Source organism: Camarhynchus parvulus, chromosome 18, assembly GCF_901933205.1.
Source record: "Camarhynchus parvulus chromosome 18, STF_HiC, whole genome shotgun sequence".
NCBI lineage: Eukaryota > Metazoa > Chordata > Aves > Passeriformes > Thraupidae > Camarhynchus > Camarhynchus parvulus.
The window spans coordinates 6456126-6525383 of NC_044588.1; the positions used below are offsets into that span (position 1 = coordinate 6456126).

The 69258-nt window shown below is 56.0% G+C and overlaps 2 protein-coding genes across 2 annotated transcripts; both read right to left on the minus strand.

Annotated features, from left to right (window-relative positions):
- Nucleotides 1-29012: 29012 nt before the first annotated feature.
- On the minus strand, nucleotides 29013-45549 carry PMP22 (peripheral myelin protein 22). Its single transcript, XM_030962332.1, has 5 exons — nucleotides 45431-45549; nucleotides 44432-44531; nucleotides 43237-43327; nucleotides 33731-33871; nucleotides 29013-30545 (listed from the first exon to the last, which is right to left on the minus strand). Exons 2-5 carry the CDS (start codon nucleotides 44507-44509, stop codon nucleotides 30379-30381), a joined length of 477 nt encoding a protein of 158 aa, XP_030818192.1. The 5' UTR covers nucleotides 44510-44531; nucleotides 45431-45549; the 3' UTR covers nucleotides 29013-30378.
- Nucleotides 45550-52781: 7232 nt separating this feature from the next.
- On the minus strand, nucleotides 52782-59495 carry TEKT3 (tektin 3). The gene is made up of 7 exons (XM_030962185.1): nucleotides 58923-59495; nucleotides 58317-58400; nucleotides 56751-56821; nucleotides 56407-56550; nucleotides 54938-55160; nucleotides 54289-54443; nucleotides 52782-53013 (listed from the first exon to the last, which is right to left on the minus strand). Exons 1-7 carry the CDS (start codon nucleotides 59493-59495, stop codon nucleotides 52782-52784), a joined length of 1482 nt encoding a protein of 493 aa, XP_030818045.1.
- Between the last annotated feature and the right edge of the window lie 9763 nt (nucleotides 59496-69258).

A 69258-nucleotide genomic window follows, 5' to 3' on the forward strand; every position in this document is an offset into this window, starting at 1 on the left:
GCATCCAGAGCCCTCCTGCCTGCTCCCCTGGGCCAGCAGTGCTGCTTCAGGCACTGTTAGAGCCTCTCCCCACACACACTCCGTCCTCTTCTCCTGTTCTCCTCTATTCACTGCCCAGAGGTTTAGCAACCCACGTGCAGCTTGGAATGTCTTTCTCCCTCTTGAAATAAAGGTTGGTTCTATTTTTATGCCTATCATCTGGCTCTTGAGCCCTAGAAGCTTCCAGCTGAGCCCACGGGGTGGCCGCTGTGTCCCCCGGCTCTGATGGCTGCTGATCCATCCCACAGGAGGCTGCTCTGCTCTGCTCTGCTCTGCTCTGCTCTGCTCTGCTGGGAACGGGCCCAGCACCAGAGCCAGCTTCAGCTACACGGCAGAGAGTCAAAGCCTGGGCACAGAGAAACCCCAGGGACTTCTATCCCCAGGTTCATTTCAGGCCACCTCTAGCCCTGAATGATGTTCTTGGAGCAGAACCTGCATGAACAAAATGTGGGAGTGAAGTTCCATAATGAGCATCCCCTGCAGCCCAGAGCAGCCAGAACACTGCAGGGCTGCTGCTTCCCTCCCTGCAGAGCTGGGAGAGCAGGGCTGCAGCTCCTGAGCCCGCTGGGCCTGCTCTGCAGGGCTTTCTGCAAGCTCCACACTTGGCAGAGCAGCATCACGGCCCAAATGAAGTCATCCCTTGATAAAGTGCAGTCATTTATTTGAAAAGTGTAGTCTCGCCATTAAAATGCAAATGAAATGAGTGCTAATACATTAACTGGGGATGGGAGCTGGAATGGCTTATGACATGTGTGCTTTCATGTGGAATAGAGCTGAGTGATAACAGTGTGTGCGAGAGAAGTCGTGTTCAGATGTCCATGTTTGTTTATTGAAGATATTAATGAAGGGCACTGCCTAAAGAGTATTATTATTTCCTCATCTTGTCTTTCTTTTGTGCCTGCCTGGTTCAAGTTTCCTGCTGAGGGGACCCTCCCGAGGGGACTCTGATCAAAAGTCACCTTTGATGGATGATCTGAGTCCACGCTGAAGCGACACAATAGCTGAAATGTATTTAAAGCTCTGCTTTGAAGAGGAGCAGCAGGTCCCCCCCAGTGGAAACCCCATGGGCTGCAGCTGCTGTGACAGCTGATTCAGAAAATACCAGAAAATACCTGGAAAACCAGGCTCCATCCCCTCTGGGGGATATCCCTTGGGAACACAGCCGTGCCAGGCTGGCTCTGGGTCTTCTCTCCAGGGAAAAGCCAGAGCTGGGATGCAGGGGAGCCCCAGGGCTGGGGAGCAGGGCCTTGGGAGGGCAGGGAGCCCATGTGGGGTCTGTCACCTACAGCAGGGTCTGTGCACAGAGGAGCCCTAAGCAATGCCAGGCTCTGCTGGGGCACCTGTGCTGCTGCAGGAAGGAAAGGGGAAACAAGGAACTTTCTGCAGTGTTGGTTTTCCTTGCCAGGTGCCGTTCACACTCCCCAGAGCTGGGCCCTGAAAGCAGAGAGGCCCAGGCTGTTGGGTTCTGTGGCTGTGGGTGACATCAGTCACTGGCATGGTGTGACATCTCAGCACCTCTGTGCCAGGGCTGCAGCTCCCTCGGGTGCCCAGGCCTGGCAGAAACAGCCTAAACCCAGGTGTTCATTCAGAGAGCACTACAGGGCCATGACCAGGGAAGGGCAGAGGTTTGGGGCCTCATTGTCCTGCAGGGAGACCAGGCACGACCTGGCTTCACTGCCACAGCCCCAACAGCTCTCCAAGCACGTGGCTGTGTGGCCTTTGCCTTCATCTCACCCCCCTGGCCTGCTTGGCACTTTGCAGAGGCAGAATGAGCAGGGAAAGCACTCCCTGTCTCTCCTTCATCTGACACAGGCTGTGGGTATGGAGCTGCAGACTTTGCCCTTGCCCCTGTCACCAGGGCAGGTGCACCAGCATCTGAAACAGCTGTGTGACACTTTGAAATGAAACCCTGCTGCTGCTGCCCCCCTTCCCCATCCCCTGTGTTTGTGCACACACAGGTCTGTTTTTGTAGGGTTGCTCATAAGCGCTCTGGCTTTGTCTCCGTTACACAAAAGGTTTTTCCCATCAAAACAACTAATTGAAGTTCATTCTCTTGTTGTGAGATCATTGTCTAGACAAAGAATTATAGATTTTGCCCAGATATACCTAGGGAAGAAAAAGCCAGCCAGTCCCTTTTAGGTAACACTATCTTATCACAGTTTGCAATGTACACTGAGGTGGATATCTGCAGTAATTATCTGTGTAAAAACACCTCTCCTTTCACAGTGAAGACATAACAAGGGATACACATGCTTGATCTGCCTGCATTTTGTTGTTATTATAAAGTTGTCATCGACTCCTCATATGTTCTGTTGGTGCTGTACTGCTGTGAGCCAGGACGAGGCTGCCAAAATTATTTGCAGTTCTCAATTTGCATAAAGAAAAGCAAACGTATTCCAGCAGCCCTGGAATCAGCCATCCATGGGAAGGAAATGCTGTCTGCAAGGACGTTTTTGGAAATGAGAGTCACACCAGCAGGGGCTACTTTGGGAGGTTTCTCCAAACCTGAGCGGGAGCTGGGAGCAGTGAGAGCCTCAGTCTAAAGGAGGGGAGGGAAATCCACGAGAAGCTGCTCCCAGTGACCCCAGCCATCCCCAGCCACGGTGCTGGTTTAACTGGGGATGAGCTTCTGTGCTTCAGGCAGACTGGGGGTCCCAGCCTGGCCAGGCTGCAGTGCTGTTCCACCTCCGCCCTTCCCCAAACCTTGGGGGATTCGCTGTTCCCCTGTCCTTCCCCACCCAGCCCCAAACCCTGGGGGATTTGCTGTTCCACCCCTGTCCTTCCCCAAACCCTGGGGGATTTGCTGTTCCCCTCATCCTTCCCCAGACCTTGGGGGATTCGCTGCTCCCCCCGTCCTTCCCCAAACCAGCCCAAACCTTGGGGGATTTGTTTTTTTCCCCCCGTCCTTCCCTCCAGCACCTGGGCAGCTCTGCCCAGGGTGCTCTGGGGCAGCCCCGCCAGCTGTTCCAGCTGTGCCACATGCTAGGTAACCTTAGAAATGAGAGAAAACAGCTCGGGCAGTCCCACACAGTGGCTTCCAGGGCTCCCATTCATCCCGAGCAGTCACAGAACACGCTTTACAAAGCTCAGCCCAGCCTGGTCCTGCGTCCAAGCTGAGCCTTTGGGGGCAGTGCTGCCAGGAGCGGGCCCTGGTGAAGCTGGCACTTTACAAAGCTCAGCCCAGTCTGATCTCTCTGTCCAAGCCGAGCCTTTGGGGGCAGCACTGCCAGGACCAGGCCCTGGCAAAGCTGGCACTTTACAAAGCTCAGCCCAGCCTGCTCCCTGTGCCCAAGCCGAGCCTTTGGGGGCAGCGCTGCCAGGACCAGGCCCTGCCAAAGCTGGCACTTTACAAGGCCCTGGCAAAGCTGGCACTTTACAAAGCTCAGCCCAGCCCGCTCCCTGTGCCCAAGCTGAGCCTTTGGGGGCAGCGCTGCCCGGCCGGGCTCCGGCTCCCCTGGGCACTGCCAGGAGCGGGCCCTGGCAAAGCTGGCACCGGGGACACAAAGGCCAGTTGTTCCCCGACACCCGAGGGAGGGAGGGAGCCCCAAGGTCCTGCCGAGCCCCTTGATTTATGGCTTGCAATAATATGTGCTGGAGCCCTGCAACCCAGAGTGCTGTGCGGGTGACCTGGAAAAATAAGTCTATTAACCCTAATCAATCTCCCATTATCCACCCTGGGCCACGATTTAGCCAGCGAAGGAGTCACCAAGGCCTCTCAAGTCGGCTCGAACTAATCCCATTGTCTTTCCTAATCAGGGGCCATGAACGAGAGCGGCTTCTCCGGCGCAGAATTATCGCTCCGTGTTCGAGGGGAGAGATCCGGGGGGACCAAGGCTCTTCTCTTTCATCTTTTAATGAGAAAGTGCAGGATTGTTTTCCTTCTGAATCGCTGGGAGTCCGTGAAGCGCCGGCCCCGGTGGGTGTCAGTTCCCAGGGTCTGCAGGGCACCGCAGCAGCAGAGCAGCTCTGCCAAAACTGCGCGGCAATCAGCAAAGCCATGGCTGCACATTATTGCTTCTTTAGGGCAGCTAATTGTGGAGTTCATCAGGGCTGGGGTGCAGCTTGGCTCAGCTGTGGCACCCCATGGAAAGGACAGAGGGGACAATGGGACCCGGTGTCACTTGTACGGACTCAGGGTGGTGGACTCAGCAGAAAATGTCACTTGAATCTGGACCAGGAAAACCAGGAATACAAAGCCTCTTTCTGACTGAGCTCTTTTCTTTCCTTCCCTTCCCATCCCATCCCTTCCCTTCCCCCCGCCCCAGTCTTTAAAAAAGATTAAAAAAATAAAATGAAACTGGAAGTCCTATCAACTCGGCAATGCCCAAAATAGCAGTAAATCAGGAAACCCTGCCACGCTCCCTGTCAGCATCCTGCAGCAGGGTAGGACTCAGCAATCAAAGGATGCTCCGTGGTGAAACATCCACCAAATTAGTCCAGCAGCAAGCTAATTTTCCTTAGCCCTTTTATGTTAATCAAAAAGGAAAAGAGAAAGTGGGGACATTATCCTGCTAGAAATGAAAACAATCCTTGCAAAATTTCCCCCCTTCGGCATGAATTAGAGCAGAAACAAACACACCACAGGGCTCCAGCAGATCTTGCAGGATTAATTATTATATTCACAGCAGCTCAGCATTTTCTTAGGAAATTAAATTTTTCAAAGCCCTCTCATGTGCACACAAGCCCGTGGCCACCTCACAATGCTCCTATGCAGCTGAAGAATGAAAATTCACGTGTTTTTGGGGTGCTTCTCTTTCGAGGGCACATAAAACACCTCGAGTGGCCTTGGAGCAGGGCAGGGAACTTCCCAAATGCCCCAGCTGGCATCTGAAGGCATCTCCATGCAGAGCTGAGCAGCTGGAGTGAGGGCAGAGCCAGCCCTGCAGGGACAGGGACATCAGGGCAGCTGTGAGGGCCCAGGACAGGGACAGAGACATCAGGGCAGCTGTGAGGGCCCAGGACAGGGACAGGCAGGACAGGGCAGGACAGAAGGATGCCCAGCCCCAGGACACAGGGATGCCCAACCCCAGGACAGGGACAGGCTCCCAGCCAGCATCAGGAAGTGTTAACAGAGCTCTGCAGGTAGGGCTCTGCTGGAGGGACAGAAAATAGCAGGTCTGGCCCACATCTGCCCTGGCTCACTCCCAGAGCCTGGGAGTGCTTCAGGTGCTTGCACAGCCACAGTTTTCTGTCTGTAGGTGGGGAGGTGTGGATAAATCCACCTGTGCCTGTGCCACACGCACCTCAGAGAGGGGGAAAAAGCACTGACAGCCTCGTTAGAAGGAGACCTGAGTATCCTGGGTGTTATGGATTGGGCGAGGCATCAGATTTATTTAATGAATTAAGATCCTGGCGTGTTATTTACAGGATGCCTTTGGAGATAGAGTTGTAACTCATGGCTGCCATGGGAAATTCTCCACCGAGGCCTTGAGGAGAAAGCATTCACTTTTTTATGGTGTCCATTGGGGAGGGAAATTAATGCTAAGCAGGCAGTGATAATTTGCTGCTTTATAGGATTGAATTATCGCCCTGTCAGCGCGGAGATGAAAACCCTGAGCCATGAACAAATACACCTTTGCACCTGAAGCTGCCTGGAGCAGCTACCGTGAGCTGCCCCGGCTCCACGGCGGCTCTGCTGTTCCAGTAATTAATTCTGAATTTCGCCTCGTCCGTTCGATTGCTGGCCATGCCTTCATTTGGCACTGCAGCATTCCGTGCTCCTTCGCCAGGCTCATAAATCACACACAAACCCTTCCTGAAAACAGAAAGGGGATCTGTTCTGCTCTCCATGCACAGGCACAACTTCCCAGAGTTAATGCAAGTTTGGCACGTGCACGGGAGAGGTGGCTGAGCCCCACGGACCGAGAAGTCATTGGCATGGAAAAATAATTGCAAGAGAAACAGCTGCCTGAAAAGCAGGAATACCATGACTTGGATCACATACATTGTGCTGTATTTTGAAATAGCTTTATTTAGCACTATCTGGTCTGCATTTGCTGGAGGGCAAAGTCTGGGCCTGTGATCAGCCTTTCCTTGCTCCATTTCCAACTGTCCCTTCTCCCCACTGCAGCTACTGACACGGGGAGAGGCTGGGCTGTCTCTAATTTCTCCCAGATGTTGAAGAAAGGTCTTTTGTCCTGTATGCAGCCTGGGGCAGAGGGATGTGGAATGAGAGATGAGGTGGCTGTGGGCCTCAGTCTCCCACTTCCTCAGCCTGGGCAGTCCCTGCTGATGGAGCTGAGGTTGCCAGAGCACTTCTGGGGTCTACTGCGGATTCCCAGCACGAGAGGTGTGGATTTATCCCCTGTCCAAAGGACATCGCTCTTTGCTTCAGGAGAAGCCACGTGTCCAGGTGCAATCCTGCAGCACCTGGGCTTTTCCAGCTGCGTGCGCTGGCCTGAGGTTGTTCCCAGGTAAATTCCAAGGCCAGGAATCAGCCAATCGCCCCCTCAACAGCAAAACATTCCCTGCCTTTTACTTACACCAGCTCTCTTGTTTTCCAGGGCAGAGGGAGCTGTCCCTGTCTCTTCCATACCCTGCACAGTCAGCCTGTCCAACAGAGCTGCCAGAACTCATCAGACACTTTCTGGTCACCTGGGCTGCACCTTTTTCTCCTCCCCAAAACACTCACTCATTCAAAGTGCAGATTTTACTCAACTGCCACAAGCAGACAGTGCTGGATTTTCAAACTTCACTCAACTTCAGCTCAGACAGCTCTGGCATTTCTACAGAAAAAAAAAAAAAAGTAGCCTTACAAATGTCATTAAAATGGAGTTATTTGTCATGTTTCAACGTCTGAACTGTATGTGCCCATTTGGAATTGGAGACTTTGAAGCTCCTGGAAATCCTTGTGTGTGTGGGGAAAAGCCATCTCCCACCAACCCCAACAGCATTCCAAACTGATCCTGGAACTGGCGGAAGGGCTGCTGGGGATTGGGGAACACCCATCCTTCATTTGCACACCCCAGCACCCCTGGATGGGTCCTGGGTGAGGGTTTGTACACAAGGAGCCAGTGGCACAATGCTGCTCAGCCCTGCAGTCGCTGAGGTTGGCTGGGAGGTGCTGGGAAGAGTGTGAAAGCTGATTATCCATCCATCCCCTGAGCCCGTTCCATGGCTCCCATTTGGCTTTTATCCATTCTGCAGGAGCCTGGCTGTAAATCAGGACCAGCCAGACACGGCTCAGCCGTTTATCCGTGGGGCTGGTGCCCCTGATATCCCGTGCCATGCACAATCCTGTTCTCCATCCTGCCCTTGCACAGGCTCTTGCTTTAGCAGGATTACTGTAAGAACAGGCATCCCATGGCAAAAGCCCATCTCCAGCCCCAGGCAGCGCCCTGAACGCAGGGCACAATCCCCCAGATCAGTGCTAATCCACCCTGGGCCCCATCCCTGAGGAAATCCAGACAGCCCCAGAGAGCAGGCACAATGCAGTGCTGCAAACGTGAATGCCCAGCGCAGCATCCCCACTGCTGTCTGCAGGTTTTAGGCACACACGGCAGCAATTGCTGCACCCAGAGCTATCCAGGGAGGCATTCCCGTAACATCTTGGCCTCAATGCAGTCACTGGTAGGTTTTCTGAGAGTTTCTACAGGGATAGTATTTATCATTATCCCCATTTCACCACAGCACAAAGGAGCCATGGTGCTTGCACAGCTGCATCTGTGAGGCTGAAGGAAAACCCAGCTGGCTCTCAGAGATGCAACAAAAGCTGGATAAAGCCACGCCAACCCCTCCAGCTTGGCTTTTCTGCCCGTTATTTATTCCACACACAGATCTCGCTGCACCACAAGACCAAGGGGTTCCTCTGTGTCCCAGCAGAAACTCCAAGAAAAAGGGAAAAGCAGTTGCTGCCCCAGCCTCGTGTCCCACTCATCATCTCTCCCTGCCTGGCACAACAATGCTCATGTTCTCTGTTATACCACCTCTCACCCTGGAGGAAATGCAGCAACCAGGAGGGCAAGGAAACAGTGCTGGAGGGGGTTCCCAGGGCAGGTGTTGGAGTTGGGCAGTTCTGGGCTGCCCCAGGGCCCCTGACCCAAGCACACGGAGGAAAATGAGAATTTCTGTGGGTATGTGCAGGGCTGACACCAGCCCCCCAGCAGCTGGGGTGTGCGGGAGCTGCCTGGGGCTCAGCTGGCAGGGCTCAGCTTGGCCCTGCCTTCTCCGGCACCTGGGACTCCTTCCCAAAGCAAACTCTCATAGACAGAACATCCAGGGGCTCTCGAGCTCTCCTGACAGCCACAAAGCCCAGGACACCTCCACAGACCCCTCAGCACCTGCAATATCATCCACATTTTTCAGGAGTGCCTGGCAGCATCAAAGCTAAAAGAGCAATATTGTTCCTGCTAAAAAAAAGCAACTGAAAGCAAGATTTATGGAGAAAACCCCGAATTAATTGCAATCTAATGATAATAAAGGATTGGTTTTCCACATTTCCCTGTGCCATCCATGTGCAGAGCTCTCGTGCACGTGTCCCACTGGACAGCACTGCTGCTGAGACCTCGCAGGAGCACACACAGCCTTTGGAATTAAAAGATCTGACCTATCACAAAGGATTTGTTTGCTGTTTTGACAGTCAAAAATGAGAAAAAACATTGGCCCAAATTTACTGGAAACTAGGTCAAAAAAACGTTTCAGGCAAATGCTTGTTTTGCTTATTAGTGTTCTACATCCAGTTATCATTTACAATAGGTAAAAAAAAGAGGAAAGAAAACCAAAGCCTAAATCCCACTCAGTACTCTCCACCATAAAGTTTCAGGCACTTAACAACCAACCAGCACTGGACTCAGGGATGACTTCTCAGATCACCCCAACAGCTTCCATGAACATTCCTGATTTGTGAGGTTCCCAATTCCAAGCTCCAAGGCTGGCCTCTCCTCCAGGGCAGCACCAGCCTGGCACTACCAGCCCAGGGACAGCCAGGACTCCCCTCTGCGGGCTGAAACACAGAGAAAGGAGGGGAACGCTGGGAAGAGCCTGAAATAAAGAATAATTTATAATATGGTGGAGATTGAAAAAAATAATCCAATTGGTTTAAAACCAGATGAGCCAGGAAGAGGAAATATTAACTGGTTAAAACAGGGAATATGTGAGGGCTGGGAGTGAGGGGAAGATGTCCCTGCCCAGTATTGGAGGTGATTGAAATGAAACAAGAAGGCAGCAGAGGCTGGGAGAGAAAAGCTTCTCTCTGAGCTGGGCCCTTTAAAACCAGCTGCAATTGAAGTGGAAGAATAAAGCACAGCAGCTGAGGGCTGGGATAAGATTGATTTAAGACAAGATACAATTTAAAGGCAAGGCAGATGTGGAAGCAGAGGCTGCAATGAAATCAATTTACACCAAGATGCGATTTAAACTGATGAACTCGGGCTGGGAAAACGGGGGCTGGGGGAGGGAAAGGGGGATGGGGAGCAGCAGGCTCAGGAGAGATGTGCCTTGAACCTGCTGTGAAGGGAGATGATGGCTTTGGGACAAAGGGCTGGTCCTGAAAACCTGCACAGAGGCAACATTTGATGTGCAGGGGACAAGGGGAGAGCCTGCACAGGCTGTGTGCCCCGTGAGCTTGGACAGGCACCAAGGGCTGGGTTTCACTGATCCCGGCCAGCTGGGGCATGTCTGAAGTGCTCCTACCCTGAGCTGTGGCTGTCACTGAAGTTTTCCTTTCTAGTGGCCACGGGTTTGGTTGAAGGCTGTTATTTTTGGTTTCGGTTGTTATTTTTGGTTTTGGCTGGGTCTGTGCCAGCTCCAGGGGGCACAGGGGGAGCTCTGCAGGGCAGAGCAGCCCCAGGGCTCTCCAAGGTCCCTCTGTGGAGCCCGTGGCTGTGTGATGTGCAGGAGATGCCCGACAAATAAACCTGGCACTGCCTGGAGGAAGAGCAGCCAACAACAAAGGCAGTGCAGGACACAGAACACGGTGTGTGAAACCTGAAACGCTGCAGGGAAGGGGCTGCGTGGGAAGGAAAGCAAAGATAAAGAAAGCTTCGTTCCCTTGGGAGGGGAGCTGTTTACACTGCTAAGACATTTATGGAAAGAGAAAACTTTATTTTAAGTCAAGGCAGGAATAATTGCTGGTCCATCCAGTGCTGCCTGGGCACTCTGGCTGCGGCTCGGGACGAGCAGCGGATGCCGAGTGTTTTTCTTGTCAAGGTACAAATTTATTCCTTTGCACACATTCCAGCCAACAACGCTGGGTGAAAGGGAGGGGTTGGTGGCAGTGGGGGACAGAGTGGCCCTTCCACAGGGATAACAGACATGAGTTCAGAGCTCGGCCTCTCCAAGTCTCCAGGGGCCAGGACACCCAGAGAGCTTCTCCCACGCCTCCCCAGGAGCTGAGACAGAGATCTCTCTAGAAGGTGCTGTGCCTGAGGCTCCCAAAGCCATCCCAGGCAGCCCTGCAGGTGAGCCAGGAGGCTGCCCAGGGCTCAGCAGCCAGGCCTGGAGCTCAGAGCCATAAATACCCACGGCCAGCTCCAGTAAATCTCTCAGCAGCCCCTGCAGCCGCCACTCAGTCTAAGAGCCGAGACTAAACAGAGAAACCCAGAGGAGCTCAGCCCAAAGTGCTCCCCAAAGGATCCATTTGCTGCCTCTGCAGGGGCAGGGCTGAGCCAGGGCTGGGCTGGGCTCTGCAGTGGTGAGGACTGAGCTGGGCTCAGCAAAGCCCTGGCAGGAGGCACAGCTCAGCCAGCCCCGGCCGTGGGGACATCCCTGTGCCCCAAGGTCTGCACGGGTGACCAGAGCAGGGGTAAATGCCCAGCCATGAGCTGCAGCTGCTCCCAGCCCCACGCAGGTGTTTCCACCTGGAGTCCTGATGAGGAGGTGCCCGCTGTCTGCAGGAAGGCTGGCAGCTGACAGGAGAGCTCAGGCGCTCCCCTTCTGCCCTGGCAATCAGCAGATCAAACGTTTAATCCCAGCCTAGAGAGGACACAATCCCCCTGGACGCCTCGGAGAGGGGGAGCTCCAGCTGTGTGTGCAGAGGGCACCTGGCGGCTGTGGGACCCTGCCACTGACCACACCTGGGGTTACTCTTTCCTCCAGCCCATCCCCTTCTCTTTCAGGACCTGCCTCAAGCTTCAACTCAGCTTTCCAGGCATTTAAACTCACCCTAAACTGAGCACTGCTGTGGAGATCAGTCACAAAACACAGGTCTGATGTGGGAATAAAGCCCCTCTGTCCCCCCCAGGGACCCAATACAGTGGCTCAAAGATTCCTGTCCCCAAGAAATGTGCATCAGAAATGTGTGAAGGACTCCCTGTGCCTCGTGTCCCTTCTCTCAGCCCATGAATGCAAAACACTTTCCTTGTCCTTTGCAATTAGCTTGATTTTGAACAGGCTGAGTATGAAAGAAAACCAGACATTTCCAGTACTTTTAAGCCCCATTTGGTCTGATTAAAGAAGTCTTTAAAAAACGAGAAAGGAGGGAGAAAGCAATAACTTTTTAAAACTTGTCCTGAATGCAAAGGAAAATGGAGTGCAGTGTATGAGTAATTCAGGATTAATTGTGGAATTACGTTATTCATGCGATGCTGGTTGAGGGAAAGAACAAGCACTTCTGAAGCCATTAAAGGAAATCCCAGTAAAATATGACTTAGCTGCTGTGTGCAGGCTCGCAGGTCCTGGAGGGAATGTGTGCAGCAGAAATGTCCAATTTATAGCTCTGAGCTGGGGAAACACAGAGGCCACAGCCCCCTCTCTTTGTTGGTCCAGGGAGGGGGAAATGTTTATCTGTAGGATATTGTGGCTGACCTAAGACAGGAAAACACGGCTGCTCAGGAAAGTATGGGGCACATCATTAATTCAAAGCCATTGGGACTGAACCCAGGCTTCAGACCACAAGCAGTTCCTTTCTTCTGCAGTGATGGTTTATGTGCCTGCCTGACGTGTGACTCAGGCCCAGCTTTCTACACAGCAGTGATGTGAAGGTGTCTGGGTGTCCCTGCTAGGAGCTCAGTGCGAGAGCAGCATCCCTGCACTGCACGGCTCCCTCCTGCACCTCCTGCCTGTGAAAGCAGAGGGCTCTCCTCAGCCAGGTCACACCTCTCAGGCTGGGGAAGGGGCTCTGACCTGAGGGAAACTGGGAAACCTTTGGCTGTGTCCAGGGGGGGTTTCAGCCCAGGCAAGAGGAGCCTGGGCAGGGGGAGGGAGGGAGGGAGGGAGGGAGGGAGATACTCCAGGTGGGATCAGCGAGGGCAGAGCTGGGCTCAGAGATCAGCAGCTGGGAGATGTGGGGCACATGGGCAACTTCTGTCCTTCCCAGTGGGAACAGCCCATGCCCAGCTTCCACTGGGAACTGGCTCCTGCAGGCAGTTTAACCAACGCGGGCATTTCTGCCAGCCTGCCCGGGCACAGACACAGACTGTGAGAGCACCCGGAGAGGGAGCACAGGGACCTGTGCCCAGCACAGATGGGCACAGGGGTGGCACAGCTGTCCTGGGCTTTGGGCAGCGAGGCTGGAGCACAAGGCACGGAACTGAGCAGGGTTTTAGGAGTGGCAGTGCTGCCTCCAGGCCTGCAGGGTGCTCAGTGGTTTCATCACCTGCTAAGCCCGTCCCAAAGCCCTTCCTGAGTATTTTAAGGAGCGTTCCAGTTGTGCTGTAGAAACCTCTGTGAAACACTGGCAGCTGCCCAGGAAGGGAGTGCCTGGAACCCCCTGGCTGTGGGATCATCACCGGAATCATCACCTGGGTCATCACCTGAATCATCACCTGGATCATCACCTGAATCATCACCTGGATCACTCACCTGGATCATCACCTGGATCTCTCACCTGCATCACTCACCTGAATCATCACCCGGATCTCTCACCTGGATCATCACCTGGATCATCACCTGCATCACTCACCTGCATCACTCACCTGATTCATCACCTGGATCATCACTTGGATTATCACCTGGATCACTCACCTGGATCATCACCTGGATCTCTCACCTGCATCACTCACCTAAATCATCACCTGGATCTCTCACCTGGATCACTCACCTGGATCACTCACCTGCATCACTCACCTGCATCACTCACCTGAATCATCACCTGGATCTCTCACCTGGATCACTCACCTGGATCACTCACCTGCATCACTCACCTGCATCACTCACCTGAATCATCACCTGGATCTCTCACCTGGATCATCACCTGCATCATCATCTGGAGCACTCACCTGGATCATCACCTGCATCATCACCTGCATCATCACCTGCATCACTCACGTGCATCACTCACCTGGACACCTCTGACTGCTCCACCGGTGTCATGGAAGGACAATTCACTCATTCACTCCCAGCAAACTCCATTAGCCTCCCACAGGAGCCAAGGGGGTTCTGGAACTCACGGATGCCCCATGAGCCTCTCCATGACACCACCTAATTATCTCCTCATTAACAACAACATTAGCATTCCATTTGACATATACAAGATAATTTGTTAATTGCACTTTAATTACAAAGTTATTAAGAGCCCAGAGGCATTCAGCAGAAGATTGCAATTACCACAAGCTGCAAAATTGCTCCCAGCAATTTGGAGATGTTATCAGAAACTGATTCCCCGTGTTCAGCTGAAGATGGAGAGGAGACAGGAGATTTATGGGCTGACAGCGCAAATTCCTTCTGCTGCCCCTGAAGATGCTTTCAGTTGTGCCCTGGGAAGCAGCAGGAGCTGCCATGCTGAGGCACTGCAGACATCGCTGATTTCTGGGGGTCCTGTTCCCCAAGGTCCAGCCCCCATGCAGGAGGGAGGGACAGGGACATGGAGGGGACACCCGGGGCTGGGCACGCTCAGGAAATCCCAGGAAGGGTTTGGATATTAGGGAGAAATTGTTCCCTGGCAGGGTGGGCAGGCCCTGGCACAGGTGCCCAGAGCAGCTGGGGCTGCCCCTGGATCCCTGGCAGTGCCCAAGGCCAGGTTGGACAGGGTTTGGAGCACCTGGGACAGTGGGAGGTGTCCCTGGGACAGTGGGAGGTGTCCCTGCCATGGCAGGGGTGGCACTGGATGGGCTCTGAGGTCCCTTCCAAGCCGGACCATTCCAGGATTCTATGAATGAAATCTTCTCCAGTTTTGCCAGACCAGCTGAATCCCCACGGCTGGTTGCTCTGAGGTGAGAACCCGAGTTTGCTCCCCCTGTGCCCTCCCCAGCAGGGCCCAGCTGTGCCCCTGCCCCAGGGCTGGAGGGGTGGGCAGGAGCCTCCCCTGTGCCAGGCTGGGGATGCCCCAGGCCCAGCCCTGTAAGGAGCACGGGATGAGCTCAGGTGTGTGCCAGGGCACGGGATGGGCTCAGGTGTGTGCCAGGGCACGGGATGAGCTCAGGTGTGTGTCAGGGCACAGGCTGAGCTCAGGTGTGTGCCCGGGCACGGGATGGGCTCAGGTGTGTGCCAGGGCACGGGATGAGCTCAGGTGTGTGTCAGGGCACAGGCTGAGCTCAGGTGTGTGCCAGGGCACGGGATGGGCTCAGGTGTGTGTCAGGGCACAGGCTGAGCTCAGGTGTGTGCCAGGGCACGGGATGAGCTCAGGTGTGTGCCAGGGCACGGGATGGGCTCAGGTGTGTGCCAGGGCACGGGATGAGCTCAGGTGTGTGTCAGGGCACAGGCTGAGCTCAGGTGTGTGCCAGGGCACGGGATGAGCTCAGGTGTGTGTCAGGGCACAGGCTGAGCTCAGGTGTGTGCCAGGGCACGGGATGACCTCAGGTGTGTGCCAGGGCACGGGATGAGCTCAGGTGTGTGTCAGGGCACAGGCTGAGCTCAGGTGTGTGCCAGGGCACGGGATGACCTCAGGTGTGTGCCAGGAGCTCCAGCAGGAGCAGGGAGCAGCTGGAGCTGCTGTGGACAGCAGGAGCTGGGACTGCCCCAGCTCAGGAGGAACCTGGGGAGCCGAGGACTTGTCAGGCTCTGTCCCAGGGCAGGTTTGCCAGGAGCTCCATGAAAACCTCCTTGTCTCTGAGCTGTGGCTGAGCACACCCCCCTTGCTGGGGATAAGAGGGGCAATATCCCTTCTGCCCAGGGCTGGCAGCCCCTGGCCTTTCTCAAACAATAACAGACTAAATGGAAAGAGACAGAAGCCCTTACTGGGCTCTTTAACCAGTGCCAAGGAAAATGAATAATTAAGAGCATATTACTTGCAATGAATTCCTACAGATGCTTTTAAGTTAGGACCCACTGAGATAATTTTTGAAATTCATCATTTCCTCTTCATCTTTCATGCAGAGTTCATACTCCAGCCTAATATGTTAGAGCAGCTACTGTTTAGATCTGAGTTTAAAAAAAGGCAGGCTTTGGGTTTCTGTTCGGAGCCAGAAAACAGCCTGGGTTAAAGGAGTGAGGCAGTTGTTGTGTTCTGTCTGTGCTTTACCCGCCTGCAGCAGCCCAGCAGGCACTGGGCATCTCCAGTGCCAGAAATGTGCGCTAGGAGGGAAAGGGTGGGAGCTCCCCTGGAAAAGTTCCTTACCCTGCCACTGCTCTGAAATGTGGAGGTGCTGGGAGCACCCAGAGACTGAGAGAGCTCCCAAGGGAGCACCCAGAGACTGGGAGTTCGACTGATCCTTTTCTCTCTTTTTTTTGTCTTTTTTTTTTTTTCCGCTTTTGGGCAGGGGGAGAATCTCGGTGGAAATTCAGTGAGGTTTTTAACACAACTGATGCACACGTGTCCCCAGACCACTGACCCCATGGAAAAACACTGCAGCAAGTGCCAAGAGGAGAGAAAAGTGCAAGAGGAGAGGAAAGTGCCTTTGCTGGGCCAGCTCAGCAGCAGCCCCTGGTGCCTGGTGCTGTGGGGCTGCTCCAAGCAGGGAGCCCTGGTGATTCCCAGTCCTTGAGGAATTTCCCTGCACTGCAGAGGGTGCAGAGCCAGTGCTGGTGGAAGCCACAGAGAGCTGTGAGGCTACAGAGGATTTGGGAAATGTCGGTACAAGATCTGAGCTAACACATTTTCAGGGGACCCCAAAATCCCTGCAAAGTTTTCCCTCTGGAGTCTCCCACAAGGTTAATGGCAAAAGCATTCTGCTGCTGGGGTTTGTCCTTCCAGACCGACTCAGCTTCCAGAAGGAGGGAGAAGATAAAAAATTACAGCAGGCCTTCCAAAACAGCAACAAAAACTGTGCCAAACTCCATTTGTTTTCCGCTGAAGAAACATTTGTGGAGCACCACAGGTGAGCACCAGGCCTCTCCCTCTCACGGCTGCTCTTGGCACCTCCCTTCCTGCGGCCACGTATTCCATGGGAGGAATTCCCAGGGGAGGAGAAGCTGCTCAGCTCTTGCTCCCAGGTGGGCAGTGCTCCTTAGAGAGGATCTAATCTGTTCATTTCAACAACAAATTTTAAAAATTAACATAAATAGGGTTCAATTTAATTTAATTTATTTTTAAACCACCTTAAATCAGGTGCTGGGACATCTTTCATGCCCAAAGCAGATTTAATGGAGTTGGTTTAGGCAGGCCCTGGCACAGGGTACCCAAAGCAGCTGGGGCTGCCCCTGGATCCCTGGCAGTGCCCAAGGCCAGGCTGGACACTGGGGCTGGAGCACCTGGGACAGTGGGAGGTGTCCCTGGGACAGGGGAAGGTGTCCCTGCCATGGCAGGGGTGGCACTGGCTGATATTGAAGGTCCCTTCCAGCCCAAACCTCTCTGGGACTCTCTGATTCTGGCTTTGCCATCATCCCAAAGAGAACCTGTGGTGCCAGAGGCTGAGGAGCAGGGGTGTCCTGCTCACACAGGTAAGGGAGGGGGACTGAAAGGGACATCTGTCTCTGAGCACAGCTTAGTGCTGTGTAAGATGCTTATCTCCCTTTAGCTCAGTTTTTCCTGATGAAAATAAAGTTGAGAACGGGGAGAACATCAGGCAGATTCCCCTGCAGCCCGACCTGCACTGAGGATCTTTGCTCTTCCCATCCCACAAACACCCAGGCACTGCAGTGCCCAGGAGGGATGAGCACACTGGCACAGCCCCCAGAAAGCCGAGCTTAGCACAGAGAATTAACCCCCTCCTCCCCCAGAGACAGTGGATCCGTGGATCCTGTCCCTCCCAGGCCAGCAGGGATCCAGGGAGCACAAACCCTTTCCTGCTCAGAGCCCCAAACCTGAGCATGGCACAGCCAGGGTTAAACCACCCTGCTCAACCCAGCTGCTGCAGATATTTGTGCCTTTTTTCCCACCCCAAAGCAAGTTCATAAGGTTTTAAAGTGGAATGCTCCTGAGAAGCAGGAGCTCCCAGGGCACACGGGAGCAGCTCTATCCCAGAGGCGTCAGGCACACGCCCAGCACCAGGGCAGTTTTACATTTCTCTTTGAATATCCCTGCAAGTGCCACTCCTGAGCTGATTTAACACCAGGGCTGTGGTGTCTAACAGCTCTCCAGTGATTAATAACAGCCATTTGTTCAAAGCTAACAGCCCCAGTGTGACAGTAACAGATAAATTAGCAACATTAAAATATGCTAAGGAAAACATTTATGTACTGGCTGAGTGTAGTGTGGGATGGGAGCACACATCAGTTGTGCCAATAACAAGCTATTAATGAGGAGGGCTGGATGTTTGAGCCATTTTTGCCCTGTTCTCCCACAACCATTCTGACATGGTTCATATTTAGCCTGATGAGCTGGGCCAGTTCCTGTGGACACGAACGTTCTCGTGTGCTCGGGCAGGAATATTGCAAGCAGATGGTGGGAGGAGCAAGGAGAAGGTGGAACATTGCTCCCTCTCAGCTCCCTTTGTCACGGAGCAGCCAATGTGCCAAGTAATATCTGGGCATCAATTACAGGGCTGTTTCCCAAATTGCATCCCCAGCTTCGCATGTCATGCAAAACATTTTAATAAGGCCAATTCAAATTCTTCTGCTCAGCAGGTCCCGGGATGCTCATCCTGTCCCCCAGGAGCCACGTTCCTGTCCCCAGGGGTGGCGGTGCCCTGGAGGGGAGCTGGGCCCTGCCCTGGGTCACAGAGGAAAGCTGCTGGGCTGGATGGAGCTCTGGGGGAGCTGGAGCCGAGTCACATCCCCAGAGCAGTCGGACACATCTCCACTTGTTCCATGTGGGAATCATCCCAGGGCATCACTGCACCTCTTACAGAAACCTGCAAAGGCTGCAAAGTGCAGCCCCTTGTCACAGCAAACCCCAGACTGTGCAGTTTTGTTCAGCTGTCGGGGTGAGAAGGTCCTTCTGCTGAAATGGCACTGTGCAGTGCCGAGCCCCCCAGAAATCTGCCTGTTCCTATGGATTGGCTTCTATTGCCTTTGTTCCCAGCCCTGATGTTCAGGAGCAGGCCGTGGGGCAGAGCCATGAACAGCTCCATTGTACAAATGAGTCCCAGCAGGTGAGAGACGCTCGGCCTGCTGCGAGCAGAAATCCTGCAATGCTCTCAGCAAATCCTGCAAGGCAAGCGGAAAACTCCAAACTTAGGACTCGGCAGTGGGAAAACTTGAACAGAGTCCAGCCCCTGTTCCAGCTCTGCACAAACAGCCCCAGGCACTGCTGGGGGAGGCTGAGGGAAAATCCCCGGGGCTGAGCTGCTGGGGGGGCTCTGCAGAGGGGCTGGGGGCTCTGCAGAGGGGCTGGGGGCTCTGGAAGGGGCTGGGGGGGCTCTGGAGAGGGGCTCTGGGGCAGACCCGGCTGTCAGCACTGCCCAGCCTGTGCAGATGCGAGGGCAGCCCCTGCTGACAGATTCAGAGCTCCTCGGCTCAGGCACGGAGCTCAGCCTCCCCCGACAGGGATGCTCAGCAGCTCCTCATCTCCCTTGTCAGGAGTAATGGACCAGGGTGATTAGAGCTGTTTCATTGCCCCTAAACGCCGCTTCCAAGTTGTGTCTTGCTCTGAGGTGTTTGTTTAAACACTCCCATGTTCCATTTGGAAATGTTCTTTGAAAAAAACCCAAATGGTTTTCAACCATAAGCTTCCCATTTTGTTGACAATTACTTCCTTATTTTTTTGGTTTTTTTAAAGTACTACTTTAGGGGAAAATTTCCCGCTCCCCTTTCCCTGGGTGTTGTCCTCCCTGGGTCTCTGGTGCTTTTTGCCGGGGGGTTCAGGGCGGGCCGGGAGGAGGGCAGAGCCACCTGCTCCTCCCCACCCCCGAGTGAGCTCATGGGCCAAGCATCCCCCAGCATGACCTCACAGCTTAACAGCCCTTGGCGGCAGCCTGTGGGAAAATGTGAGCCTTTCCCTCTGCTCCTGGCGTCAGAAGTCGCAGCTCTGTCCTCGCCAGGAGCCGAAGGCACCCGGGCCCGCCCAGGCAGCACTGAGGGCTGGTGGGCAGGGGATGAAGGCTCTCGCCTGCCTTTGCTGGGCTCAGAGGGAGCCCCTGGCCCCAGCCCTCACTCCTGTCTCTGCAGAGGCTTCATCACCCAGACTGTGCCCTGCATTACAGCCCAGGTGTGAGCGGCTGTCAGCGCCCGACAGGGGTGTGACACGGGATTTGTCACCTGAGCCCAGCGCTGAGCTCCCTGCAGTGAAACCCGGGCACTGCTGCCCCACAGCGCCGGCCCTGGGCAGCAGTGCCAGGAGGGGCACTGCCCACAGCCCTTCTGGACACCGACCCGCAGGAGAGCCAGCGCTGAAAGGCTCTGATGTGAGGCAGGAAAAGGCCAGGAAATGTAATTCCCCGAGGAGAGAGGACAGGAGCAGTGACCCCAGCCCAAGCGCCTGAGTGTGGGGCTGAGCAGCACTGGCCCTGCAAGCACGGCTGGGCATTCTTCCTTCCCAGTTACAGGACCCCCAGTCTCTGTGAAACCAGGGTTCTGAGCCTGCTTTCCATCTGAGGCTGCTGCCCAGCACAGCCCTGCAGCGTGCCAGGCTTTGCCATCCTGCACCAGCCCTGCCCAGGCCAGGGTGATTCAGCAGCTCTGCCCTCTGCTCCCACATCCCCCCAGCCCAGCCCTTTGCCTGCAGGAGAAACGCGTGAAGGGTTTTGGTTGAAGGAGAAACGTGTGAAGGGTTTTGGTTGAAGGAGAAACGCGTGAAGGGTTTTGGTTGAAGGTGAAACGTGTGAAGGGTTTTGGTTGAAGGAGAAACGCGTGAAGGGTTTTGGTTAAAAGCTCCCTCTGGCAGCGCAGCCCTGCAGCCTGGAGCTGCCAGAGCTCTGACACAGCTCCCCAAAATCCCTCCATGGGTTAACCAGGCACCCAGTGTGGCGTGAGGCTGTTTGTGTGCCCTGGCAGATTCCTGGGAAGGGAGCTGTGATCAGAAGGATTTGCGGGGGGGTAGCAGCAGACAGAGAACGCTCTCCAGGCCGAGTGGGCAGCAGGAGCTGTGCTCAGCCTGGCAGCCTGGCTCTGCTGTGAAGGCAGGAGCTGTGCTGACTCCCACACAGGCAGGGGCAGATGCAGCTCTGGATGCAGATGGTGCATGAATAACCAGCTGCTGTTGCTGGGCAGGGTTGGGAAGGAGCCCTGGGAGCCACCACGGGGCAGGTGAGACAGGCAGGGCTCAGGTGAGAATCAAACCTGGCTCTCCTGCCTGGCCCTGCTCTGCCTTTATTTTGTCTCTGGCCAGAAGCTGGGACTGGCTGTGCTGCTGCTCAAAAGAGAATGCCAGATTTCTTTCCTTCAAGCCAAATCTCAACCTGGCCAAGAGAGCAGGGAGCAAAGCAGATCAGACCCATCAATGGCTTGGGTTGGCTTTGACATTTCTTACAGGCAGCAAAGCTTTAATAAATATCAACTGCAGGAGCTTCCTGACATTGCTGGAGAAGTTTTCCAGGTTTCTGGAGGAGCAGAAGTTAACTGGGACCCAGTGCAGATGCTGGAGGAATGGAGAGGATCTGAGCCACAGCCAAGCGAGCACAAACCACCCAGAGACTCGGGGTGTGCAGGAAGGAGACCAAAGGGAAGAGCTAAAAAGGCTGGAAAAAGCAGCTCAGGGAATTGCTTGGTGGCATTGGAGGACAATAAACCCCAAACTATGCTGTTCAGGCCCAAGTTAACTCCTCATTGCAAAGGAGATGGAGACAAAATTTCTAGGCAGGAAATCTGCCTCTCTGAGCAGGGCTGCTCATGTTGCAGACCTCTGCCCCCACGGTGTGAATGCTGCACGTTCCCCTTCCCCAGCTCCAGCCCCGTGTTCGAGGTGCTTATTCTGGCTTCTTTCAGACCACGACTCATTTGCAAGAGCCCAACTGTCATCACATTTATTTTTCTTCCTCCTGCTTCCCCTGGCCTGGGCAGGGCTGGTATTTGGGCCCCTGGGAGCCCAGATGTGCCCGGGATGACGCAGAAGCATCAACATTTTCCCTTGGAATGGATTTGTGTTTGTGCCATGGCCAGCTCCTCACAATCCAGGGTGCTCAGGAGCTTGGAGAGAAGGAGAGCCCTGATGGGAACAAAGGAGGGAAGGAATGCTTGGGCGCAGTGGTCAGGGGGAGATGGGTTTAGCAGGGCTGACCAGGATGCAGAAATGGAGCTGATGAGAACTGGCTGCCCTGGCTTCACTGCTGATGAATCTCTGGGAACAGCTTGGGAGCAAACCCAGCACAGGCACGTTCCTTGAGCTGGCTGCAAAGGCACTGCTGCACAGCTCTGCAGGGATGGGCTGACCCTGCACGCAGGGCCTGCTGGGCTGGGAGCCCCTCACTGTCACTGTAGGACATGAAACAACATGAGGGCACACAGCGCTGCTCTCAAGGTGCAAAAAGGGCAGTTCATTTTCTGACTCCAACATTTATAGTTCTCCAGAAGTGACAGTGGATTGGAGGGTGGCAGTGCCACCTCTCCAATGGCACTGGACAAACCAACAGCCCATCGAATTTCTCCTCCTCCAAAAAATAATGCAAAATAGTAAGTTATTTACAGAAAGTGTGTGAGAAAGTTTGCTACAAGAATGTCAACATCAGAAGGCTTAGCAAATCTTAAGGAATCAGGGTGACACCTGACCACCCCCCAGGCACTCAGGTCCTGAGGCAGAGGTGACACCTTGGAGGGAGGCTCAGGAGGCTTTGGAATCCAGGCAGCCCAGTAACCACAACCTTTACAAAGAGGCTGATTTCCTGTGCCAGGATTGGTGATTGGCCAGAAGAAAGGCAGAGGAATCCAGCCCTGGAGAGCCCTCGGGGTCACAGGCACAGCACTGCCTGGTTTGTGGTGGCAGCAGCTCGGTGCAGCCCGGCACAGCTGTGCTGCTCCTGTGAGGGCACACAGCGCCCATCCTGCCATCCAGAGAGTCACAGGATCGTGGGATGGGCTGGGAGGGACCTCAAAGATCACCACATCCAACCCCCAGGCTGCTCAGAGGCATTCTGGCCTCAGTTTCCCCTTTGGAAAGTGAGAGCAGCAATGCCCACTGGTTTCCAGCAGTCCCACCATCACATGGGTGATGTTCCTGTGTTTTTGTGCTTGGTGCGGTGTTGGCATCTGCTGGTCCCAACTGCAGGAAGGCAGCTTTGCTGTAATTATTAAATTTGAGCCCTGAGATCAGGAGCAGCTTTGCTAGAGCTGTGTAAGATGTGTGTGCTCTGGAGAGAGGAGTTACACACATCGGTAAGTTGTGTGTGCTCTGGAGAGAGGAGCTGGTGTCCATGTAACCCAGCCCTGCTGGGGCTGCAAGGGGAGCTCCCCTCATTCCCAGTGTGGTCCCAACACCTCAGCTCACCCACAGGAACCCATAATACAAGAGTTTAATCAGCCATGTATTTTTTCTCTGCCGCATCATTTTGCTTAAGTCCAGCTTAACCTTCTGGACCAAAGAAATGGCAATGGAAAAAACAGAGTTTCCCCTTTGAGTGACTCATGCCTGATTCACCAAAAATGCATTGAAACCCAGGAATTTTCATCATGAAACTGCAGGGAGGGAAGTGGGAAGGACTTGGGGCTTTAGCTCCTCGAGTATTTTAACCCAAAACTTCATCTCACTTCCACGAGAATAAAATAAACTATTGAGCATTGGATGGCTCCCCTTTATAATCATTTCAGAGCTGGGCTTTGAATATTCATTTGTTATTCTGCTGCCCACGTTTCCTTGCCTGAGAGGAAATGCTCAGAGAGGATTTCTGTGCTGGTTGGCAGAGCCTTCCCAAGGCACCTTCTGGAAGGTTCAGACAGGAGGCAGCCCTGGGTGGGCGATCCCTGCCCCAGGCTGCTGCCCCTGTCCCAGCCCTGGGCTGACTGGTACAGCCATTCCTGGCCAGAGAGAAGAAACCCCCAGTGCAGAGGCTTTGATCCCAGCTGCTCCTCCAAACTCCTCTTTCCACGGGCTGGAACACATCCCAGCAGTTTCTTTCCTGTGTGGCAAGAAAAAACCATCAATTTTTAACTCATGCAAATGAGGAACAAGATCCTTGTATAAAACAAACAGACAACCCATTTTTCACCTGTAATTGTTTCTTTGCCACATTAATAAAAATATGGTGTGCATTCTGGTTAATGAATATGTAAATGAGATATGATTAATAACTCATTTGGAGAGAAATGGGAAGATTCATTTGCCTTCTGTAATTTCTCTGTGTGTCCCATCCTCTGTTGGATGCCGGTGAGGTGAGAGGCCCTGGCACAGGTGCCACAGAGGCTGGGGCTCCCCTGGATGTGCCCAGAGGGGCTGGGGCTGCCCTGGGCCCCTCCTTGCACCCTCTCACCCCCACAGGCCCACACAGACATCCCCTCATTGCTGGGGGAGCCCAGACAGGCAGAAACTCAGCGGCAGAGCTGGCTGTGCACTCCCCATCCAAATGGAAATTTGGCTGCAGACATGTCACTGGAAATTACAGTTTTTGCAGGGGAAAAAAGCCCAACAAAACTATGATCAATCATTTGTTCCAATTTTCATTAAAAGCAAGAATTTTCATTAAAGTAAATGTTGGTTACAGAAAAGCAGCTGTTTGTTTTGTTTTCTGTAACCAAAACCAGAAGGTTGCTCTTTAAAACGTTTTTGAAAAGCAGCTGCTTCGGTCAGCAGAGCAAAAACAAAAGGAAACTGTCGCAACGACTAAAATAAATGTTTTCCTCAGAACTTCCAAGAACATAAAGGGAAGACACGACTCGATTGCGGTGCCCTGGCTCTGCGGCAGATGCTGAGTGTTTGCAGCCCTTTCCTGCTCTGGGAGCACTCAGCAGGATGGACAGTGACTCTGCAGGAGCAGAACCCTGCCCATGGCACTCCTGGAACAAACCCTGCCTGTGGCTCTGCAGCACCAAACCCTGCCCGTGGTTATCCTGGAAAAAACCCGACCCGTGGTTATCCCAGAGCAAAACTCCAAGCTCTTCCTCCTTAATGCGCCTTCACTGAATCAAGTTCTACAGCACTCAATTAACACATAAATAATTAAAACACTTCCAATGAAAAGTTCTGTCCATAAGAAGACCTCAGTGTGTGAAGTGCAGGGCATTAATTCACACCCAGTTTTCTTAACGGAGCTCGACCTTCGGCCTCATGTCTGGCACAATGAAGTGGGAATTAATCCACCGTATTTCATGGGCTGTCAACTCATCCCACCCCCGAGGAGCACAGCCCCCCAGAGGTCACCTGCATCTGTGGGGACAGCAGCTGTGGATGGTGTCAGCTTTGGGAAGGGTTGGGCTCCACTGCATGGGGTGCTCCGAGGCTGCAGGGACACCAGGCCAAGCCTGGGACCACCTTCCCTGCAGCCCTGGGCTTCACCAGCTCGGCTTTGGGGCACAGCTTTGGGCTGCCCTTGCAGGGGAAGGCGGCCAGCAGCCTCCCAGTGCTGAGGCACAAGCTGTCCCGATGCCCCAGCCATGGGGTGCAGGCGTGGGGAGCAGCCAGGCCAGCCCCAGCCACAGCCCAGAGGGCTGGGAGGGCAGCAGGGACCCCTCTGCTCTCCCCCCAGGCCTCAGCAGAGCTCCTGAGCCTTCAGCCCCCCATCCCCAGCGTGCAGGACCCCGGCGCTGCGCTCCTCTCCGGGCAGCAGCTCCGCCCAGCAAAGGCAAAATGCAAATTCTATCACCCATCCCTCAAGGTCTGCTCCGTTAAAAATCAGATTTGGGCTTGGAACATGTCTGTGCTCCTGCACTTTGAGATGAGCTTTAATTAAGAGGTAAAATTATTAAAGCTGCAAGTTATTATAGCCTGAGGACCCCGGCCCGGTGATATGAAGCAGATGGTCCTGGGGCAAGCAAAAGCCCTTTAATAAAGAAGCGTTTGCAATTCATGAGCATTAATTATGTCCACTTCTCTCATTTTAAAATGTTCTGCTTGTCAGCCCAGGTATTGTGTGTGGAGCAAGCATGATGAATTAGGCAAACCCCTTCTGGTTCAAGACATATTCTTTGTGTGGTGAAAATTAAAAGTATTATCTCCCAGAAGATGGGGTGATTAGACTATTTAAGCACTTGGGGATCCCCAGCCCTTCTCCCCAGCGCCCCAGCTCCCCTGGGCAGGTTTGGAGGGCGCTGCTGGGCTCCAGCCATGCCCGGAGGCGGCAGGGGAAGCATCACTCCATGCCGGCTCTGCGGGGCCCTACCGCCCCCTCCCGCCCAGCGCCGGGCTCGGGGCTGCTCTGCGCCGCTCTCCGCTCCGTGCTGCACGATCGCCTTTGCCCTTGATTTATTTATTTATAGGCAGGCTGATGAAACCTGCGGCCCTTGTGCCGGCTGTGCGCACACACCAGCATCTGCGGGACCGAAATCGGCGCCTCGAGCAGCCCGGGACAGCCCCAGGGGACCCTGCCAGGCTGCCGGGGCACCGGGGACATCCTGCCCTGACCAGGACCCCCCTGCCAGGCTGCCCTGCAGTGTTACCAGCGAATTTCATGCTCCCATCCCTGCCCTGCCAAGGCCAGCCCTGCGGGTCCCTCGGTGCCAGGGGACGCAGCTGGTGCCACCAGCTGAGCCCAGAGCCCTCTGGACACGCTGCCACCGCATGAAGATGTTCCAGCACCGTGACAGGGGTCCCAGGGGGTCCCCAGGGTTTGCTCTGAGACCCCTGAGGAAGAGGAGCAGGTGACCCTGCTGTGGGTGGTGAACCCCAAATGTTGGTGGCGGCTCAAGGGGATCCAGGCAGGCCCTCGGCACAGGGCAGGGAAGCGTAAATCATTGCTTTCACAAGTGTAATTTGCATATGCAAATATCCCTGGGCTTCCCTTGAGCCTGCCCAACCTGCAAGGGCACCACGTGCTGCTTTCCCAGCCCAAACGGGCCAGAGGACCCTCAAATCCCCCTCACACACCCCAAACCCCCACCACGACCTGTCCTGACCGAATAAACCCAGCCCTGGGGCTCTGGGGCAGGGCTGGGATGTCCCTGGGGCAGGGCTGGGATGTCCCTGGGGCTCTGGGGCAGGGCTGGGATGTCCCTGGGGCTCTGGGGCAGGGCTGGGATGTCCCCGGGGCTCAGGGGGGCTCTCATTAAGGGGAATAAGAGAGAAGCAGCAGCAGAATTGGACACTGAGCACAAGGAAGGGGAGGTGGGAGGCAATTCATTATCCCAGCCCATTAAACCCCCCCATCCCCTCGGAGCGGGGATCCTGCCCTGCCCAGGGCAGATGGGATCCCCCCAGGCCACCCCCCGTGCTTCACGGTCAATTAGACGCGCGGGGAGCAGGGACAGGGGTTCAAGATTGCATCGAGGGCCGGGCCAGGGACACAGCGGGGCTCCTCTGCCCATCCATATCATAGACACTAATTTGGCTTAATTTACTTCAAAGCTTTTCCTGGGGCTGCGGCGCACGCCGGGCTGGGATCTATTCCTCCCCAAAGAGGTTTGAAAGGGGGCAGGGGCTTTTCTCTTGAAAGCAGCCCAGGGACCGAGCTTTGAGGTTTGATTTGCCTTTTTTTAATTTTTTTTTTTACAAGGGCTGCCTCCAAAGACAGATAAGAGGGAGCCCTGGGACATGAAAGCTGAAAAAGTGGATATGAAAGGAGACAGGACCGACAAAGACTGTAATGAAGCAGTTAAAGGAGTTTAAAATAAAGCCTCTCCCCACCCAGTGCCTGCAGAGGAGCAATAAAACCATCCTGCAAAGTGCCAGCCAAAGATTCCCCCAGGAAAGCTCACCCTTGGGGAAAGCTAAATGTGTTGAATTATCCCCCAGGAAGCAAATAAAGCAGGGACAACACGGAGCTTTTATCCTTTCATCAGCCTGGGGGAAGTGCCTTGTTAATGCTGGGAGCTTAGGGAGGCTGGAGAGGCAGGAGCAGCCTCGGATCTGTGGGGTGGGAGCAGGGGATGGATCCAGAGCCCAGCCCGGATCTGTGAGGGGAGCAGGGGATGGATCCAGAGCCCAGCCCGGATCTGTGGGGTGGGAGCAGGGGATGGATCCAGAGCTCTGTGGGATGGCTCAGTTCGGCTCGGCCCGGCCCGGCTGGGCTCGGTCCCGCACAGCTCAGCTCAGCTCGGCTCAGCCCCGCACGGTCCCGCACGGCCCGGCCCGGCTCGGTCCCGCACAGCTCAGCCTCGCACGGCCCGACCCGGCCCCCGCCGCCGCCCCGCGCTCCCGCAGCTGCCGGTGCGCGGTCCGGGGCCGCCCCCGCCCGGCCGGAGCGGGGCTGGAGCCGCAGCCGTGCCCGGGCAGCCACGGCTTCAATTCCCACCGTAATTTTTCAATTTACAAGGCAGTAAATGAAAGAGGGAGATGAGATCTGCTGAGCGCATTTTCCAGGAGTATTTACTGCTGAGAACGCCGCAAAAGCCATCTAAACAATTGCTTTTATGACACAACACACATTAAAGAAACTTCCCTAATATTTTTTTTCACCGCTCTGCCGTTTCGTGCCGCGCTGCTGCCGTTGTGCTCTGCCGGCTGCTTTATGGGCTGTTCGGGTTTTAATTGGGCTGTAGCCCCAGGGAGCGCTGAAATCCGGCTAATTTAGCTCAGGGGGTGCTCACAGCTGATCGGGCAGCGAGGCTGCTCCCGCCCCAGCCCCGCTGTCGCTCCGGGAGCGGCTCCAGCCCTGGGGAGCGCCGGGGATGAGCCCAGCCCGGGCTGGGGCGCCCCATCCCTCGGCGGGGGCTGTGCCCAGCGCAGGCAGCGAGGGCAGGTGAGGCCGGGGATGTTCAGGACAGGCTTTTTCCCTCGCAGGGGAGTGCTGGGGGCTCTTCACACCTGGAGGTCTGCAAGGCTGATTGAAACAAAGCCCAGCCCAGCCTGGAGCTGGTGGCGGACACACCCAAGAGCAGATGGCAATGAAGACCTCCGGAGCATCTCGTGGTTTTGTTACAAACTTTAACTCTTTAACACTTTCCCTCAGCCGTTCCCAGTGGGAAGTAAGTGATGCCTTTGGAGGGAAGCCCCCTCTCCATGCAGCTAAACACGGCCTGGGAGCTGCAGCCCTTCTCCCACGGCCCGAGCACGGGGACAGCAGCCCCGGGGCCAGGCTGGGACAGCTGGGGGCTCACCTGGAGAGGGGAAGAGAAGAGGAAAGCTCTGCTGCTGGGGAGAGCTGAGAGCCCCTGCCAGGGCCTGAAGGGGCTCCAGGAGAGCTGCAGAGGGACTGGGGACAAGGCATGGAGGGACAGCATGCAGGGGATGGCTCCTACTGCCAGAGAGATGGGTTAGATGGGATATTGGGGCGCAAATTGTTCCCTGTGAGGGTGGGCAGGCCCTGGCACAGGGTGCCCAGAGCAGCTGTGGCTGCCCCTGGATCCCGGCCGTGTTCCCCAGCCCGGCCCTGTTTGTCCCCAGCCCGGCGGGGCTCGGGGGTCCCGCGGCCGCCGCTCCGCCCGCAGCCACCGGAGGGCGCCCGCGCTCCGCGCTCGGCCGGGACCGACGGGACCGGGCGGGGAAATAACGGGGGAATAAAGGGGAAATGGCGGGGGGGAACAACGGGGGAATAACTGAGGAAATAACAGGGGGATAACGGGGGAAGTAATGGGGGATAACGGGGGAAATGGGCAAAGGAGGTGCTGAAGCACCCTGGTGCTGAGGTCACCCAGCAGCTCCCATCCCCACCGAGCTGAGCTGTGTGTTTGCAGCCCCGGTGGAGAGCCAGGAAACAGGATGGGAGTCGGAGTCCCTTCCAAGACAAATCACTGTGATTCCATGATGCCATGGGATGGCTGTGCAAGCAGGCTGGTGGAGCAGAGTCCAGCTCTAACCCCCCAAAACCCCAGCAAGCAGAAGCACCTGAGTTATTCTGACTTTTATTTCATTGCTTCTTAGTCCACACAGTCGGTATAAAATCAGAAAAGCAAAGCAAAAAAAAAAAAAAAAGGTAGAACCCCAGAAAACCCCAAGATTAACCACAAAAAAGCAACAGTGTCTGGAGTCCTCAGAGGCAGCCTGGGGTCTGTGCTGGCGCCTGTTCCATTCATGGCCAGACTCGTTGCTGACATACAGAGGACTCACATCTCGCTCCGGTGCCAGAGCCCCACGGGCTCCAGCCAGAGCTGCTTCTGTTCCTCTGCACCACGGAGGGGAAAAAGGAATCTTGGTTATAAATGCTTTATTAAAAATAATAGTAAGAGCAAATCTAAGTACAAAAGCAGTTATAGCTCATTTATATTACACAGAATTATTTCTCATTTCTAGCTTGGTTGTTTACCTCAAGGTCGTTAAGTGAATTTCCAGTGACTAAGGTTAAATGGCGTAGCAGGGTAAGGAATGGTAAATAGATAGCACCATTTCATACATCTGGTATTGGATTTCAGGGACAGGCTGGGCCGGCTGCCTTTGCAGGGCAGCTCAGCTCCACGGCAGGGGCAGAGCACGTTCCAGGCTGGGAGCAGCAGCTCCCAGCGCTCGGCACAGCCCAGCCCCGGCAGCCCCGCGAGGGAAGAGGGCCCAGGCTGGACTGCAGCTTGGCCTAAGTGATTTAAAAGCCCAAATTCCCCGCGGGTGTGGCGGCAAGGCAGTGGGACTTAGGCACATAAGTCATTTAGGCACTTGAGGCAATCAAAGCCTTTGCTCCGAAATCCTTCAAACCTTTTGGAAGCGTCTCCGCTTCCAATCAGATAGGATATGATTGATCTGATTGATCAGATCTGGACGTGCCCTGTGGATCACAGCATGTGGCAGGAGCAGGGCCCAGCCCTCTGGCTGCGGAACCAGGCGTGGCTGATCCATGCCAGCCTAAAACCAGAGCTGGGGGCTCTGACGGGCCGGGACAGGGCAGGAGAGGTCAGCTCAAAGAGGATTTTGCATGAGAGAGAAAGCACTGCGCTCTGTTACACTGTTAGGAGTGAGAGTTCCTTAGGCACTTGCTTTAGGCTTTAAAACAGCGCATGGTCAACAGAAGCAAACAAGACTATGTACATATATGTAAAAAGTGTTATAAATAGGTTTTTTAAACCATAGATACTATATACATCTTCAATTAACAAGGAACTCTTTGAGTGTTTCCTCTGGGGGTCGGTCGGGTTTGGTTTGGATGGGAGGGTTGATTCCTTTTTCTTTTTTTTTGGTTTTTTGGTTAATTTTCTTTTCCGTTTTCTCGTCTATTCTCCCCCGTGTCCCGCGAGGAGGTCACGGTGCCGCGGCCCCGTCCCGCGGCGTCACTCGCGCTTCCGCAGGATGACGTAGACGATGCCGCTGGCCAGGGCCAGGGGGAGGGCCAGCCACGCCAGGATGTAGGCGAAGCCGTAGGAGGTGTTTTCCGAGGCTTGGTGCCAGTCCGTGTGCCTCACGGTGAAGATGGCAGCGCCGCTCATCACGCACAGCCCTGCGGGGCAGCACGGGGACAGTCAGTGGTGGCACAGAGGGACAGTCACACAGGGCATGGGAGCACCACCACGGGGGCTGGCTCTGCTCTGCCCCCTCGGGTCCTGTCCCCTGGGAGGTTGGGGACGGGATGCTGTGAGCTCTGGTCTGGCTAGAGGTGAGCAGGGATGTCTCTGCCATGCTCAGCAAGCAAAGCCAGAGGCTCTGGAGCATCACCTGGGCTAACCCATCCCTCAGGCAGACCAGGGATGCTGCTCCAGACCAGTCCCACTCCCCTGGTGCCCTGTGTAAAGCCTGGCCTGAGCCACCCCCCTGCAGACATAGAGCTGGGCTTTCAAACCAAGGTTTCTGTGTCACCTCTCTAGGTGATAAAAATCACAAACACAGCTGGGCCTCAGGATGCTCTGCCTGGGATCCCTCATCCTTCACAGCTGCACCAGAAACTCAAACACCTTTCCCAGCAAACCCTGTTCCCTGAAAACCCTGCTCCTTGAAAACTCTGCTCCCCACAAACCCTGTTCCCTGAAAACCCTGTTCCTTGAAACCCCTGTTCCCTGAAAACCCTGCTCCCCACAAGCCCCAGCTCCCCACAAACCCTGTTCCTTGAAACCCCAGCTCCCTGCAAAGCCCTCCATGCCCACAGCTCATCCCTCTTGGCCCCTCTGCCCCACCAGGGCCGCGGGAGTCCCAGGGGTGCCCAGCCCCGGTGGGCAGTGTTTAAGGGGTTGTTGCAAACCCCCCCCATCAGGGGTGGGCACCGCCCCGAGCTCACACAAAGCCACCTCTATTCCTGCCCCAAACAAGCTCTTTGAGTCCATCCCAGCAGTTCTTTTATCCAGTCGTGGGGCTGTTGTTGGAGCCGAGTTCCACATCCCCTGCCCGGCCCTCAGGACCACCTACATTTCAGCCCGGTGATATTTGAGCTGCAATTCCACTCGACACTGCTCCTTTTGTTCAGGGAAAGTGCACAAGTGGGAATTCACTTCATTAAGGAGCAGTTTCCATTCTCCAAGCACGGGAGCCAACTCCCACTGCCCGGCCCAGGCACAGAGAGCACAGCCATTGTCTGGGGACAGGGGACGGACGGGCCACCCAGTCACCTCCAGAGGCCAGATACAGCAGCAATTGTCCTCAGCAGGAGCCTGGCCATGGCTGCACTGCGCTGCTGGGGCACCTGCCCTGCTCTGGGCTCAGAACAGCCAGGCAGGAGGCCCAGAGCAGCCAGCTGCAAGCGATAATGCACCCAGCATCCCTGCAGAGCCTGGCTCTGGAAGCATGCTGCTCTGGCATGTCAGAGGGCAAACACTTCCCAACATTTGTTCCCAGGGTTTGTTCCTGCCAGAGCAGCCCCAGCCCTGCAGAGGAACCAGGCTGGGGTTGTGTGAGCTCCAGGGCAGCTCTCCAGGGCAGGTGTTTGCAAACAGCTGTGGGATGAGGGCAGGCACAGCCCTGCAGGCCCAGCCCCCCTCTGCAGGGCAGCAGCTCTGGGCTCAGAGGGGTGGGAGGGAAGAGATGAAAGTGATGATGAGAAGGATGCAGGAGTTGGGTCAGACCCCGAGAGGCCCAAACCCACATCTGTGCCATGCTGAGCTACGAGGAGCTACCCATGGATATGCTGGACCCACCAAAGGATGCAGGGGAGCCTTTGAGGGCCTTTTGATGCCCTTGAGCCCATCAGGACAAATCCAGCCGGGCTTTGGGGGTGATTCCAAGCTGTGTGGAGGTGCTGGGGATGATCCTGCCTGGCTGCTGCACCACAGACCAATGGCCTCACCCTTCTCTTCCTGCCCTGCCCTGCCCTGGCTGGGGTCCCTGCAGTGGGTGCCAGCCCTGCCCTGCCCTGCCCTGGCTGGGGTCCCTGCAGTGGGTGCCAGCCCTGCCCTCCCCTGGCTCTCAGGGCAGCTCTGCCCAGCTCTGGCCCAGCAGAGCCCAGTGTTCCTGCCCTGGCTCCCCCAGCAGCAGGGAGACCAGAACTCAGGAGAGAAGCCTTCTGCTCCCAGGTCTATTAGAGGAGCTCTAGCAGAGGTAATTGCAGGTAATTGCATTATTAATGCCCATTTCCCCTCCATGGCTCTAAGGGGTTTCCATACATCTCTTTTTCCAGAGATGGTGAACTGATCTGAACTCCACCTGCACTGTGGCCAAGCAGATCCACTCATCGTGGAATTCATGCCAATAAAGCTTAGCTCTGGATTCCACCAGGGCTGGGGAAGGCCAGTTGCTTAGAGGATGCCCAGAAAGCTTAAAGTCTAAGCTCAGTGAATGAGTTTTTCCACTGATAAAATAGCAGGACCTCGGGTGGCTTCTAGTCTAACATCTAAAGCTCTAGGAAGGAATCAGTGTCCTCCCCAGACACTCTGACCTAATGCAGCCAGGACCTCAAAGCACAATTACATTTTTTAGCCTGAACTCTTGAAAATCCTCTCCACTGGTTTCATGCATGGAAACATAAACAGAGCCAGTGGCTTTACAGCATCAGTACTTGGTGAGCTGCAGCCCAGGATGAGAGCTGTGGCTCCTTTCCAGCACTGAGTTCTCAAAGAGTTAAAAATAGCAGCTGACAGTCCAAGTGGGAGCTCACCCTGCAGCTCCAGGGCTCTGTGCTCATGGGGAAAGCACCAGGCCCCCTCATGGCAAGGTTATAAATAATCACCGAGCCCTCTTTTGCCAAAACAGGATTGTCACGACTTTCCCCACCCCTCCAGCAGCTGTGGAAGCCTCACCCAGCCTGGTGAAGGGTCCCAGAGCCAGCACAGCCACACTGGGCACCCTGGGGAGCAGGCAGAGCTCTCCTTCCAGCATCCCTGTGATCTTCTGCCCCCTGCTCTGCTCCAGTGCCTCTGGCACCCTGTCCCTCCAGAGCCTCCCTGGCTGGGGCAGAAACCCTCTGGCACCTTCCCTGTGCAAGGGCAGATAAGCCTGGATGCACAACAGCCCAAGAGCTGGATCCAATCCCAGGATCCCATGCTCAACACCCCCAAATTGTTCATCCCCTTCCCTTCCCTTCCCTTCCCTTCCCTTCCCTTCCCTTCCCTTCCCTTCCCTTCCCTTCCCTTCCCTGACGTGCCCCAGGATCTGTTCCCCCCTCCAGTCCCCTGGGTGCCCGCAGCCTGGCCGCAGTGCCACCAGGAGGCTGTGGCAGTGCCACCAGGTGCCCGTGGCAGTGCCACCCTCAGCCCCGCTCACCCGCCAGGATCTGGAAGACTCCGGTGATGTAGAAGCGGCCGCCCTTGGTGAGTGTGAAGAGCTGGCAGAAGAACAGGAACAGCGACAGCACACTGAAGATGACGGAGAGGATCATCATTGCTTGGACAGACTGCAGCCATTCTGGGGACAGACAGACAGACGGACACCTCAGCGTGGGCACACGGAGCCCCTGCTGTGCCCAGGGCTGTGCCACCAGCCCACCCTGGCTCCCGTGGGCTTGGGAGCAGCTGGGGGCCAAGCCCAGCCCAGGCACGCTGCTGCAGGGTTTTGGGTGCCAGGGGATGCCAAGGATCAGCTGCTGGAACACAACAGATCACAGACCTGGCACTGCCTCGGGAGCGTTTGCCACAAAACAGAGCAGAGACAAAACCCCGACCTGCAGACAGCACACAGAGCTGCTCAGTGCCCAGCCCTGGCTGCTCAGCTGTGCTGCAAACACCACACCACGGGCACTGAGCTCTGTTGAGCTGTGCCTCAAACACCAAAGCCATGAGCTCTGGGACACCGCGCTGGCCGAGCTCCGAGGGCAAGTAAACACACGGGAAGGAAAACACCCTGTGCCCCTGTGGAGCTGGACCTTTTGGAAGTCCTCCCCAGCTGCCAAACGCAGCTGTGTCCCAGAGCAGACCAGCTAAACCAGCCCGTGTGAGTCACTGCTCAGCTATTTCCAGGCTTAGTGGGTGTGTAAACCCCACGTAAAAAAATATATAAATAAACAAGCAAAATGCAGCTCCATGCCCTGAGCTGCTGCAGCTTGACAGAAAGAGGCAGTGCTTACAGAAACCTCTGCCTTCCCCTTCCCTTGGAAGGTTTGAAATCAAAATGCAGATCTCAGTGCAGGTAAACTGAGGCACAAACCACCCAGTGAAAGGCAGAAAAATCTTGCTTGGGGCTGGATCCTTCATTAGGCAGCACTGAAGCCTCAGACTCAGCCCCATCTCCCTGCCACACTTTTACTCCCACCAATTTCAGTTCCCTGCTTGCAGCATCAGCTCCCGGCAGCAAATGCTGAAGTGGAAAAACTTCCAAACAAAGCTGTCCTTCAGCTCAGCCACCTCCAGAGCAGCAAACGGGCCCATCGGGACTGCAGCTCTGGCTGTGCTCCACCAGTGGGAACGGATGAGGCAGCTCCAGCACCACCAAAATCATCCTAAATCCTTGCTCAGATCAGACCTCCAAGTGGTTGGAGGCCATACAGTGCTGAACTGCACCTGCCTCCATTCCTCAGCACAGACAGGGCTCCCATCCCATCCCATCCCAGCTGGGGAAGCTGAGCTCTCCTCTCACCCTGTCCCTGCTCAGGCACAGACAGGGCTCCCATCCCATCCCATCCCATCCCATCCCATCCCATCCCATCCCATCCCATCCCATCCCATCCCATCCCATCCCATCCAGCTGGGGAAGCTGAGCTCTCCTCTCAGCCCTTCCCGGGCACCAGCTGAGCAGGAGCCAAGCCCTGCAGCTCCCTCCAGGACCAGAAAGCCGAGTCCTTTGTGATGCAAAGGCCACGAGATCCGGCCCAGAGGAGCCTTTCTGCTCGAGGTGGATGCTCCCACTGCTGGTTATTTTAGGAGAGGGCTGTCTAGACGGAAAGCTGAGCTGAGCTGAGCTGCCCTTTAATTGCATCCGCCTCCCCTGCCCGGTTTTTGCTTCTGAATGCAAATGATTTATGGGGGCTTTGCAGAATCCCATTGTAATAAAGAGCCCTGTCAGAGGCACAGAAAGGCAGAGAGGGGGGAGCCCACCGTGGCCAGAGGGTTTGGGCAGCCAGCCTGGGAGCAGGGAAAGCAGGAGATGATCCCACAGCCCGCAGCTCTGAGCTCACATCCAGCCCTTTGCTGACTCGGGCTGGCCTCCTCTGTGAAAACAAAGGGCAGGATCCCAGCCCAGGACTGAGACCCACGAGTTCCAGAGCTCCATTAACTCCAGCTGCCCACAGACTCCAGCTGGATTAGGACAGCTAATTGCCTTTAATACATTTAAAACCACCCCTACAACTGCAGGTGGGGTCTCTACGGGCTCAGCCCCACGTGCCTTTAACCCTTTGCTGCTGGTGCTGTGCCCAGCCCTCGGGATCTCAACACAGCAAGCTTCCCGGAGCTGCAGCTGGGCTGTCAGCACTGTTTATTCCCAGGCTGTTATTTGTGGTTTCCCCTGGGCAGCGAGCTGGTTATCCCATTTTTCCCCTGCATCTCTTCAGCTCTGTGTTTATATCTGTGCTCTTCAGGAGGAAGGAGGAAAGGAAGCGGCGTGGAAAGGACAGATAACACCCTGCACGCCGCTTCTGGAGCAGAGCCGGCAGGAGTGGGCACAGCCCTGTCACAAAGGCAGCCAGACACAAAGCAAGGAGTTCTTACAAAGCAAATTCCAATTTTCCTTTAAGTTCTGCAGGCTCACAGCACTGCTTATAACAGCAGGGAGAAGACTTCAGCGCTGGGAAGATAAAGACCATGTTTCACTGCCCTAAAATCCAGCAGGAAAGAAAGAAACCCAGAGCAGAAACTGGAGCCCAGAGCAGGAATTGCAGCTGAATCTCCCAGAGAGACAGCAGCCAGCCCAGCCCCTGGCAGCAGAGCCCCAGCCCTGCTTGCAGGGAGGTTTTAGGACCGACAGGGCAGTGAAAACGTGCCCTTGGCCAGGAGCAGAGGCCTTGACAGGCATCGCCTCCCCAGGGTTTAATTCACACCCCCCATGCCCTCTCTGGCCCCAGCCAAGGAGGAAAACCAATGTGCACACTGAAGACACTTATTAGAGCTCATCCACTGCTGTAAGATCTCCCCAAATGAGTGCTGGGCATTAAAGCCCCTCCGTGCTGGGATCTGCAGCTGATGGGAACGTTCTGCAGATGGAATTTTCCCTCTGCCAAGTGTGTACACTGTGCATTTAAAAAGCAACCACTTCTGGGGAAGAAAACATCCATTAAGGAGGTAACTGCAGCACATAACACAGCCAAAGCTGGAGGGAGGGAGGGAGGGCAATTCATGCTCCAGCTGTAAAAGCTGCTGCTTCCATGCTGCAAGTTGAGTCTCAGCAGGGTCAGGAACAGTGCGGGTACAAAGGCACCTGCCCAGGCTGCCAGGAAAAGCCAGGGTTTCTGAGCAGAGTTTTTCCAGAGCACACTCTCAGGTGTCAAGGCAGGACCAAGATCCTGAGCCCAGCTCACATCCTCCCCTCTGAAGTGCCAGGTTGCAGCAAAAGGCTGGAACTTGCAGTGGTTTTGAATTCAAACACCCGCAAGAGGCTGGAAAAGGGTGAACTGGAGATGCAGAAGCACCAGCTCAGCTGCAGCTCTCTGGGCTGCCCTTCAGGCAGAGCCCCTCAGAACCCCCAGGGCCAGAAAAGCTCCAGTCCCTGTGGGGCTGCAGGGAGGCAGAGACTGAACACAGAGCTCCGAGTCCTCCAAGGCCTCCTGCTCCTCTCAGATGCAGATGAACCCCTCAAACCTCCATCTTCTCCTCTCCTCCTCTTTTCCTCTCGGCTCTCCTCTCTTTCCTTCTCCTTGAAGCTCCATCCAAGAAGTCCACGAGGGCAAGAGATCCTGAGCTCTCCAGAGCTGCCACATCCCACGGGAGCTCACATCCTGCAGAGGCACTCCTGATGCAGTTGAGGCAGCAGAAAGCTGCCGGCACCACGAAGAACTCCTTCCAGCAGCTCCACAAAGGCCAAGGCAGCTGCTCTCCCTCGTGGTGGTGGCTCTGACCTCCTGCTGGCCTGTGCTGACGTGGCAGATCCATCGCTCCATGCCCAGATCCTCCCAGGGCTCCAGGGATGGCCAGTCCAGCAGCAGGAGTGGGCAGCACTGGTGCCTTGGCCCTCTGACCTGGGGCAGGGTCACTCAGCCTGAGCCCACAGGGACATCCAGGGGGCTCACCAAGGCCAAAAACATGCAGGTTGAAAGTTTTTCCAGCACCACACTCTGCAGGGGACACCCCCACCCTTTCTTCTGGCTTGACAGCCATCCTTTGGCCACATGCTGCCCTCTTCCTCCTGTTCCTCTGTGGGCCAGAGCACAAATATGGCAGGGAAGGCTGTCTGAGCCCTCTTCTCGCAGAAAAAATGGGAGCCAAAGACATCTGGGGCAGCTGAGAGAAAACCAGCACCAGCCCCCAACCTCTCAGCAGATGCTCTTTGTAAGAAGAACAGGCAACAAAAAAAAAATGGTTTTAAGCAGAGGAAATCCCTTTACTTATTGAAGACAAGAAAGTTATAGGACAAACTGATCTGAAATATAAAATATTCTCTTGGGATAGGAGATTTTTAGATTTTAGGAGTAAATTCTTTACCCAGAGGGAGGTGAGGGCCTGGCACAGGTGCCCAGAGCAGCCATGGCTGCCCCTGGATCCCTGGCAGTGCCCAAGGCCAGGCTGGACACTGGGGCTGGAGCAGCCTGGGACAGTGGAGGTGTCCCTGGGACTGTGGGAGGTGTCCCTGGGACAGTGGAGGTGTCCCTGCCATGGCAGGGGTGGCACTGGATGGGCTCTGAGGTCCCTCCCAACCCAGACCATCTGGGATCCTGTGAATGCCCCTCAGGGGATTTCAGAACACCAAGGGATGAGTTTCAGTCCCCCAGGCCTGGCAGAGAGGGTTCAGCCCTGCCCGAGTTGAGCTAGTGTCACCCATTATTAACAACTCAATAAAATGTGCTCTGGGCAACCACCTGGGCTTTGCTTGTGGCCACCACATCAGCAAAGCAGCGTGGGCATCACAGGGCCCCCAGTACTCAGTGATCGGGCACTTCCCGAGGTTTAGGGGCTCCTTTTCCCTTTAACACAGCCCCAGACCCCCAGCCTGCCTGTGGACAAGGCAGCCACGGGAGAAGCTGCCTTGGAATATGACCTGGAACAGCAAAGCTACTCCCTAAGCTAAAGCATTTACTAGTCCCAGTATAGGCGATAGAAAAGACACCACTGGCATGATAGAGACTACGTACCGTAAGGGAAAGATGAAATAATAATGAATAAACTAAGCTGTAAACAGCAAAGATCAACCCTTGTACCTTTTGTATCATGGTCTAGCAAGAAAAACCAAGCAAAATGAAGTTTTGAGAAAGTGAATTTAAGGGAGAAGACAACAGGAAGGACAAACATCTCCTGGCACTGCAGGAGGGTGGGGGATCCCATGGGCGGCCCCGCGGCCTCCCCACTTCCACACTCCCGCCACAACCAGAGAGAACACAGCAGAAAAGAAATCTTCCTTCCTGCACAGAGCATCCCGCTGAGGGAAGAAAAGGCCATTTTTGGAGGACAGACCATGTCAGCCTGGAGCTCTGGGCTGGAACCTCCTGGAGAGCCCAGGCGGGCCGGGCTGGCACGCGGCCCTGCCGGCCCACAGGCCGCGCTCCGCTGGATTCCTCAGATAAGGCTCCTCCAGGAATGTCTGACAGCGCAAACCAAGCTAAGATTGCTACATTTTTCCCATAGTTCTCGGCCTCTTGAAGAAAAAAAAAGCATTATCTAACAGCCGATGCAAAAATCAAAGCAACAAACAGGCGTTGTATGAGGAGAGGGAGTGGGAATGTGCCCGGGGCTCCTGCGGGGATGGATCAGCCCTCACACACCGAGGGCCACGGGGAACTGGGGAGGTGGGAGCTCAGCCCCACCGAGCCCAGCCTGTGCCCAGGGCTGCTGAGAGTGCTGAGTGCTCACCTGGGCAATGCTGTGCCCAGCCCTGGCACTGCTCCATGCCCACAGGAGGGTCTGCAGGGCGAGGGGCACAGCCCAAGCCTGTGCCCAGGGCTGCTGAGAGTGCTGAGTGCTCACCTGGGCAATGCTGTGCCCAGCCCTGGCACTGCTCCATGCCCACGGGAGGGTCTGCAGGGCGAGGAGCACAGCCCAACCTGTGCCCAGGGCTGCTGAGAGTGCTGAGTGCTCACCTGGGCAATGCTGTGCCCAGCCCTGGCACTGCTCCATGCCCACGGGAGGGTCTGCAGGGCGAGGAGCACAGCCCAGAGCCTGCCCAGGGCTGCTGAGAGTGCTGAGTGCTCACCTGGGCAATGCTGTGCCCTGGCGCTGCTCCATGCCCATGGGAGGGTCTGCAGGGCGAGGAACACAGCCCAGAGCCTGCCCAGGGGAAACCAGAGCAAATCCTGCTGGCACCTGGATTTAATAGTTCTGCTTCTTGTTGGGCATCCACACCAAGGCCACTAAGGAAAGGGTCCCTGTGTGACAGGACGGGGGAGGAGGCTCAGCTGAGACCAAAGGAGCACCACAGCATCACCACCCCCCAAAATCCCCAGCCATGATGAGCACAGGTGACCCAGCACCATCTAATTCCCAAATTCCGCTCACTGAGTCCCACTGCCTTCTGAAAAGAGAAGAACAAATAGCCACACCCCAGAGGCCACCATGATGGCCACAGCAAAACCTGCCCCCGTGTGAAGACTGGAATTCTGCCAGAATTCCCAAAGAGGATTCCTTGCTGTTCCCCAGAGCACCTTGGCACTCCAGGATTCACCATTCAGCGCCATCCCAGGCACAGGGAAATGAATTCTTATGGCTCTCAGGAGCCCACTGCTCACAGCCTCTGTTCTGAGAACTGTGACCAAGGATGGTGTGTGGTATTTGTATGGGATCGTTCCTGGGTTTGAAAATAAGCATATTCCTAGGATAGGGGTGAGGATGAGGCGGGAGACAAGCCTGAGCCTCGGAGGTGGCTCTGCCACAGTGTCCTTGCCCTGTGACCTCAGTGCTGCTCCAAAGAGTGGCTGACAGCAGCTCCTGCAGCGGTGACAGGGGAGGCAGGACCTGCTGGAAAGGAAACCATGTGGCATTTTTGTTGTTTTTACAAACAGACCTGAAAAGGCCTCCATAAACCCAGGAAATATCCTTGGATTTTATGTTCCTGCAGCAGTGGTGGGCTCTGGACCCTGCATGCAGGGTCCCACAGGATGAAGGCAGGTCCTCAGCAGCATGGCTCCCACACCCTGGCTGCAGGGTGAATGGGGCACGTGCTGTTGTCCAAGCAAAACCCCCTTGTCCTGATGCCAGAGCAGAGCCTTTGGATAAGTGAGAGCTGTCAGAGAGCACAGTGCACTTCTGCTCACAGGGCAGCTCACTGGGGCACTTATCCTGGAATCCCAGACCGGTTTGGGTTGGAAGGGACGTTACAGATGGGCTCGTTCCACCCCTCCTGCCATGGACCTGCCGCTGCATCAGGGCTGTCACCCCAAATCAGCCGCTCAGCTGCATTTTCAACAGGATTATCGTGGTCATTGTCCCTTTAATGATGAAACCTCAGCGCTGGAAAGGCCCCAGAGGCTCTGGGAACGGGCAGAGGACACTCCCAGCCCGGCAGGACCGTCGGGTGTGCGGAAACCACCCAAGCGCAGCTGGGACAGGGCTCTCTCAGCACTGACAGAGCGTCCTGTAAACATCCAGAAAGAGCGGGGCGGGCGTGAAAAGCCAAAGATCTGGGGAGGCTTTAGAGCGCCGGGCTCCGGGGCTGCTGGGGGCAGGCGCTGCCTTTCAGCACAATCAGTCAGGGGCTCAGCACAACCCGGGGCTCAGCACAACCCGGGGCTCAGCACTTTCGCAGCCCGCATGACTGCCCTGCAGCGGGGCTGCCGACGCTGCAATAGCCGGCCCGGCCGGCTGCTGATGCGGGCCCGGCTCCAGGGGCTCGGGATGCGATCCAGCCGCTCCCGGCTGGCCCGGATACCAGCAGGCGTCAGCAGAGACCTGTGCGGGGCTGGGAGCTGCCCGAGTAACCAGAGCGGGGACAGCGGGGACAGGGGAGACAGCCTGGGGACAGCAGGGCATCGCCTCCCCTCGAGCGGTGGGTGCGCTCCCAAAGAATGGAGGTTCTGATGGGAACCTCCAAAAACCCTCCCACAGTCTCCCGTCACTGAGGGACCCTCCGGGAGCATGGAATGCTCCCCGTGTGACTGTGCCCCCTCGCCAGGGCCACATGGCATCGCTGTGCCCGTGTCCCAGTGATGGTGCTGGGATTCTGGCACTGGGGTTTGCGCTGGGACAATCTCTTCTCCCAGGAAAGAAAAACCAGGCTAACAAAACAAATGCTGGCCCCGGCACCACTGGCATTAGCTCTGTCTTCCAGGGAAACTGAGGCACGGGCTCGCCCAACTCTCTGACACGGATTTTGTGCTCCTGGTGCCACTGGTCACCCTGGGAACTGCGTGTCACGGTGTGTCAGCACACTGTCCTCCCCCGCTGACCTCAGCAAACAGCTCAGGGGTGATGTCACCAGTGTGACACCAGCCTTCACCAGCGGGGTCCCGCGGCGGCCCTGCAGCCCCGGCTGTGCAGGTGCAGGGGATGGAGGGTCGGGGCACTCAGCTCAGCCCCCACAGCAGACCCCGGGGCCAGTGCTGTGCCCAAAGCTCAGCCTGTGCCAGCACAAAACCAGGACAGATTTCCAGGTAGGGGACAGGTGTCCTCTGGATCAGGTGTCCTCAGGGCCCCGTGTGCATCCCTCAAACCCCTCACGAGCAGAGCCAGAGGGAGCTGTGCCAAAGGGAGCCCCACAGCCTCCAGCAGGGTGGCAGGGCCCATTGGCCCATCATACAAAGGAACACCTCGTGTTTTGCCATCAAGAAGAAAGCTGTGCTAATTACAGGAGACGTCCCGAAAGGGCTCCAGCCGTCACCTCCAGTGCAGCTGAGCGTGTCACCCTGCCCTGGTGCTGCCAGGAGCTGCCCCTCGGCCCGAGGGCAGCCGGGCAGAGCCATGGCCAGCGGGTCCAGTCCTCGTCCTAATCCCCATCACAGCTTCAGGGCCCGGGAGGGGACGGGGAGCAATCCCCCACTGCCGGGCCAGCCCCGTGTCCCCACACGGGGGACAGAGCGGAGCAGGCAAGGGGATGGGGAAGGGAAAATCCAAGGAGGAATCCCAAACAACCCGCATGGGAAATCCCTTGTGAATCAGTAGGTGCCGGGGGGAGAACAAACATGGCAGGAGGGCACAGCCCTGATCCATGGGGGCACAGCCCCGATCCATGAGGGCACAGCCCCGATCCATGAGGGCACAGCCCTGATCCATGGGGGCACAGCCCCGATCCATGAGGGCACAGCCCCGATCCATGAGGGCACAGCCCCGATCCATGGGGGCACAGCCCTGATCCATGGGGGCACAGCCCTGATCCATGGGGGCACAGCCCCGATCCATGAGGGCACAGCCCTGATCCATGAGGGCACAGCCCCGATCCATGAGGGCACAGCCCCGATCCATGAGGGCACAGCCCCGATCCATGGGGGCACAGCCCTGATCCATGGGGGCACAGCCCTGATCCATGGGGGCACAGCCCCGATCCATGGGGGCACAGCCCCGATCCATGGGGGCACAGCCCCGATCCATGGGGGCACAGCCTGGATCCTGGGGCACAGCCCCGATCCATGAGGGCACAGCCCTGATCCATGGGGGCACAGCCTTGATCCATGGGGGGCACAGCCCCGATCCATGGGGGGCACAGCCCCAATCCCGGGGCACAGCCCAAATCCCAAGGCACAGCCCCGATCCCGGGGCACTCACCGTTGGAGGAGGATGCCAGGCACTGGAAGGGGCTGCCGGTGGTGCAGTTCTGCCACAGGTCTGCCGCATGCTCGCCGTTCACCAGCCATTGCTGCGGGACAGACACAGCCCGTGAGCGGGTCCCGCACCCCTGGCCGTGTCCCCCCACCGCCCCCGCGTCCCCCCAGGCTCCGAGCAGCCGCAGCCCCGGGTGCCTGCCCGGCCAGGAGCTCCCAGGGACGCGCTTTTGCGTCCAGAGGGGTTTGGAAAGCCAGTCCCGCTATTTGCTTTTAACCGCTTCAGCCCCGCGGCGCAGGAACAGAAGCTCTTTATGCTCCTTGAGCACGGAGCGAGTCCCGCGGGGCCGCGCTTCCCTCCCCGGGCCGGCCTCGCCCGCTGCCTGGCCGGGATATTTGAATGCTTCCACGTGATTCCTAACGGCTCGGAAGATTTTTGTAACGTTTTCCGTGACTGTTACCACAAAAAGAAAAAAAAAAAAAAAAAAAATTAAAAAAAAAAGAACGGGAAAGAAGCCCCTGGTGAAGCAAGCTTGGAAGCCACCACAGAGCAGCTGCCTCAAAGCCAACTCCAGCCTCTCCCCAGCAGCTGACGTGTTCACTGGGCTGCAGCCCCGGGACAGTGCTGGGAAGCCTCGGGGCTGCTCGCACAGTCAGCCCTGGAAGCTGGGTTAGGAAAAGAGGCTGTGCCTTATTCCCAGCCCAGAGGAGGAGAGCAGCGCAGCAGGACGGCTGTGCTCAGGAGTCAGTGCCCGGCCAGCCCCGTCCAGGGGCTCTGCTCGGCCTGGCTGTTCTGGTCCTGTGCCTGGAGCTCAGTAGCAGGTGGAGCTCCGTTATGAAAGGGGAGAGCAGCATCACCCCAAAGGAGGGGATCTGGGGTGCTCCGAGGCTGCTCCTCGATGTGAACCAGCCTGGGGAGGATGAGGAGATGATTTCCAACAGCCCTTGTGTCTCTGTACCAAGGTGGATGCCCTGAGCACCACCGCAGAACACAGCCAAGCATCCCACCAGCTTCCCCTGACAGCACTGCCTCCCAGGCTCCCAAATCCCATCGTTACTGAGACCAGCACCCAGCCAGCAAAGGCTTCCTGCTGACAGCCAGGCAGTAGAACCAGCCGTAAACAAAAATAACCCCTGGTGCTCTTGCCCCGCCACGGCCGTGCCCGGTGTCAGCCCGGGGCAGGGAAATCCCAACTCACACTGACGATGGTGGAGACGAAGAGCAGCACCAGCACGGTGACGTGCAGCACGATGATCCCCAGCAGCAGCAGCAGCATCTTGGCGGTGCTGGAGGCAGAGCTGCAGCGGGACAGGGATGATGCTGAGTGCGTGTGTCTGTCTGTCCGTGCGTCTGTCCGGGTCAGCGGGAACCTTCCGCTCTGCCCCGCCCGGCGCGGGGGATGCTGCTGGGGCAGTGCCCGGCGCTCGGGCTCTCTCCGTGGGCCCCATAGACGGAGAGGGGTCCGAGCCCTCTGCCCGCTCCCCGATATCCTCCGGGGCCCCCCGAAACCTTCTCCCGAGCCTGCTCTCCCTCTCCCACCGAGGGGGCTCCTCCCAGTCCCCTCATCGGGGACCTTCAAAGGGAGGCGGCCTCCAAGGGGCTCCCCCAGCCCCTCTCCCGAGAGGGGTCCGATCCCCCTCTCCCAAGGGAATGAATGTGCTCCCCGGTCCGCCGGGCGGGAGGGCTCGGGCCCAGCTTATCGCCCCCGAGGGGCTGCCCGGGATCGGGCAGCGGGGAAAGGGGAGCGGGGGTGCCTCGCCCACCCACCCATGGGAGCAGTGTGGGTGATTCTGCCGGGCCCCACCCCGGGGGGAATTTTACCGGGCTCATCTGCCCTGGCGACCCCCGGGGAGAGGGCAGGGGGCTGGGAGCAGGGGGCGTCAGCCCCGGCCCCTTCTAGCCTACCGGGCTGCCTCGGCCCCTCTTCTCCGGGGGTGCCCTCAGCCCATCTCCCCTCGGCTCCCCCGGCAGATCCTCTCCTGGACCCTGTCCCGAGCTGGGGGGGACCTTCCCCAGCCCGTCTCCCCCTCGGAGGAGAGGGGAGGGGGCTGCCCTGACCCCTCTCCTTGGAGAACTCCAGAGCGGGGGTGCTGCTGGGGGTGTTGCTGCGCTCCCCCTCGGCTGCGGATCCCCGGGGGTCTCCCGGCCCCGTTCCCGCTGTGCCCGTTCCCCGGCGGGACGGGCGCTCCGTACTCACATCGCGGCGGAGCGGAGCGCGCTGGCGGCGGCGGAGCGGGCGCGGAGCGGAGCGGGCGGCGGCGCTGTCAAGTTTCTCCTTTAACCGGGGCCACCGCCCCGTTTGCGTCTGCGGCACGGGGAGGGCTCAGCCGCCGCCCGCCGCCCTCCTATAAACGGGACAGCGTCCGGCCCCGCCGCCTCCCCCCGGACGCGGCTCCCGAGCCGCTCCCGCCCCGCAGCGAGGAGATTTGAGGGGGACAAGAGACGAGCAGCCCGCTGTCCCGAGCCCCCGCTGGCCAGGCAGCCGTGGAGGAAGGCGGGGGAGCGGTGGTCGTGCCCCGCTCTCCGAGCAGCCCCGAGGGTGCGGGTGTCCCTGTCCCGCAGCGGGGGCAGCCCCGGGCGGTGTGAGCTGCACCGGCCGTGCCGGGGAGGACAGAGCTCTGCACATCGGGGGCTTTGGGCAGCCCCGGACGGGATCCGTGGTGCAGGATTTGGGGAACGAGCGTCTAGCTGAGCTGAAGGGATTCTTGCACTTGGAGGCGACCTTTTTTAGCACTCGAGAGCCAAATTAGGTAGAACTGAGCAACTTTTCACTAAACGGAGAGTGCGATTTTCCACAGCTCTGGAGAACACAGTTAGGGCTGTTCTCCTTGGAAAAGGCTCTGGGGAGAGCTCAGAGCCCTTCCAGTACCTAAAGAGGCTCCAGGAGAGCTGGAGGGGCACTTGGGACAAGGGCTGGAGGGACAGGACACTGTCCTGTGGCTTCCCACTGCCAGAGGGCAGGGCTGGATGGGATTTTGAGAATTAGGAATTGTCCCCTGTGAGGCTGGGCAGGCCCTGGCACAGGGTGCCCAGAGCAGCTGGGGCTGCCCCTGGATCCCTGGCAGTGCCCAAGGCCAGGCTGGACACTGGGGCTGGAGCAGCCTGGGACAGTGGGAGGTGTCCCTGGGACAGTGGAGGTGTCCCTGGGACAGTGGGAGGTGTCCCTGCCATGGCAGGGGTGGCACTGGAGGAGCTTTCAGGTCCCTTCCAACCCAAACCACTGTGGGACTCTGTGACTCAGGTGCTCGGGAGGGAAGGGGTGGCTGTGCTGCCGCCCTCGCTCATTCCTCGAGCACAGCCAATGTGTTCAAACACCCCCCACACAGAGTGCTCCTCCAGCTCCCAAGCAATCCCGCCAGGATCCTGCACTGTCCTGAGCATTCACCCCCATCGGTCCCCTCTCCTGCCCCAGCTCCAGACTCGTCCCGCATTGTTGCACAAAGGAGGGAATTCGGCATCCAGCCACCGCGACTGTAAATCCTGGGAGAAGGGAGCTGGGGAAGCGTGCTTGGCTCCTCTCTCCTGGCAAGCAGAGGCGTGTTCCCGCAGCACGGGCTCCTCACGCTCACGGAAGGGGTCCCGGCACAGGCATCGGCCAGCGAGTGAGAGCGGAGCTCTGAGCGGCTGAAGCGAGATTCCAAAGGATGCAATTCCCTTCCCCTCCAAAAACTCCCGCCAATTCCTATGCTGCTCCCGTCCCTGCGCACCCTGTGACGCCTGTCAGTGCCGTCCAGAGGGTTGGAACATCTGCGCCACCGCCAGAACATTCCCCACTAACGAGGCTGATGGGGGCTGTCCTGCCCCTCTGGGCTGCGTGTCTGAAGGAGCCCCCGCGCTCGGGGCTGAGAGCGAAAGGTCTCGGAAAGGTCTCGGAAAGGTCTTGTCCCCAGGGCTGCCATCCAGGCTCTGGTACAGACCATTCTCTGACCTGGGTTTGCGGATGTGAGGCCTCGGCTGCTGTTCCTGGGCAGAAGATCCAGGCTGCTCCCTGAGCAGAGCGGGATGCACAGGGAGGCTGGGGGTCACAGACAGCTCCCGAGCCCTCCGTGAGCCCAGCACAGCAAACCAGCCCTGCTCTGCTTCTGAAAAAGGTGCCAAAAACAGCTTCTTAGGCGTGGGGAGAAACATCTGACACTCAAACCAGGGAAAAGAGCAGTCTGTGGGTAACAAAGCCAGTTTTGGCTGAGAGACGTGGGATGGAAACGGTGGAGAAAGCCCAGAGAGAAGGGCACATCACTCCCCTGTTCCTTGGACGCTTCTTTTGGGAAGGTGCACTCTTCAAACCGAGCAGGGCTTTGGACAAACATCAGCTGCTGCTGTGAGTGCTGTGACAGAGCTCTGGGGCTGGGGCAAAGCTCCTCTCCACGCCTGCCATCAGCCCGAGGTGCTGGAGGGAGCCTGTCCGAGGAGGAGAGGAGAGGAGGCGAGGGACAGTGAGGATGGTCACAGAGCCCCAGGGGCAGTGAGGATGGTCACAGAGCAGTGAGGATGGTCACAGAGCCCCAGGGACAGTGAGGATGGTCACAGAGCAGTGAGGGACAGTGAGGATGGTCACAGAGCAGTGAGGATGGTCACAGAGCAGTGAGGATGGTCACAGAGCAGTGAGGGACAGTGAGGATGGTCACAGAGCAGTGAGGATGGTCACAGAGCTCCAGGGACAGTGAGGATGGTCCCAGCAGAGCCCTCAGGGTTTTGCTGGAGGGACAAGGTCCCACCCAAGGCAGGAAGGGCTGGAGGAGCTCCTGGTGCTCCCTGAGGCTCGGAGCTGCTCACACTCAGGCTCGGGGTGAGCGGGACTGGCAGTGCCACCCCCGCCAAAATCAGAACAGGAACCACAATAAATTGCAAAAATGTTTTGTGTACAGCCAGGATTCACCTCTAGCTGTGCTGGGAATACTGGAGGATTGACAAGTTGTAGAAACTCTGGGTTAAAAATGTGGATTTCTCACTTTGAATCTATTCCATGGGACTACTTTCTATGTGATGTTTCAGCTTGAAATTCCAGGATAAAACGATGAGAATCCAGGAGGGAAAGTGGAATTTTTATCACTTTATGAGGCTCAGATGCTGATCTGACCAGGCAGGGATGGACTGAAAGGGATCTAATGCTCATTTAGCTGTGACATCCACCGACCCGGCACTTCAGGGCTCTGCTCATCCCTTTCCTCAGGCCAGGTGAAGGAAACCCCTCTTAGGACAAACCGCTTCCAGCTACACAAAAAGGCAACATTTCCTCTGTATGTCTTTGTGAGGATGAACTCGTTTAACCCCGCATTTTGCTCTCTCATCACAATTTTAGGGACTCGCTTCCTGTTCCCTGCCCTGGTGATTACAGCCATTCCGAGGAGGGTTTGAAATGCAGAGGGAAGGGGCCGAAATCTGCGCTGCCATCAGCAAACCCCTCCTGGGGGCTGGGGAGGGAACGAGGCGGAGAAAATCCTGTTTTCAAATGACTGTGCCACCAGGAAAAGGAGGAGGGCAAGATATGGTTTGGCTGCACTTTGTGCAAGATCTGTGGTGCTCCCTCAAAGAACACACATGCAGCTGTGTATATATATGTATACATATATATATGTGTGTGTGTGTATGTATATATATATATGTATATAGATGTATGTATGTATATGTAAATATATAAATACATTTACACTGGTGGAATGGGTATTGGGAAAAAATATTTCACCCAGAAAAAACCTAAAGGGAGAGTTTATATCCAGCAGACTTCAATAACAAAGGGTGTCTAATGTATCTTGGAGGCACTGACTTATTTTTCCCGATTTTTTTTCTACCAATTCAAGAAGAATTTATAAAATACTTTAGTCCTGTCTGCATTCATGCCTCCAAACCAACTTCATCCAACTTTTTGCTTTCCACTCCAAGCCAGTGTCAGCACCGACAGAGCCAGGCTGAAGTCACAGGAGAAAATCCCACTGACTTCAAGGACACCAGCATTTACCCACTGACCCCAAAAAACTCAAAAAATCACCTGAGCTCCCCAGCTGGGACTGGGAACATCCTCAGGTACTTTCTGAGCTGCTGCCTCGTGCTCCTCTCCTGCCAGCACAGAGCAGACCCCACAGAGGGCACAGGTGTAACCCAGCTGCGAGCCACACCTTTGCCCAGAGTGCGGAGTTTTACACCTTTGGCTCCAGCAGTGCCAGGTGTGGCCCCTTTGCTGTGCCCTGCGGGGTCCCCAGAGGGGCCACGGCTGCCCTGGGGATCCCTGCTGAGGGACACAGCGGAAGCTGCACGAGCTCCCAGAGAGTTGGAACGAGAGCATGTGAAACAAATCCATTGGGGGATGTGAAACAAATCCATTGGGGGATATTAAACCCAAGGACAGCCCTGGCGACTCAGGAAGTCCTTGGGATGCTGATTGCTGGAAGCTGGGAAAGTGGGCTGGGAGAATCTCACAGAGTTCTTGCTGCCTTCTGCTGCTTTTATCTCAACATCTCCTGTTGGCTCTGGCAGGGGCTGCCCCAGAGGCTGCAGCACTGTGGTCTGAGCCAGCACAAGCATTTCTGTGATCCTACACTGCCCAAATTTTCCTTTAGCATTTTGCCAAAGTTTTCTCCCTTTTTTTCCATAATAGCAATGAGTTTAGGGTTGGTTTTTTTTCTGACTGCTGATGCTGTTTGGGGAATTCTCTCTCCCTTGAGCACAATAATCTGCACTAGTTATGCAATACATTGTTAACATGGGTTTTGGCAAGCTTTGATTTCACCCAAATTCATATCAGACCCTTCCAGGACATTCAATGATTTTTGTTTTCTTAAACAACAAAATCTCCTTTCTGAGAAGTTTCTTGCTAGCCCTGCCTGGAGTGTTCACCTGGCTCCTGGACTGGCACAAAGCAACAGTGTCCTGGGTTTATTAATTTATTGTCTCTCCTCCAGTCAGTAAACAATTAATTTACACACACAGCTCTGCAGCAGTGATGCAAATGGAATCATGCAGAAGGGTGGGAATATGGTTGTAAGATGCAAAGGAATTTCCACAGAGTAACTTTCTCAGCAACTTGGCTGATAGAGGCAGCAATAAACCAGCAATAAATAGCAATAAAAGCAGACACGTCATTCTGGTGGAGAAAGGAGCCATCCCCTCAGTACAGAAAGGCAGATGATGGGCCCGGGCCGTGATTTAGAAATTATCTCTGAAAGGAAATCATTTAATGGCACAGCAGCAAAGGCATCTCAGCCATCAGCAGGAGGAGGCAGGGCTGCTGTTTCATCTCCCCAGCACATCAAAGGCTGCTCAAATCCCAAAGCCAGCCCTGCAGGGATTACATGGAGCAGCTTCACTCAGCAGCAGCTCTGTCATGGAAAGCAAATCCCTCCCTGTGCAGGAGAGCCTGGTGCTCACTGGAACTGCACCCAAACCCGCCCCTGGAGCCCCTGTGGCAGGGCTGTGTGGCAGGGCAGGCTCCCCTCGGGGCAAGGAGAAAACTCACACTGAAACTCACACTGAAGCGCACGTAGGATGTCCTGATCAACGTGTCGGGGGGGCTGGGGGAAATCAGCTGCCAGGAGAAGTAACATCAGTTCTGTCAACTTATGGAAAAGTGGCGTGGAGAGAACGCAACCCCAGAGGGACCTGGGAATTCTCTAACGTCTGGGAAATTGCTGCAGGAAAGTGGAAAGTATTTGTGAAAGAAATTAGACGAGCTGAAGCTGAAATTCCTCTGGTCATGGCTCAAACAGAGGAAAGAAACTCTTTGGCAGTGCTGTGGAAAGGAGCATCGAGAGGCCAGGACAGCAAGAGAAAATGGAGTTGGGTAATTGCAGCACCACATAATTGCTGGCAGTTAGGAGAGAGCCCTAAAGGAGCTAGCCATGGCAAAGATCAGAGTTTGGGGAGCTCTGAGAGCAAAACTGGAGAAAAGTGGAGACTGATCCCGGTGTGCCCTCACCGTAACACAGAGCCCAGCTATTTCTGACATGACTCAAACCAAAGGTGGAAGTGAAGCGAAGGCAAAGCTGTGGCTGGTGCCGGGACTTGGCTCCGGGCACTCCAAGGCTGGAGCCTTCCAGGAAAGGGCTGTGGGTGCCTCTGCTGCCCCACGCTCAGCTGGGGACAGACTCCTGGGGCACAAAGCCTGGCAGCTCTGCCTGAGAACATCTGGAGTGGGTCTGCAAACGAGGGGAGCAGCCAAGATCAGCGGGGCTGGGGACAGGAGCACAGGCAGGGAACGGCATGGGGCAGCCTGAGGCCAGAGGGTGCTGACAAAACCTGAGCTCAGCTGGCCCTGGCTGCTTTGGGACACAGGGGAGTGCAGAAAGGGAGCGTGAGGTCAGCTGGGCAGTCTCTCCTGCTCACCGTTGTCTCTTTCCTTCGAAAGGGTGGCTGCTGCCTCCGACAGACTGCGGCCCCAGGACACACACAAAGTAGAGGAAATCTATTTTTAGTCTCGACAAAAGTGCTAGTAAAGAAAAAAAAAAGGTTAGAAAGACAATTGCTTCCTGTTTAGCGCTGGTGCTGGGAGGGAGATCCTGCCAGGATGGGGAGGCTGGGCAGGGCAGAGGGGCCGTGGGGTGAGGAGGAGCCGCCGGGGGAGGCAGACAAGGAAAGGGCTCCCAGCTCCTGCGAGCCCCACACTGGGCTGGGGGCCCCTGCCCTGGGTTCCCGAGGGAGGGAGGGACTCGAGATTTGGCCCCTTTGGGGTTCCTGGGCTTTAGGCTGAGCTCAACAGCTGAGCTTAAAAGACTCAAGAGTTGCGATAGCCTAAGGAGAGAAACTGCGACGTGACTTTCACACTCAGCCTCAGATTGATTGAAGACTTATCCCCCTGGAGATTCCAGTACTTGGTAAAATCAGGACTTACAGCAGGAGAGAAGACTCCGTGCAGCCAGAGGGGCTTAAACACCAATTAATCTCTTTATCTTCAAAGTGCTTTGGTGCTCTCGCCAAGGAACTACATGTGAGAGGTTAAACCAGGAACCCAAAATTAAACCCACAGCATTTTCTTCAATGAACTTTCTCCAAGTCGAATCTACTTCCTCTTTTTAAAACCCCAGCACTGACATTTTTGATGGCATTTAACATTTTTCAAAAGCAAGACAATTATCATTAGAAATCAGCTTAAAATGCACATTTTTCTATTTTAGGAACAGCACAAACTGCAACTCTTTCCGGGACAGTTTGTGTTTCTTCTGCTGCACCATTAAAAATCCATCCTGGGTGTCAGCAGCTCATTATTCTGACAAGTGGCTTTACTTCCCCTTGTGCCTTCTCCACATCACACACACTCAAAAGGAGGAAGACACGACAGTTTTTCTCCTGAAAGCACAGACTGGAAGGGTAGGGATGGATCCCCGTGGGTGGGTTTGGTGACATACAGGATATTTTCAGCTCCTTCCTGGCACACGGTGAAAGAGAAAACACAAAGGAAAAGAATCATCCTGGTAACCCAACAAACAAAACATTCCTTTAATTTCCACGCGGAGTTTACACCAGGAAATGAAACGCTAACAAAGTTGTGAAATTGCAACAATATATTTGCAAAGCAGCTGGGGGAAAGGGGGACGTGTCGTGCCGGGGGCGCCGGGCGCTCAGGTGAACCCGGCCGAGACGTACCCCAGGATCTGCACCGTGCTGGGGTAGCTCTTGCGCATGCCCATGCAGCGCTCCTGGTCGATGAACAGAGAGTTGTTCTTGACCACCAGGTCGTGCTCCAGGACCCCCTTGGAGCGCACCAGCATCTGCAGCATGTCCTCGGAGGCACGCAGGCACTGGTGCAGGTTCCGCAGCGTCTCGTTGATCTCGTTCACCTCCTGCACAAGGCTGGAGAACAGCGGGACCCGTCAGAGCCCCCGTGGGGTGGTGCCCACCCAGATGGGCTCTCTGGGCACGGGGTTCCTCCATCACGGCCCCCGTGGGGTGGTGCCCACCCAGATGGGCTCTCTGGGCACGGGGTTCCCCCATCAGCACACTCAGGTGATTCCCACCCCATGCCCTGGTATGGGAGAGCCAAGGGCAGAGCTCCTCCCGACCTCCACGGGGAGGAGGGGAGAAGTTTGTTCCAAAGCTCTGGACATGTCAGCCACGTCTGCCAGAGCAGCTCGTGCCACCAGAACAGGGACGAGCAGCTCTGGTTTCCCATTTCTCTTTGGGTTTGTGGCTTTGTTGGTTCACCGTCCTGGATTTCCCCATGCAGGGGTTCTGCACAGGAGACACACACAGCAGGACAGGACACTGGGAGAGGTAAAAGGGAACGTGGAACAAGTGGAGGATGGAAAAACCAGCAGTGAGTGAGATGCTGAACCAATTCCAGGGCTGGGTTTAAATCACTTTGAAAAGGGAACTGTGCTCAGAGGGCTCCCAGGAGGGGCTGTGAGCTTTGGGTGCCTCCCAGGGCTGCTGCTGGGCACTCCCTGGGGCACAGTCCCAGTCCTTGAAAGGATTTCCAGTGTGGCCAGTGAGAGGAGGACAGCTCCACATGTGCACCCTTCCTTGGAGCTACCCAGAAGGAAGGGGCTCAGTGCTCTCAGTCTCAGCTTCAGAGAGCAGAATCATGGAATCACAGACCAGAATCCCAGATTAGTGTGGGTTGGAAGGGACATTAAAGCCCACCTGGTGCCACCCTGCCATGGCAGGGACACCTCCCACTGTCCCAGGTGCTCCAAGCCCCAGTGTCCAGCCTGGCCTTGGGCACTGCCAGGGATCCAGGGGCAGCCCCAGCTGTGCCAGGGCCTGCCCACCCTCTCAGAGAGGGATTCTTTCCCAATATGCCATCTGTCCCTGCCAGCTCTGAGTTTAAAGCCACTGCCCCTTGCCCTGTCACTCTCTGCCCGTATAAAATCCCCTCTCCTTCCTTCTCCTAAGCCCCTTTAGGGTGCTGGGGGGCACAGCAGGGAGAGCAAGAGGTTTATCCTCCAAAACTGACCACAAGCAGCCACCTGGGTGAGGCAGGAGAGAAGATGGCACCCGAGGGCTGGGACACCTGCTCTGTGCTTTAGGTTCAACCAGAGCACTTATGGAAGGCATATTCAGGGCAAACAGCCATTTTGCCATGCAGAGATGCTCTGAGTGCCCCTGGGCCCTGGCACCCGGCCTCACCGGAGCTGGGCGGCGTCCCGGCACAGCTCCACGTTGGGTCTCCTCGAGCGCTCATCCAGACGGGTCTGGGCCACCTTCAGCTGAACCTCTTTGTCCCTTATGGTCTTTTGGATGACTTGGATCTTGGTCTCGAGCTGGAAGATTTCCTGCCGTGTCTGGGGTGAAACGAACACAGGAATCAATGAAAAGAGATCTCAAGTGATCACATCATTCCCTTCTCTCCTGCTGGTGCAGGAAAAAACCCAAGTTCAATAAACAGCCCCTGGGCTCAGGCCACTGCTGCTCTGGCACATCAAGGCCCAGATCCAGCAGAGTTTTCAGGGAAAATCTCTTGCTGCCACATCAAAGGAGATTTAGGAGCAGAGGTGGTTTAGGAGCAGTGATGGATCTATTGAATTACCAGCTTCCCAAAATTGCTGCTTGCAGGAATGGATCATCCATCAGGGAAAGGTTTTAATGGCTCCTCATTTAAGGATGTGCCATCAGCCCCTAGTGCTGCAAACTTCACGGGTCTGAGCCCTTCCCAGGAAGCTTCCCACGAGTCCCACAGCTCCAAGCCAGAGCCCATCAATGCTCTCCCCTCCCACTGGCAGAGCAGGGCAGGGAGCCCAGGCACAGCCGCCATCCCTGGGGGGGGCGGGGCTGGTACCTTGGCCAGGTGTGTCTGGATCTTGCTCTTGGCGTTGGCGATCTCGGTGATGCGGCTGGTGAAGGCGTCGTTGACCTTGCTGAACTGGCGCCACATCTCGTCGGCCGTGCCCATCAGGAGGCTCTCGGTGCTGGCGCGCAGCTTGGCCGAGGCCGCGCGCGCGCTCTGCGAGCGGAAGATGTTGTTGTCCGTGAACCTGGCCCACGTCTCGGGCACCGAGACCCTGCGGGGAGAGCACAGCCCTTGGAACCCTGCTGCACACTGAGGCAAGGAAATCTGAACTAAATTACACAGAACTGAAACATCTGGACCTGGTGGTTCGATGATATTTATCAAATCAGGGCTGGACCCCACTTGTCTGATGATATTTACCAAATCAGGGCTGGACCCTGTTTGTTTGATGATATTTATCAAATCAGGGCTGGACCCCATTTGTTTGATGATATTTATGAAATGCTCACAAAGATAATTTGTGAAAGTTCAGACAAACAAAAGATTCTCCCATAAAAACCACAGATTCCAATCAGAGCTCCTATTTGTACCTTCAAGGCATTGAGTGCCAAGGAATTCCCAGCCTCACAAGAACACACAGATCACACTTCAGTCAATTCCTTTTGCTCACAGCCCATCTCAGTCTCCCACTAAACTGAATGAGCTTTAGATCCCACTCCATTCCCTGTCTGTGCGTTTGGGATGAAGTTCCTGCCTGTGCAGTAGTCCAGAACAAAGTCAACAAAAGACTTAAATACCACATAAGCTCCATTTAAAACCTGCTGATTCTCGGCACATTTTACCCCCCTCTGAATTTCAGCCTCGATCCTCTGCAATCTATTTCCCTGTCTAAATATGTCTGAGCTCTACTGTGAATGATTATTCAAACTACTAGAAAAATTGTCTCAATCTGTGCCTCTCCATAAACTTCATGGGTTTGTGTGAGCAGATTTATTCTCTCAGCCCTTTGCCCCTTGGGCATCTCTCTGTGAGTGCTGGGTTAGGTCACTGTTCATTTACTGCAAAGCCAAGGCTGAATTCCTGGCACCCAAAAGCAGCAGAACCCTGTCCCAGGACCACGCTCTCATTTCTTGCTTTTCTGGGTCATTTCAGCTCCCTGCCAAGCCCTCTCCATACAGGGGTGAGCCCCCAGACTTCCCATCAGTGAGGAGCACTCAGGCAAGCACTGAGACATCTCTGAAAACATGCACGAACTTAATGAGCTGTGCAGAGGTGCTGGGCTGAATTTGTTTGCGGGCTGAGCTCTGAGCCCTGATCTAATGTTTAATTAGGTTGGGCTCGCTTTTGCCCGCCGGGTGTTCAGCATCCAGCTGAGAGCCGAGGGTTCCTCTCCCCCTGGAGAGCCCAGAGGGCGAGCACCCCTCGGGGTGGTGTCTGCAGGAGGGATGGATGTGCCCCCAGAGAGGGCTGGGCAGCCCCAGGTCCCTGCTCGGCGCCTGCCGGGCCCCAGAGCTCACGTGGCATCGATCCTCTCCACGCCCTTGAAGAAGTGGATGCCTCTGGAGGTGTTCTTCAGCTGGTAGCACTTGTTGTCGATGTGGTGGCCGAGCTGCTTGTCAGCCAGGTCCTTCTCCAGCTCCTGCCGGGCCTCCTTGTTGCACCTGCAGCGCACCAACAGCAGCCCAGTGGGGATGGAGCCGTGGGATGGTTCTGTGCCCTTCCCGCTGCCCTCAGCCCCTCTGTGCTCAGAGCATCCCAGAGCCTCCCCCAGAGCCCGCAGGGACTGAACCCGCAGGGCTCTGCTGGGGCACAGCTGCAAACACACACCCGCCCTGCAGCAAGGGCCCCCAGCCCTCCTTACATGATCTGGGCATTCACCGTGTCCAGGCACTGCTGCAGCCGCTCCCGGCAGGACCTGATGATCTTGATTTCCTGGGCAAAGGCAGAACAGCCCCATCAGCATCGTGCTCAGACATCCTGGGCACTCCTGCCCTGGGGGCACACAGCAGGAATTCTCCTTCCCCCACAGCAAGGACAGGGGGCAGGAGGGGACCCCAAATCCAGGGCACCCACCTGTGCCAGCTCCAGCCCCAGGGCACCCACCTGTGCCAGCCCCAGGGCACCCACATGTGCAGCCAGGGCCAGGCAGGGGACAGGAGGGGGCTGTGGTCACAGCCAGGGCCTCTGAAATAACTTTCAGGGTGTGTTCCCAAGTTTCTTCCTCTTGACATCAATAGCCAGGGCTGCTCTCCATTACAGGGAGACAGGGCTGCATCCTGACCTGACGTGAACGGGCACAGTGGTGCCCTGGGCCAGCAGGGCCACACATCCCCATCCCCAGTCCCGGGGCATTTTCCTCCCCACAAGAAATCCCATCCATATGGCACAAGAGGACTTTGGTGTAAACTCGGTTTAGGGGTTTTCAGTTTTAGGGGTTTTCAGTTCCAGGCAGGGTTCAGCTCCCCTGGGGGAAGGCTCCTGCTGCTCTCAGTTCCCTTGGTCCAGCACGAGCCTGTTGCACCCATGAGGGTTTCCAGAGACAGGTGATCAGTGCTCCAAACCCAGGGACTTTCAATCCCTCCTGAATGCAGGAGCCAGCTGAAAGCACAGCCTAAATGCATCCCAAACATTAAAAAACCCAAATGGCATTATGGACATACCAGCTCTGATAATTTTCCTAAACCCTCATGACCTTCAAACTAATCTTTTAATTTTTCAGGGCCTGACTCATAAGAAAAGATCTTCTAAGAGAGCAGTGGCTTCACAGGCCCAGGGGCTGCAATTTCCTTCCCAGTTTCGTGAGGCTTTTGCAGTGATTATATTTCACTGTACCCTGCATTAGGATCCCATTTGCTGTGCCATGCTTGCTTTTAATTCGTGATTTAAGGCAGCTCAGATAAAGGCAGGCAGGAGTGCAGGTTTTTATGATTTCTATTAAATCCATTGCCCAGTGACAGTCCTGCTGCAGCCACTCTGCCCTGAGCAAAGCAGAGCTGGGCAATGCAGTTAATATCTTTTATTAGTCCAACTAATATAGCTGGGGGAAGCAGACAAGCTGTCGGGCACACCCTGCCCTCTCCGTGTGTGTGTGTAATACACAGAGTGTGCTGCAGATACAGACATCACACAAACAAAGAGAGATCTGTGCAGGCAGGGCTCAGAAAGGCAGGGCCATCTCACAGGCCCCCCAAAGAGGGAAGGAGGACCCTGATGAGCCCCCCAAACCCGGCTCCTTTCCAGCTCTTCCTGTCCCACGGACACGCTGCTGGGTGGGAGCACCAGCCCCTGCCCAGCGGGTTTGGGGGTTGAAGAAGGTTGGGTTCTGTCAGCAGCGCTGAAGAGCCAGTGAGGGAACAGGGCTGCCAGACTTGTTCAGGGCAGTTTGGGTAGAACCAGCTGTGTCACAGGATGGGTGTGCCACACTCACTGTGACGAGCTGTTTCTCCACGTCGTCGTTGACCAGGTCGATGCCCATCCTCTTCTCCCGATTGAGCAAACACTTGTGAGCGACCTGGTGGGGACAAGGGGTGGCATCAGCGCTGGCTGTAGGGACAGGGCTCCCTGCAGGGACTGTGCCCGTGGCAGGGGATGCAGGAGAGGAAAGTGCAGGTGGGCACAGGATGGCAGCCTGCAGAAAGCTGCCCAAGGCAGCAGGGCTGGCTGACAGCAGCAGCCGAGTGCCACATCAGCAGGGAACCAAAGGGACAGAGCCCTCGTGTCCCCAGCCACCACAGCAGAGTGCAGGGCCCCCTGTCAGGCCCGGTGTGGACCTCCCCGGAGCCTCGTAGTAAGACTTGGGCTTTTGTGTCCCAAGCCAGGATTTTGGATACAGAAATATCTGCTTAAACAAACACTGCAGTGATGTGCTCAGCATGTGCTGGAGGAGGATGCAGCAGATGCAGGGAATTTGTTTATCACTGACTCAACTAATGGGCTCTTCTTGAAACCTCTCCAACGTTACGGGGCCGGGATGGACTTTATGAGAGGTTTGAGTGGCTGCAGATGTGTGGGCTGGGGGTTGCAGGGTCCCTACCTGGAAGGGGCCCTCGGTGTCGGCCAAGGCTCTCTCCAGCCGTTTCTGCATGTCCATCAGGGAGTTGGTCTCCCTGATCATGGCGTCCAGCTCGATGCAGAGCTCGGACTTCCAGTACTCGATGTCATTGATGCGCTCGCCCAGGTTCTTGGTGCTCTCCCCCTGCGTCCTCTTGGCCTGCTGGTACACGTCCTTGATGGTGCGGGTGAGGTCGGCGCGCAGGCGCTCCGCGTTGTGCCGCGTCGTCTCCGACTCCTTGTAGTTGGTCATGTTGGACCTGTGCCAGTCGTCCAGCGTGTGCCGGGTGAAGACCCCGCTGGGTCTCTCGGAAATGAAAGGAATCATCTTGGTGGGGGGGAGCCCCGGGAAGCTCTCGGTGAGGGAAGACAAGGTGGGGTTGAGGGCAGCTGCTTTGTAGTAGGAGTTGGGCATCCATGGCATGGTGAAGCTCTCAGGGTTATAGGGAATGCGGTTCTTGTAGCCAGCGGCCACGTTGCTCGCTGGCAGGACCTTGGGAGGTGGTGGCCGTGGCTGGTTAAATTTGGCTTTCAAGGGATAGCCGTAGAGTTCCATCCTGGAATGCTGCTGGTGCGGGTCCTGCACAACGGGGGCAGAGGAAATCCTCGCTCAGAAAGTTCCTGTCCTTGGGGTACCTCTTACAGCAACACCCAACGTGTGATGGGACCAGCCCTGCCCAGGGCACCCACACAGCCCCTAAATCTCCTGAATGCAAATCCCCTCTGACAGCATCCCAGGCATCTGGATAGGGTGGAAATTGAGACCAACTTTGCTGTTGGCATCTTTTGTCAGGTCTTGAAATGAGGAGAGAGACAAATCATGGCTGCTTAGGAGGATGACAGATTTATACCTTTGTTTTCCTTATTCCTTAATTCCTTATTTCCCATTATTCCTTCATTTTCCCTGTCAATCTAATGACCTCCCCTGTGAGGGTGGGCAGCCCTGGCACAGGTGCCCAGAGCAGCTGTGGCTGCCCTTGGATCCCTGGCAGTGCCCAAGGCCAGGCTGGATATTGGGGCTGGGGGCAGCCTGGGACAGTGGAAGGTGCCCCTGCCATGGCAGGGATGGTCCCTTCCAACCCAGCCAGAGAGTCTGATCCCAGCCTGGCCAAAGGCTCTGGGATGATGGGCAGTGGGACACTCACACCCCCAAATTCAGCACAAAATCTTTCCCAGGTGGGACTGGCTCCGAGTCACCTCGGCAGAACCGAGGAGGAGAGGTCTGTGCTGAGCTCCACCAGAGCCCCTGCGTGTGCTGCTCCCACAAACCAGTCCCTGCAGCCCTGTGTCCCTGCTGGGGACAGGCCACTGCCATTCCCTGCCTCTGTGCCTCTTGTTTACCGGGGAGCAGCATTTGGACAGCGGGGGATGCTTTCCCTGGCTCCCACCCTGCCCCCAAATCTTTCCCCTTCAGACACCGACAGACAAGTGTTTGAGAGGGGGAAAACCTTGGGAATGGGCTGGATTGCTTTTCTAGCATTTCCAGCCGGAATGAACGCCCTTGCAGGCCCTGGGGATGAGCTGCCAGCGCCCCTGGGCACGGGCACACGGGGCTGGGGTCAGTACCGGCCGTGCGGGGCCTCCCTCGGTGAGCACAGCTCCCCCTCAGGCCTGGGGGCGCCCAGGGGGGCTGCTGCTCATCTCTGGCTCTGGGGTGGCGCTGGCACTGCCCGCCTCTGCGGGGCCGTTGCCATGGACGGGGTTCCGTGCCCAGGGTGGGTTCTGGGTGGGTCTGTGACGCTGGCCGGGCTCTGTGACCTGTCCTGGCCATTGACCCGCCCTGGAATGGCCCAGCACAGGCTAGCTTGGCTTGGGGCAGGCACAGGAGGGGCTGGGAAGGGTGCTGGGGTGAGCCCAGGTACCCCAGCTCGCCCAGGGGTTTCTGCCCAGCTTCTGGGAACACCAGCTCTGCTGTGGCTGCTTCCACACCTCACCTTCTCCACAGGGATGTCTTCATTTTCTTCATTTCCCGCTGTGTCCACGGCTCATCGAGGACCCAGGCTGGTGTTTCTGCCCTCCCACAGCCTCAGTTCCTCCAGATTCCCCCAGCTCCTGCAGCTGCAGACTGGGACCTCACCGAGGGTTTCCCAGGTCCTGGTGACCCCAGGCCACCCCTCCCGAGCTGGCTCCCTGGGGCAGCTCTGCCTCTGGCCAAAGAGTGACAGAAAATGGAACCCGGAGTGCTTGGTGTACACAAAGTGCAGCACATCTTCATTCCGCTCCAAACACACGTCCTGCCTCAGCCGGGGCAGGAATCAGCTCCATCAACCTGGAACAAAGCGCTCAGCCCATCAGTTGGCTTTTCTGCAGCCAGAGCAGAGCAATGAGGCAGTGGAGGCTGCCAAGCCTGTCCCCAGCAGGACACCCACCCGCCCACCCTGGAGCAGCCCAGCTCTGCTCCCTGCACGCTCCCAGCCCCAGCCCGGCTCTCACGCCCTGCCCGTGGCTAATTCTGTTCAGATGAATCACTGCCCGGCCAGGGACACCACTCATGTGGGAGGCAACCCCAGGGCCCTGGAAGCGTTTGCTAAATTAGGCAATAATCATTTGATAACGTTGTAAATGGCTCAGGGGTGCTCTGTGCAGCCGGGCAGGACCTTCCGCGGCAGCACAGGGACAGTGGGGACATCACGGGGGAACAAGATTGGTCCCACCAGAATCACAGGATGCCCCGAGCTGGGAGGGACCCACAGGGATCCCTGGGGACCCCTGGCCCTGCCCAGACCCCCAGCAATCCCCCCTGGGCACTCCGGGATGTCCAAAGGCTCCTGGAGCTCTGGCAGCCCCAGGGCTGTGCCCATTCCTGGGCAGTGCCAGCACCCTCTGGGGAGGAACCTGTTCCTAGAATCCAACCTAGAGCTCCTCTCACACATCCTAAAAGCTGCAAAGAGAAGAATTGGCACAGGTAACACTGTCAAATACCACAGTGACTCTCAAGTGGCTGCCAAGTGCCCAGTCTGTGAATCCCAGAATCCCAGATCCCTGAGTGCCCCAGGGAACTGGACAGGCTGTTTACACCACCACCATTTATTCGAGTAATTAAACCTTGTTCCTTAATTGTCACTACAACTCCAACAGCTGCAACATCACTAAAGTTACACACTGTCCCCACCCAGTTGTGCTGGGGCACGTCCCGTTTGGGTGGACACGTGAGGACACAGCTTGTGCTGAAGCCTCGACCAGTTTAGCTCAGAATAAAAGAACAAAACCAGGCTGAAGCCAGGAAGCTGATGGGAAGCAGAGGTGCCAGTCCTCAGCACGGCAGCCCAGGCTGGCCAAACTGGAATTTCAAGGGATACATTGAGGTACCTGAGTACAAAATCTGCTGCCAAGAGCTGTCAATCCTTGTGTCACAGCTCTGCATTCTGCTGTCTATTAATACAGCATTACACCGGGTCAGAAGCTGCCCTGCTGAAAATACCCAGCTGCAGATCCTTTATAGAGCCCTGTGAGCCTGCACGTAGCCAGCAGAGCCCAGGCACCCCTCCACTCACGCTGCAATATTCCCCTGGCTCCTTTCACTCACTGGAATATGCCCCTGGCTCCCAGGAGTGCTGCACCTGCCTGAAAGGGATCAGCTGCTCATTCACAGAGCCCCAGAGCCCCAGGACCCAGAGTGGCCAGGGGCTGGGAGCACCCTGGGACAGCGGGGACTGTCCCTGCGCATGGCAGGGTGGGGTGAGATGGGCTTTAGGTCTCCTCCCAGCCCAAACCATTCCATGATTCCCTGAGATGATTTTCACCTCTAAACACGAGGCTCTTAGAGAGAAAGCAATAAAGAGATCAAAACTGAACCAAAAGTAGACTGGCAGCTGAATTATTCAGTCTAACCAGAGCAGCATTTGACTGAGCTTTCCAAACAATAAATGTGGCATGAATAAATCATCAGAAATCCCTCCCCGAGCTCTCGTGGTGAGTCACAACCACCAAACCACAGATGCTCAGGGCAGGCTCTGCTCATCCCCAAGGTTAAGCCTGGGATCACTCCTGTAATTACAGCGGTGGTGGCCTCAGAAAATGTCATCATTTACTGGTGACGCTCTCAGCAGTGCCCAGGAGCCACCAGAAATCAAACACCGAGTTCAGGGAGAGCCTCCCTGCAGCCTTTCAGTCCCTCTGGGCTGGGGGAACTCGGGCTTTGCTGCCTGCCCTGGGGGCACTGCCAAGTCCAGGGCAGCGGGGATGGTGTGCCCTGCACTGCCCCAGCAGGGCACGGGGCTCTCACCCCCCAGAGCCCCCCAGCTGCTCCATCCAGCAGGTCTGGGGGCAGGAGGAGCCTCCCGAGCCACGCAAGGGGCAGAGCTGGCCTGAGAGGGGAAAGGAGCCCGAGCAGGGGGTGCAGGGATCCCCCCCATCCCACAGGAGCTCTCCAAGGTCACAGCCTGGGCTCACCCCCTTGGCACACAGAAACCATTCCGAAACCATCCCCAGCTCTGCCCTTGGTGTGTCCCACCTCGCTGCAGCCCGGGGCTGTCACACCTTGCGCCCACCTGGGCCTGACTGCTTCCCAAGGAGCGCGGGCACAAACTGCTCCAACAACTGATGGAAGGGGAAAAGAGAAATGAACCCAGTCTCTCTACATTTCCTTGAAATATCCCACCTGTGAAAGTGCTTAACTATGTGCTGTTTATTAACATCAGCCCCATTATTTCAGGGCAGTTTAAACACAGGATTTAAAAGCGAGCCCCACTTCTGAGGTCTCTGTGGAAGTGGATGGCTCTGGTGATTGATGCTCCACGCATGCTTTAGTGCTCAGCTGCAGTGAGTTATTGGTGGCCTCTCCTTGCCTTACACACTCCTCATTTCAGAGCCAGATGTGAAAGCAATTAACACACTGAGAGGACTCTAAGTCTGTGGGGCTTTTTATAGGTTACTGTTTATTTCTGGACCTCTTTTCTTGAGGTGAATTTTGGCAGACAGCTCCAGGGCTGCTTTATTTCATGACTGGCCATTGTTTAAAGTTTTTTATTGCTCTGGCAAAGGGCTTGCATTGGAAAGGGGAGTTACTGTATTTTTTTTTGCCTGTCATCGTATTCGGGCTGTGACTGCACAGACAGCAAAAGGATCAAAACGTCTGCAGAGCTGAGAGGAGCAGCCTCAGCTCCTGCCCCTCAGGAAACAGTGAGGGCTGAACACAGCCCTGGTGTGGGAGGGCCCAGCAAGCTCAGCTGGGAAAAAACCAAACCAGCATTCATGGAAATTGCTTTTAAAAATTAAATAAATAAAAATCACAGAATGGTTTGGGTTGGAAGGGGAAAATCCTCTAGTCCCAACCCCCAAATGTCTCTCCTCGCTTTTCAGCTCCCCCTGAGCACTGCCAAGGTGCTGCCCCCATCGCAACACCCTTCCCCAGGCAGGGAGGGAGAGGGGGGCTGTGCCCTGCACTGTCCCCTGGCACAAGCTGGGGCTGTCCCCAAGCTGGGAGTGTCCCCAAGCTGGGGTCCCCAAGCTGGGAGTGTCCCCAGGCTGGGGCTGTCCCCCGTCCCCGTCCCTCTGGTGCCACTCAGGACGTGACCAGAGAGGAGCCTTTGCTGCAGGAGTGCCCCTGACTCCTGGCCTGTAGGATCATGGATACAGGAGCTGTGACAATCCCAAATCAATCTCAGCAGCCCCAGACAGCCCTGGGAGCACTGCAGCCCAGGATGGTCCGTGCAGCCCCTCCCAGTGCTGGATCCTCCGTGGAGTGGGGAAACGGGGCTGGCTCTGCTGCCCAGCCCAGCCCTGAGCTCCAGCACGGATGTTTATCCTCCAAAACAAAGGGAACATTCCCGTGCCCAGCTGAAAAGTAATTCAGACAGCTGCCGTCAGATCAGATCCTGCAGATGCCTTGGTGTCCTCTGTCAGGGTTTTGGTAGAAAAGGCAGATCACCTTTCCCAAAAAAGGCCCTTTCCTGCCCCTGCCCGGGCTGTTCTGTGCCCCTGTCCCTCCCCGTGGCACTGCAGCAGGGGGGAGCTCCTCTCTGCCCTGCCCTGCCCCAGGAGGGATCGTTCACATTTCATTACAGAAATATTCTGCTGATGCTTTCTCTCATGTTACACGACATTTTTATCCACTCGGCCAGGCTGAGCACACGGTGCTGCCCATGGAATGGCAAGCAGGATGAGGCCATGGGCTTCTTCCTCTGGAAGTGACAAATATTGTCAAGGAGTTTAGGTTAATGACGTTTTGTGATTGCATCCCGAGCTGCCTGCAGGAGAAGGTGAATTCTGGCTTGTTTTGGAGAGATGGATGTCACTCAGAGCGGCAGGAAAGGATGGAAACCATTCAGGGCTCTCCTGCACAGAGGTTTGCTCCCATCCTCACCTGCATCCCCAACAGCCAGGCTCTCACTTTTCCTCTATCTCCCATGGTTCCTTCCCAAGTTTTGCCTCACACATTGATAATCCAGGGCACAGACACCTGCTCCAGGCTGTGACACAGGGCTGAGGAGCTCCAGGCTGGGCAGGGAGGGTCCTGCAGCCCAAAATTCCTCCCACAGAGGAGCCAGGGTGGGCAGGGGCCCTGGAACGTGGTGCACCTTCAGCCATCAGCTGCACAGAGCAAAACAACCCACCCTGACTGCCCCTTGGAACAATGGGAGAAGATAGAAACAGATAAAGACAGCGGAGCAAATAATGACCAGAAAACATTTGCAATATATCACAAAAGCAGGAAAAGCACACCAGGAAATCTGCATTTCCCCACACTTCTCAGAGAAATTATTTCATGATCTGCCTGCCCTGCTCATCTGCAATCACCAACAGTTCTGGAATCATGGAATGGTTTGGGAGGGACCTCAGAGCCCACCCAGTGCCACCCCTGAATGGCAGGGACACCTCCCACTGTCCCAGGGACACCTCTCACTACCCCAGGCTGCTCCAGCCCCAGTGTCCAGCCTGGCCTTGGGCACTGCCAGGGATCCAGGGGCAGCCCCAGCTGCTCTGGGCACCTGTGCCAGGGCCTGCCCACCCTCACTGGGAACAATTCCTAACTCCCAATATCCCATCCAGCCCTGCCCTGTGTCATTCTGAAGCCCTTTCCTGTGTCTGTCCGTCCATCCCCTGTCCCCAGTTCCCCTGCAGCTCTCCTGGAGCCCCCTTGGGCCCTGGAAGTGCTCAGCACTCACAGAGGTGTGTTTGAACCCTCATGCCATGGGAAGTGTTTTCCCTCGTGTCTCTGAGGAGGGTTTATCCCCCAGAAAGGGCCAGAGGCAGAAGGAACCAGCCCTTCCCGCAGCCCTGCCCTCCTTGCCACAAACAAAGCCCAGAAGGTTTCGGGTTTGCAGCCTGCTGGAGCTCACGTTTTCCCACCTGATTGTTTCCCCTCTTTCTCGAGTGTGAGATTCAGCTGGACAGGGGCTGGGTGAGGCCTCTTTCAGACTGGGGGGTTGTGGTTTCATTACACCCATCTGGAGGTTTATTTGAGAGGCCCCAAAGAACCACGTGAGTAATTGGCCAAACCCAGTGGGTTTTGCCTGGTTTTGCACCAACATTTTTCATCCCACCTGATATATAAATCATCTCAGCTGTAAAGCTGGGCTATAAAACTGAGCCAGCTCATTTGCTTGCTTATACATTTAATATCATCACGGCAAGGGGTGATTCTGCCCCAAAATTTCCTCCTTCTGCCCCCTGGGAGCTGAGGGAATCATCACAAGCAGTTCCCATGGGGACACTTTCCCTGCAGACATGAACTGGGACAAATGCCACCCTCAAAATGCTGTTCTCAACCTAAAGATGCGCTGGTGAAGCCAAAATCAGGATATTTGAGGTCTGGCACGCGCTCATGCAAACCTTGGGTTGGTGTTACTGAGTGCTGAGCATCACCAGAGCGCAGTGAGGGATCTGTGGGGAAGCTCAATCCAGTGGGACACTGAAGCTGCACACAAAAGCCCCCAGAGGCTCTGGGAGGGATGTCCCAGGGGCAGGTTCCAGCTGCAGGACCTGGGAGGTGCAGCTGGAACCTCCAGGAGATGCCGAGCTCGGCTTCTGAGGGTGTTATAACTTGGGAAATTGCAGTTGCACTGCCAGCCCCTGCAGGAAGGAAGTGGGGTGAAGGAGCTGCCTGTGCTGTCAGGTTTTATTGTTTCATTGGATTTCCATGGAAATCCAGGGCTTTCTCAAAGCCACAACTCGGGGGTCACAAAGGTGTTTGAGAAACTCATCTCTCAAACCAGGACTCCTCTGAAGCTCCCACCTGCACAGAAAAGTGACCCCAGAAGGGGAACATCCCAGTGAAAATGTTCAAATGCTGCAAAAGTGCACTTTTGCCCCACTGCCCCTGCCCAGCAGCCCCCGGCCCAGGGAGCAGCTCTGAGCTGTCCCCGTGGGGCTGGATGCTCCAATCGCCCTGATCAAAGCTGAACCCCATCCCAGCCCCAGCACCCCATCCCTTCCCAGCCCCAGCCTGCTCAGGGCCAGCACCCGTGGTTTCCCCCGTCCCCTTTTCCTGCTGGCAGCATCCTGCCCTGCCATGGGGAAGGGTTATTCTTAGGGACGTCTATTTTGGGTTGGAATGCTGGAACTAAGATCCTTCCTTCCTTTAAAGAAAATACTCCTGACGATTTTGAAAAGCTTCGCCCCAGCTCGAGGCTCAGCCCTGGCTGCTGAGCCAAGCAGATTTATTTGTTGGTTTAACATTTAGCGGAGGCTGGGATGAGCCCAGCCCCTCCAGGACCACCCAAACACCCTCCAGGGGCTCTGGGACTCTGGGATATTCCCTTTAATGTGCCCAGGAGCAGCTTCAGGGGCTTCACTCCTTCCCTCTGTCTTGGCACAGCTCTGAATCAGTTGCAAACAGATTTAGTAGAATAGTTTCCATCAAAACCCTTTTTGACAGAAAATGGCTTTTGGACACAATGGAAACTTTTGTGGAGAAGAAAAATGAAAATAAAGCCTGCTCAGCTGATGCTGGAGGCCCTTATTAGAAACAGAAAGTTGTTTTCCTCCTTGAAGGCTTTTTGGGAAGGTGCTGCTGCTGCTGGTGTTTTTCAAGGTGAACACAAGTTTGTCACGGAACGATCAGAGCAGTTCTCGTGGCGTTGTCACGGAACGATCAGAGCAGTTCTCGTGGCGTTGTCACCCCTGGAGCAGCGATCACAACCACCGCAGGCCCGGGAGGAGCCCGGGGTGTGATGGCTCCGGGTAGGGGCATTCTCCAGCTTCCCTCGGGTTATCTCCTGCTCCATCGGACTCCAGGGAATGATTAACACAGACAGCATCCCGGCCGGGAGCCGCGCTTGCACGGCCTGGGAAATCCTGCCGCTGGGAAATGCCTCCCTCTCCGAAGGGAGACATTGACTGCGACTGCCCCGAGAGCTGCGGTCCCCGTGCTTGCCAAGGAAGAACATTTCCCGCTGCAGCAGCTCAGGGCCACTCAGGGTTCCACTGCAGCGCCTGTCCGCGATCCTGTCCCTGCTGAGCCTTTCCTGAATCACTGCATGGACAGGAGTGACCCGATCTAGAACAACAATAACATGAAAATTCACACTCTACATGACATGAAATTAACTTAATGACAGAACAGAAACATTCTGCTTCTGCTGGAGCTTCTATACTGTCCAAACAAAATATTTCCACTTTTTTTTTTCCTTCTGCTGTAAAATGTTGTTGGACTCAGCACATTTCTACTGCATGGCTCAGGTTCAATTAACCTGCTGGTTCATATGGAAAGTTATCCTGAGAATAATTTTTTAGTGGCTTTAATATCTGAGATACTCCCATCCTACTCATCCCCACAACACCCCCACCCAACTTTTATGTGCTGCAGTTAAAATGCTGTGCCACAGGTAAGCAGCAAAGACAGAAACTGAGGCTGTGGTTTCCAACTTCTTATTCCTGAAAGTTGGCACAAAAGAAGGTTCAGAGCAATTCCATCCCCTTTTGCTTCTCCTCATGACTAAATAAGCTTGGACTTGGGATTTCAGCTGATGGCACTGGGGTGTTCTGGTGGGGCCTTTGTGCAGTGCTCTGAAAACACCTTTTAAAAAATCCCATAGGTAAATGAGCAGGGAAAAAGAACCCTCCAGAGATAAAGATTGTGAGCTTTCTTCTGACTTGACTGTACTTCACCTGCCTCCAAACAATTTTCATTAAAACACTTTCTAATGGAATAATAGCCACATTTAACTAGCTCTGATTTTTCTGCAATTAACAATGTTATTCTGAATGGCTGAATCAAACTGTGGCAGTCTCACCCTCCCAGCACACACCACCCATGGGATCAGTGCCTCAAAGCCAGGAGAATTTTCCCAGACAGAACGGGGAGCAGTAACTGCAGTCTTATCTATTGTTATCAGCCTTGCACAAGCGATTGAGAGGGATAATTGCAGTCAGAGTCT

Bases quoted from the DNA above. Each gene is read 5' to 3' on its own strand.
- TEKT3 (XM_030962185.1), bottom strand. From the start codon at position 59,495: ATGGAACTCTACGGCTATCCCTTGAAAGCCAAATTTAACCAGCCACGG. The intron at 56,551-56,750 runs GTAAGGAGGGCT...GGTGCGCTGCAG, and splicing joins ACGGTGAATGCCCAGATCAT to GTGCAACAAGGAGGCCCGGC. The intron at 53,014-54,288 runs GTGAGGCCGGGT...GCTGTTCTCCAG, and splicing joins CGGGACGCCGCCCAGCTCCG to CCTTGTGCAGGAGGTGAACG.
- PMP22 (XM_030962332.1), bottom strand. From the start codon at position 44,509: ATGCTGCTGCTGCTGCTGGGGATCATCGTGCTGCACGTCACCGTGCTG. The intron at 43,328-44,431 runs GTGAGTTGGGAT...TCTGTCCCGCAG, and splicing joins TCGTCTCCACCATCGTCAGT to CAATGGCTGGTGAACGGCGA. The intron at 33,872-43,236 runs GTGAGTGCCCCG...GTCTGTCCCCAG, and splicing joins CCTGGCATCCTCCTCCAACG to AATGGCTGCAGTCTGTCCAA.